This window comes from Miscanthus floridulus, chromosome 2 (assembly GCF_019320115.1).
Source record: "Miscanthus floridulus cultivar M001 chromosome 2, ASM1932011v1, whole genome shotgun sequence".
Classification (NCBI taxonomy): Eukaryota; Viridiplantae; Streptophyta; class Magnoliopsida; order Poales; family Poaceae; genus Miscanthus; species Miscanthus floridulus.
The window spans coordinates 113,406,465-113,477,469 of record NC_089581.1 but is presented as its reverse complement, the minus strand read 5'-3'; the positions used below and the strand labels follow the sequence as shown (position 1 = coordinate 113,477,469).

The following is a 71,005-nucleotide window of genomic DNA, read 5'->3' as shown; positions in this document are numbered from 1 at the left end:
GAGTACTGGACAATGTACTTTGATAGATCACTTATGAAGAAGGGCGCCAGTGTGGGGCTGGTCTTCGTATTGCCCCTTAGGATATGCATGAGGTACATGGTCCGTTTCCATTCCCCCTCCTCCAACAATATAGCCAAGTACGAGGCGCTCATCAATGGCCTATGCGTTGCCATCGAATTGGGCATCCGATGCCTCGATGTTCGAGGGGATTCCTAGCTGGTCGTTGACCAAGTCATGAAGGAGTCAAGTTGACATGATGCCAAGATGGCCACATACCACCGAGAAGTCTGCCGGTTGGAGGACAAGTTCGATGGCCTCGAACTCAACCACATCCTGAGGTGTCTCAACGAGACAGCTGACATGCTTGCGAAAGCGGCATCCGACCAAGAGCCAGTGCCAATGGGTGTCTTTGCCAATGACTAGCACAAACACTCAGTTTGCTATGAGGAGTTAGAATAGGGCGGTGATGGTCCATCCAATCTTGGCCCGAGGGCTAAACAACTATCGGCTACATCTGGCTCCAAAGTTATGGAGCTCGAAGAGGATCTAGCAATAGAGCCCGACCCTCTAGTCGATAGGAGAACACTCTACCTCTGCCTTGACACACTACTGACAGATAGGACGCCTGATGGCTCGCACATTGCACCAAGTCCTTTGTTCTTGTGGAGGGCAAACTCTACAATTGAGGCCACACCGGGATCCTAAAGTGCTGCATCCCCTTCGAATAGGGGAAGCATTTGTTGAGCGATATCCACAGTGGGGTCTGTGGTCACCATGCTGTGCCCAGAACCCTAGTCAGAAACACGTTCTGATAGGGCTTCTACTAGCCTACCATGGTAGCCGATGTCAAGAAAATCGTACGCACCTGCGAAGGGTGCCAGTACTATACTCGGTAGACTCACCTACTAGCCCAAGCACTCTAGACGATCCCTATCACCTAGCCATTCATAGTCTGGGGACTCGATTTGGTTGGACCACTCAAAAAGGCACCTAGGGGCTACACCCACTTGCTTGTCACCATTGACAAGTTTAGAAAATGGATAGAAGCTCGGCCGATCTCCACGATAAAATCCGAGCAGGTCGTGCTGTTCTTCCTCGACATCATCCATCACTTTGGAGTCCTGAACTCCATCATCATGGACAATGGCACACAGTTCACTGGGAAGAAATTCCTCTAATTTTGTGATGGACATCACATCCACGTAGACTGGGCCTCCATAGCACACCCCGAACGAATGGGCAGGTGGAACACACGAACGGCATGGTCCTACAAGGCCTCAAACCTAGGATCTTCAACCAGTTGAACAAATTCAGCGCACGCTAGGTCACCAAACTTCCTTCAATACTTTGGAGCCTGAGGACAACCCCCAGTCGAGCCACTAGCTACATGCCCTTCTTCATGGTCTATGGTTCTGAGGCCATCCACCCAACCGACCTCGACTATGGAGCACCAAGGATTAGGGCGTATGACGAATAGAGAGCTAAGGCATCCCATGAGGACGCCATGGACTAGCTAGACGAAGCTCGCAACATTGCCCTCCTCCACTTGGCCAAGTACCAGCAGACGTTGCGATGGTACCACAGACGATGAGTGTAGGGTCAGGCCTTCAACATCGGGGACCTAGTCCTCTGCCTCGTCCAGAGCAACAAGGACTGCCACAAGCTCTCCCCACCATGGGAGGGATAGTATGTCATCAAGGAGGTACTCTGGCTAGGTGCCTACAAACTGAAAATCATCAACGGCAAGGTCTTCACCAATGCCTAGAACATCAAGGAGCTACGTTGCTTTTACCCCTAATAAATGCACACTTTTTACTTATTAGTTTTGTTATCAAAACTCCCCAATCCTTTGTGACATCTGATCCCAGCAAACACCAGGGGGTCGGGCCTCACTCAGGGGCTAATATGAGTACATTTATCCGACAAAAATTCTCTATCCCTGCCCTTGTACGTTGAGTCCTAGGAGCTAAGTTTTTGGGAACAAGCTCTGAGTAAAACAGGGTGGACTGTGAGAAACCTATGGCCCAGCGGCTATGGTGCCTTTGCTCACTGGTCTGATTAGAGCTAGCTCACCCACACTCCTAGCCTTTATGACCTCCACTATGGGAAGGGTTGGAATACACTAAAAGCTCTTTTACAAAAAGAGGGAGAAGCGCTAAAAAACCGTTTACTATAATGAAGAGCTTATCCATTTTTGCGCAAATTCGATGCTTGGCTTATTTACCTAACTAAATTCTTGTGCAGAATGTCCTCATCCTCTATTTCCTTAGGGAATTCTTGTCTCAACAGGTAACATGAGTCGATCGTACGGCTTGACCACTAATGAGAAATGAATAAGGAGCAAGTAGGGTCACGCTCATATCAGGGGGAGGTTTTCTGAACCCACCACACTTACCATCGAGGTAAAATCGGTGCCTAGGTCGATCAGACGGTTAAAGACCACTGCCAAAAGATAAGCATTCTCACTTGCATACTTTACGTATTAATTTCATTACCGAGCTTCTGACCCCAGCAACGGTAGAGGGTCGGGAATTGCTCGGGGCGGGCGAGGATGTCTAATTTGCTAGACATTCTCTTTGCCCAGCCCCTTCTTACATTTAAAAACTAGAGGCACGGTGTGTGGGCGCAAACTTTGAGTAGGCCTAGTCGAACCGCTAGGACCCTATGCCCCAGTGGCTATGGCATTTTGGTCCACCAGCGCAATCATAGTCCTTGTCTCCGCACTCCAAACCTTAACCTCCACCTTCTTGGGAAGGACTTGGAGGGGCCTACCTATAGAATCTCCATCAAGGAGAGGCTATCAGGTCGCCCAAATTGATTGAATAGCTTGGGCCACTACCGAATGATAGATATAGAGGAATGGGAGTCTCATGTAGTTTATGCCAGACGTCGAACCCAAACCCTATACAGACATATCTAGTAAAGAGCTCCTAGAACTCGTCACTCATGCCATCGAGGTAACATTATGGACCCCCATTTTTTCTTAAACTATGATCATTTATAGATTCGTCTATTCAATCATCTCGTACATCCAAGCATTGCACATGCGATTGTTGTATCACAATGCTTTGTGTCGCGTCATGAAGTAGTAGTCATCTCATTCAAAATGAACGATGATCGACCGAGGATTGAAGGCCAGCCCGCGAAGGGCTCGAGGACGCCTCGTGTCAAATAGAGCCTGGGGAGAAAAACTGAGATGAGCCCTAGCGGCCTTGCCCGACCCCGCTCAGAAGCAGATAGGGACATCTCAACCCTTCTTGTTTGATTCTAACCTCGAGCCAAACCCACAGAATCTCCAATCGAGGAGAGGCCAACGGGCCACCCAAGCCTATCAAACGGCTCAGGCATCTGCCGAGAGGCAGGTTAAGAAGTAGTGAAATGCCACATGAGGGTTATGTCAACCCCATCAGTGGATGATGGACCCATATTCCACCTGAACATGCCCATTAGCGTTCTCACTAAGCATGACACTTGAGCTGTCGAGGCAAGTGTCATTAGCTCAGCCTCTCTAGTTGTGGAAACTAGGGACGGGGTGACGCATGAAACACGGCCGACCCCTTTCAAACCCCATGAGGCTCAGGGGCTCAAGCCACCCGATCCGAGATTAAGGGACCAAGGTTCTAAGGCAACCCACGAAGGGCCTGAGGCCGCCTCGCATCAAACAGATCTAGGGGAGAAAACATAGATGAGCCCTAGTGGCCTTCGCCTGTCCCGCCTAGAAGCGAATAAGGTCATCTCAACCTTCTCGTTTGACCCAAACCTCCAGCCGAGCCCATAGACTCCCCATTGAGGGGGAATATGTTGGAAGGTGGGTTAAGGAGCAATAGAATGCCCCCTGAGGGCTTTGCTGACATCATTACAAGCAACAGAACCGAATTTCATTCGAACATGCCATCAGCAAGCTCATCGAGCGCGTCACCTGAGCCATCAGGGCAAATGACGTTAACTCAACCCTCCTATTGCGGAAACTACGAACAGGACGATAGTCACAAAAAATGAGCTGACCCTTGACCAAATCCCTGCCATGCATGGGGGCTCAAGAAAGGTTAGACTTACAAGGAGACCTAATGCACGGACGCAGAAGATAGCTAAGATCCTAGGGAGAGGGTACGTGTGAATACGAGAGATGTATTATCCTAAGTTTCCCTGTCCTTCCCTCGATTTTCAGTGACATCCGACCCCAGCAGCGGCAAAGGGATCGGACCTCACTCGGGGGCTGATGAAGGTATAAGTATACCTTTTCTGAAATAGTCGTTGTGTCAAACCTCTTCTTCATGCTAAGCCTAGTGGGAAGGTTTGTGGAAACAAATAATTGGTCATGTCTGGTTGGGCTACAAAACACCTACGCCTCGGTGGCTACGGTGTCTTTGCTCACCAGCATGGTCAAAGTTCTCCCCTTACACCTCAGGCCCTATGGTTCTAATGAATGGAAGGGTCGGAATACATGAGCCTTCTCTTTTTTGCATATAAAAAGGGAAGGAAACAAATTCAATCAAACAAAACAAAATAACAAAGTTACAAAATTGTTCTTATAATACAAAAGGATCGGTAATTGTCTAGGGTACAATGATGCTTATCTAAGATCACCCAACCTAGTTGACTAACTAGGGGAGAACTATCTCTTCAACTTTGTCCACCAGGTTCCACGCGATAGGAGCCACCGCCTTCTCTATTTCATCCAGCTCAGAGGCTTCGTAGCTAGCATGAAGCCAAGGCTCATTGTCTCCAAGTCGATACTATCGGCGTAGTAGGAGTAGGCGATGGCGAAGGCTTGGGTGATCCCAGAGCATAGAGCTTCCCTCTTGAGCTGGTGCACCCGTGCCGTGATATCTACGGCACGGGCTGCAAGCGAGCTAGTTCCCTCCGACTGTGCCACCTCTAGGTCATCGAAGACCACCCCGACGGCAGCACGCAGGAGGTCATGCTCATCGCTCTCCGCCTAAAGGATCCTCCATGCCTCGGCAAGCTCCATGACCAGCCCGGCGGAGACGCTCTCGGCCTCTAGCCTCTGGGTCATCATGGCTCCAAGCTTGGCCTTGAGGGAGCTAACCCTCTATTGTGCCTCATCGCGCTCTTGGATGGCCTGATCAAGCTTCCCGCGGGCCATGCCATGCTCCGAGTGGAGTCTCTCCATAGTCTAGCGTAGCTCATCTTGCTCCTTGTGTAGTCAGGCTATCGCCTTGGTGTCCAGGCTCACCCTCTACTGTAGGGCCATGAACCTCTCCTTGGCTCCCAGCTTGAGCTCCCACTCCTTCACCACCTCGGCCAGGAGGATGAGGACCCGCTGGTAGGCCTTGTGGTCCCACTAGAGTAGCTCATCTTGCTCCTTTCAAACTCTGGCGCCCTTCTCCTCATCCTGCCACACCCTCACCGATAGATCCTAGAACACCTTCTCAGCATCCTCCGTGTCCCGATGGACCTCGGCCTCCCATAGCTAGAGACTAGCCACCTCCTTAGACAGGGGAGTCATCTCGGCCATCCTCCATTAGGTGACAGCAAGCTAGGCGCTCACATCCCTGTGCAGCCAGGCCTCTTCGGTGAGGTGGTCCCATTTCTCCTTCTGCTCACGGAGGAACCAGGATTTCTCCCGGCTACGAGCAATAAGGGACTAAAAGAAGATCAATGTCAAAACACTAAAATACATGAAGAAAGAAGAAAGCAAGAAGAGAGATTAAGTGAATACCCGGCTGGTAGGAACGATGACATTACATAGGACGCCCCTGGCCTAGTTCAGAGCTTCTAGCATGGCCGAAATCCCCTTGCTGAGACTCTCCCGCTCTATGCTCTCAGTAGCATCATCGAGCAAGAAGAGTATTGATGTTAGGTCTTGTGGATCCATCTATTGGAGCAGTGGCTTGCCCTATGCAGGCAAATGGCTGCCCCCCGACATTAGGGCCAATGGCGACTCCCCGTCGGTCCTCTCCACAACTGCCATGGCGCCCGGAGACCCCTTGTGTGGTAGAACCTCCTAAATTATAGGGCCCACATGCACTTGTCACTGTCCAACAACCTTTGACATCCATGCACATATTCCTGGTAACTTAAGAAGTCTGTCGGGTGTCCTCGGGGAATCCCGAATCATCCATGATTTCTAAGCAAGATCACATTACAGAGTCATTGCAGTATTACAACATTTATTCAAATATCTACACCAGAGTAAAAATAGTGGAAGTCTTACAATAACATAATTTACAAAATAGTAGTTTCAAACCTCACAACTAAGTTCGATGATTATTACAAAATGAAATAGTGGAGTGGCATTATAATATAATACAAAACACACAATGAAACTGCCCTGCCCAAGGGCCACACATTTACTTCTCATCGTCAGATCGAACAATAGTCATGCAACAGGATCCAAAATAGATCTGCTCATGAGACTCACCTGCAACAAGGGTCAACGAACCCTGAGTACAAAAGTACTCAACAAGACTTAACCGAAATAAGAACTGATAAACTCAGGAATGCAGGCTCAGGGATTCAAGGTATAGCTTTAGCAATGATCAAAGTTATTTTTGCGTAAAAGCTCTTTAACAAAATTCTTTATTTCAACATATAAAACTTTATAAGAACCACATATGAATCTGCCATAATCCATAATGAGATCATGAACTTCATATCCAACATCTTCTCAAACCATCCTTAAGTTCCAGTTATTAAACTACGATGATGAACAGAGAAGTGAGTCTCCATAACCGAGGAGCAACGATGATTCAAACCGATTATAAACCTAGCTGGGAATTCTAGACCACACGACATATGCAGGTCCCCAACCTACATATACCAACCTACCCTCGGATCCTCTAAACAAGAATGGGTCTGCGCCACCTGAGAATACAGTACTCTACCATTCCAGCCCATTGCCACGTGGGTACACGCTATTCCCGCCATCTCTCCACTCTCAGTGCACGAGTAGCCATTCTCGTAATAGAATCGCCAAGTTAAGGCTTACCAGAGTATGTGGTTAGTACTACAAAGTCTCACCGCACATAGTTCAACAACGGACGGACCTTAACCGACACAGGCGGAAAGGACCCGCTCACAAGACCTCCATGTCTTGTGGCTCACACACACCTAGTCCGCCCGGTCTAGACTTATTACTCCGCATGCTCATATTTTATGATCACATAAGTAACCAAAGATCCATTTAAAATTCTTAGGTGACAGGTAATCACCCGACTAAGCATGACTAAGCATATCTAGACATTTACGAATAAAACAGGTAATCAAGGTAGATATGGAAAAACAACATTGGTAATGCACCAATTAGGCTTTTACTTAACTCTTAATCACTTAATGCAGTATAGAAAAGCAAAAGCAAAATTAATTTGTAAAACACAAGGTAGGGTTGTATGCATCCGGGGCTTGCCTTCGTTGATAGAAAAGTCCGATTCCTACGATGTTCCACAAGTATTCGATCCGACCTCAACAGACGGACTAACCTCCTCAACAACTTGATTAACTATCACGTGTTCACCTTCGTTCACTACACGTAGTAACAATGCCATGTTTAACATGATGTGGAATATGAAACATGATGCTTGATGATGGATGCAAAAGTTAACTGGAATACAACCTTCCTTCGCGGTACAGTTACAAGTCAAACTAACTAAACCTTTCCAGAATACTAACATCAATTGCCAAAGATCATTACCAACTAATGGCCCAAGGACATCACTCAATCAAAAATTCAAACAAAACCTAAATCACTAAAGGTTACTATTTGCTTTTATGAATTAATTAATTAATTAAGAATTATGAAATAAATAAACTTGTTCCAATTGACCTCAAATTTTTTGTAAATGTTCATTACATGATAAGTAAGTGGCAAAACAAATTTCATAATTTTTGGACAATTAAATAAGCCTAGAAAAATCATGGAAATCCATTTATTAATAAATTGAGCAATTTTCATCACATTCAAAAAGTGCTAAAAAATAACATTTCATATTTTTCTTAAATAATATACATCACATAGAGGTCACACAAAAATTTTCATAATTTTTGGAGCTCTAAATAAATCTACACAAAAATAACAAATTACATCACTATTTATTCAAATCTGAAAATAGTAAAATCCATTTTGAACTACATAGTCACTGACAACTTGACCCCACCTGTCATCCCCAACCTCCGGCTTGACCATGGCGGCACGCGCGCTGACCGGCGAATTCTCGCCGCCGGTGAGACCAACGACGACGGTGAAGGAACCACTACGTCCCCTACACTACTACGCTTCGACTAGTGGCAAAAACAAGACCAAACACTGACTGGACCGAGCACAGCGACGACCATGGCGGGCATGATGGCACGGCCATGCTACATCGGCGACACAAGTGTAGTAGAGGTTAAACACTTAGCACAGAAAGGGTTCAGCACCTCACCCCGAACACGACTGAGCAACGAGCAGGGTCGGAGGAGCAACGAAGATGCTGGTTGACGATCTGAGCAGGCACGGCAGAGCAGACCATCGTCGGTGCCGATGCTCCGGTAGCTGTGGTGGTCAAAATGAGAAATCAATGGGTCATAGAGTACCATGGCATCGTGGCAAAGCTAAAGCAAGACTCAGCAGGGGCAGAGGCGCACCGTGGAGCTCTAGGCATGGCGAAGTGCTTGCGACGGGGACGTTGCCGGCCACGAGGAAGAAGAGCGTGCAGAGCAGTTTTCTGGTGAAGTCAAGCAACAAAAGCAGGTTAGTTGGGTGCGCAAGGAGCAGGCAAAACTATTGAGCACTATGCTGCGACGGCACAGGCGCTGGTTCAACGGTGGGAGCTCGTTGGAGATGAGCAAGGCGACGGGAAAACAGAGGAGGAAACGGCAAGGACGACGGCGGCTCAGGTTATAAAGGATGGCCAGGAAGTTCAAGGAAGCCACGATGACTCCATTTCCCTCGCCAGCGCGACGTCCATATGGCCACGACGTGCCTGGAACGCCGAAGAAGGCCCACCGGCAATGTAGCTAAGGTGGTGAACACTGTTCAACAATATTTACAAGATTGCCATTCGCTTTCAAATTCAAATTACTCCCAAATTTGTATAACAACTCAAAAATCTCCAAAAATAAAAGTTGTTCAAAATTCAAAGTTCTACAACTTTGCTTTTATAACCAACCCCTAATTCGGTCTACATTTTGAAATGGACTTTTGAATTCAAATAGGTGACATTTAACGAATTACGCCTTTTCGAATTACTCCAAATTTTTCATAATAACTTTGAAATCTCCAAAAACAAGCTTTGTATAACTTGACAAGCTCTACACTTTTGCTTTTGGGCTCAACCCCAAAATATGCTTAGATTTTGAAATGAGTTTTCAGGGTAGGATTTAAATACTGAAAATCAGGGTTTTCTGGAAAATTCAAATCCAAACCAAATTTTGACTTGATTCAAACAATTCAATTCAACACTCATAACACAAATGTAAACTTGTTTTAGTGAATGCATATCAAAGTTTGCAATATGACCAAATGCCTTGCAATGCATATGATGACATGTCATGTTTTTAATATTTAAACACCCGGGGTGTTACACCTTGGCCGCACCTCCCTCCGACCGGCCTACATCGAGCGCCATCACTTGGGCCGCCGGTGGCACAGATCACACTACTTCCTTGGGCACTGCCATTGCTATGTTCAGTTGTGCCTAGCTCGTCACAGTCGCTGCCACCTCCATCTACGTCGGAGGGGCCTCAATCAGTGGTGTCATGCCCACAGCGGTCAGTGCCATGAGTGTGAGTGGCAACTCTATCCGCCCCAACGTCAGCAGCAGAATTGCTTCCACTGCTGGTTGCTTGGCAACCTCCGAGGGCGTTTCCTCAGCCCCAACAACTGTTTGTCCAACCGAGGGCATGGGCACCACCGCGTGTGGCGCCTAACCAGCCAACGAGGCTGTCATGCCGGCCCCACTCTTGTCCGAAGCAAGAGCGATGTCGGGCAATGGCCGACGTCTTGCCTAAATGGTGACACTCTTCTTAGGCGCCAGTGCTAAAGTGTGGCCCTATCTTAGGACACTGCAAGAAACAAAAAGCATGAGTCACACTAAGAACAGAGAAAAATAGAGAAAAACAGAGAAAATAAAGGAGTCAAATGACTTACATTGGTGCTGTCGGTCGGAGGATATGTTTGGAGGACGAACCCCTAGGTCCTTGCTCCACCTCATTGGGGCGGGACCATTTTGAGCTTGCCCCCTACTCCCAGGCAAAGGGGCTAGCCACCCTTGCATCCGAAGGCATGGTGGCGGAGCCATCCCCCTCCGTAGGCACCTCGGGGGTGGTGGCAAATCCACCTGCCCCTGCTGGCCCTTGAGGCGCGGCGGCGAGGCCACTCTCCTCTGCTGGCACCTTAGGTGAGGTGGTAGAACCGATCACCCTAGCAGGATGGGCCGACAGTCTAGCCCATCTCCGCTAGCCTCACAGGCTCACTTCCCCTGCATGAAATGGGAAAGGTCCCTGCACGGATGAGTGGATACCTATCAGCGTATCCTCACACTCCAGGTCGTCCCACTCGATGTTGGCAACTACCTTATCATCTTCTTCCTTGTCATCATCATCGTCACTATCAGTTTCCTCCCCATGCTCCCATGCACGCAGCTTCTATTGCTTCTTCCTCCTCTCATCCTCCTTCGCTTTCCGCTACCACTCGATCACTGTGTGATTGGCTGCTGCCACGACCGGGTCCTTCGGCAGTGGGGCCGGGTGATCCGTAAGGGTGAGTTTCTTCGGCTAGTCCCCCTATCTCAATATCAGCATCAAGGAGGTCGGGAGTTCAATCAAAAAGGAGCCACAAGGAAAGAACACTTACAAAAATGATATACCCTGGTTCTGGTCGCATCGGGGGGTGTCTCGGCACTGGATACACAAAATCGAGGACAGCGCCAGCATTGTCCCGTGGAGGCTCCATCGCCTCCTTGATGCGCTGCGCCACTTCAGAGGAGGAGAGCGCTCCCTCGGCGAGCGTTGTCCCATCGAGGGACACCCCAGGCGCCATCATATGTAGGGGAAGTGCGCGCCTCATTAGTGGCACCACCCTCCACGTGTGGTAGGCACCGATGATCCCCGACCCCTTCATGCCCCTCTCCTTCAGGATGCGGATGGTGGTGAGATGATCCTAGATTTTCTTCTTGTCTTTCTCTAGGAACCCCCACCTCCTCCATGATTCCGAGACCTCTTCAATGAGGCACCCAGTGAACTCCGACAAAGGGGTGGCTACGTCGTTCCTGACATAGAACCAATGCGAATGCCAGCCCCTATTGGAGGTCGACAGATGCATCGACTGGTACTCATTGACCCGGTTGTTGTAGAGCTGAATGTTGGTGCATCCCATTGGCACGTTCATCTCCTGCTTCTTCTCCCGCTTCTTCAGGAGGGTGATGGTGAAGAAGTACCGCCATAGGTCAAAGTAGGGACTAATCCCTAGGAACCCCTCACACAGGGCGATGAACGCTGCAATGTGTTGGATTATGTTGGGATTAAGATGTTGCAGCTCTACCTTGTAGTAGTATAGCAATCCTCGAAGAAACTTATGGGCAGGGGTGGCGAATCCCCGCTCATGGAAGTGAGTGAAGGACACGACGTATCCCTTGGGCAGTGACATCGCATCCTCATCGCCAAGAAGCCACCACTCCTCGGTGGTGGTCCGCGAGTAAAGAAGACCATGGAGAACGAGGCCCTCTAGGTGCTAGAGGGTGATGTTGGAGTGGCACCATGGCTCCATTGGGGGATTGGAGTGGTGGATGTGAATTCGACGACGGTGAAAATGTGGATGCAGGAGGCTTAGGCAATTGGCGGTGAAGGTTGTAGATGCAAAGGCAAGGAGGCAAAGTACAAAACCCTAGGGACAAACCCTTTGATTTTATAGGGTGATGGATGAAAGGAAGTCAACCTCCGCCTAGATCTCTGCGCCTACCATGATCCATCACAACATCATGTCGTGGGATTGGCGCACGCAATCCCTATCCTTTCCTTCAAAAAACCTGCCGGACATTTCGCCTCCTCGAGCAGACCAGGACTCATTACGAGTATGAGAAAAACAAATAAAAAAAGCCTCTATGGCCCATCTGAGCCTAGGAGTCCGATGGTTGGCCCATCAACTGGTCCAACAGCTGCTCCAAACACCCCTGCGACAAAGGGTGGAAAGAGCTGGGCTCCAAAAATGGCCAACACCTAGGCACACGAGCGCCATGGGTATCTTGGCCCATGATTGAGTCTCAGCCGAGCTAACACTGACTAGATCCCCACAAATGGGATGTTAGGATCCCAATTGAGCTATTTGGCTAAACAACCACCAAATCTCACAACCATACCCACGAAGGGTTCGACCTCGGTGAAGAAGAAATCACATCTTTAGGGCACGCCGTGGGCAACAATGGAGGGCCAGGGCTCTTAGAATCCTCTCTTTCGGAAAACCCTCTAAAGCAGTACCTTACTCCTCCATAGGCTCAGGGGCTACACCCATTGGGTGCCCTCGCACGCACCTGGTGGCAAGTCAAAAATCCCCTAGGCAATTCTGCTCGAATCGCCCAAGGGCTCGGAGGCTACTGTTGGGGACCAATATTAGGGTACCCAAAGAGGAGGAGCTAAAAATCATCGAATGTTGACTCATCCGCACAATCAAGAGCGTGACTACACCACTTACCGAGTCACTCCTTGTCCGTCCACTAGGACCATGGGCCCTGCCCCCAAGCTGACTCTGCCTCGCCCGACGTCCGGGGGCTGACTCCACCTCGCCCGACGTCTAAGGGCAGACTCCGCCTTGCTCAACGTCTAGGGGTTAGCTCTGCCTCGCCCGATGTCCAAGGGCAGGCTCCGTCTCGCCTGATGTCCAGGGGCTGGCTCTGCCTCGCCCGACCCCTAGGGGCTAGCTCTACCTCGCTCGATGTCTGAGGGCAGACTTCGCCTTACCCGATGTTCGGGGGCTGGCTCCGCCTCACTCAATGACTGAGGGCAGACTCTGCCTTGCCCGACGTTCGAGGGCTGGCTCCACCTCACCCGACCCCCGGGGGCTGGCTCCACCTCGACCGACGTATGAGGGCAGACTCTGCCTCGCTTGATGTCCGGGGGCTGACTCCGCCTCACCCGATATTCGAGGGCAGGCTCCGCCTCGCCCGACCCCCAGGGCTGGCTCCGTCTTGCCTGACATCTGAGGGCAGACTTCGCCTTGCCCGACATCTAGGGGCTGGCTTCACCTCGCTCGATGTTCGAGGACTGGCTTTGCCTCGCCCGACATCTGCGCGCTGCTCCTTCATAACTACACACGTAGATAAGGCAGGACACTCAAGTCAACCGCAATACCGAGGACCATACCCTGCACGCCTGCAGGAAAGTACTGTTAGGATATGACAAGACGGGCTCTTTAAAGCCCTTCCAGATATGTTAGAGCCCGAACAGTGTTGTGGGCGTCAACATTTGTATTACAGTGCTGTGGGCGCCGCCATTTGCCCTCGGGAGTGGATCCTGATGGAAAATACGACAACCACTATGGTCTAGGAGGAGATTCACATCCTCTACAGTGACGGACGTGCGGTCACTGCATCGTCCGCTCCCCGTAGGGTTGCGGATCAACACCCTGGTCCGTCGCGCCGCCCACCAGGGCGGGATGGGATGTGACCACTTGCTGATTAAGCCAGAGCACGGCATCGTCAGCGAATAGAAGCCCAACATGGAGCTACCCCTAGCACCATCTGTCGTGTCAGCAAGGCTCGCTCAGAGGAAAAGGAAGACCCGACACCTTCGAAGGACCTTCTTTGGCTCTGGTTTTTATTCTTTCTCTCATCTATAATCCCTGCTTCCCCTTGGTCTATAAAAGAGAAGGCAGGGCACCCCACTATGGACACGACGTGACTCAACACACAACACCTCACACATAGTTGTGCAGCGACCAAGCTCTCTGCACCCATTCGACCTCTCCATCAGACACTTGGGATTTTTCCCTCTCTCGCCCGTTTATAACCCCTACTACGAACCTTTCAGTGCTAATAACATGAGCAATAGCCGCAAGCTGGACGTAGGGACATTCTGTCTGAACCAGTATAAACCTTGTGTCTTTTAGCACACCATCTGGGTCCAATGCGCAATAATACAAATTTACTCGTTTGTATTTACTCGAAACACCGACACTCACCATGTGTGAGGATTTGCCACGGATATATGACACGCGTCTATATGCAAGTATCTAACTCACTGAGAGGGTCGGATATTAGCTCTCGATAGAGGGAGGCTTGAGGAAGGGGAAAGAAACGGAGGATAGGGGAAGACAAAAGTGTAGCTCAGAACTATGATTATTTAATCGATTGGTTCAAAATCTACAAATGCTTATCTCCTTTCAGAGCTGTTCTCCAACTTATACTCATGTTATACATGTGCGCGGGCGCACACACAAAGCTTACAAGGCTAAGACCATTCGGAGATTGAGATGCGGACGTTTACACTGAGAAGTCCTACAAGGCCCATTGCCCGGTGCCTGGACACAAGTGCTTCTTCACTATTATCTTCGACGTCTCTAGAAATGATAACACTATAGTTTTTCTAAATTTATGTAATAGCATTTTAACCGTTCTTCTTAAGTTATGAGTGTTGACTCACTCAATTTTCCACCTCCACGACTCTATCTGCTACCCACTCCACGCTAGTACTAGGAGGTGGTTAGCCTTCTCTTCTCCTGTTTGATCATGATGTATCGCAACAATGCGGACTAAGGGCTTGTTTGATACAACTCAGCTTCACTACTAGTGAAGCTAAAGTTGTTTTCATAAGCGTTTGTTTTTAGGGAAGATAGCAGAGAAAAAACTGAAGAAGCTATTATATTTTTAGTTTCAGCCGGCTTTACCTAGAGAAATGTGCATGTGAAAGGCTCTGAAAAATAATTTTTCAGAGAAAAGCTATTTTTTATCCGAATTCGTTTGGCAGAAGTTGAAAACAACCTTGTAAAGCTGGGAAAGATGTCGCAGCAAACACGCATGTCCCCGTATGCATCCACAGATTACACATACGCTTCAATCTCTGGACACGTGCCTCAAGTCTCACCTCACAGTCGCAGGACAGACAGGCCAGAACAGCGTTCCAACTTCCAAACGCCCAACGGATCCAGCCCGCCAGGCACGCGCGCCCCACGTGAGGCGCGAGATCCATGCAACGGTTCGTGTCACACCACGCCAAAGCCCGCACCGCGGACGGGCCTCACCCGGACCCACACCGCAGAGACTGAAGCTGGCACGCATAAACTGTGGGGTTGCTCTCGTTCTCTCCGCCGGCCCACTCGTCACTCTCCCTCGTCTGTCGTCTCCCTACTCCACTTCCAGTTCCAGAGAACAGGGGAAGGCGCCGGCGATAGGCGGGAGCAGCGCGCTACCCACATTCACCCCCTCTGATTTCTTGGGAATCGCGGGTAGGTCCCCTCCCCGGGGCGGCGTGGAACGGTTGAGAGGACCCCCTCGGATCGCAGGAGATGCTGCCCTACGCGACGGCGGCGGAGGCGGAGGCGGCGCTGGGCCGGGCCATGACGCCCGCCGAGGCGCTGTGGTTCCGCTACACGGCGGGGGTGTCCGACTACCACCTCTACTGCTGCAACATTCTCTTCCTCTTCGTCGTCTTCACGGTGGCCCCGCTCCCCGTCGCGCTCCTCGAGCTCCGGGACCCGGACGCGGTCTCGCCGTACAAGCTGCAGCCGCGGGTGCGGCTCTCCAGGGCCGAGTTCGTCCGCTGCTACAAGGACGTCCTCCGCATCTTCTTCCTCGTCATCGGCCCGCTCCAGCTCGTCTCCTTCCCGATGGTCAAGGTCGGTCGGTTCCCTTCCATCCATCTGTGCTCTCGGTCGGTGATTCCGCGCAATGCGCCTGGTTAGTTCTTGAGATTACGGCCTCTTGGGGGCGGATTCAGTACAAGAGGTCGCGTTTCCATACTGTTCTTGTGCTCTTCTTAGACAAGAAAGAATTCCAATTCATTTCTCTGCATGTTTTCCTCCCCTTTGAGTGAGAACTTCCTGATCTGGGTTCTTCACCGAGAACCCTTCTTAGATGCCCCCTATCTAGAAGATTCCCGAGTTCGCCTAGTCTTTGAAAGCAGAAGAAATTTCCTTCCCTGCATTTCTTTCATCGTGCTAAAATTGTATTCTCATATACAAAACTATTGACTTTTCTTTTAATCAAATCAGTTGGTGGGAATTCACACGAAGTTGCCTTTGCCGTCCCTGGCGGAGATGGCAGCACAGCTGCTGGTGTACTTCCTTGTTGAGGACTACCTCAATTACTGGATCCACAGGCTTCTCCACGGGGAGTGGGGGTACCAGAAGATCCACCGCGTCCACCATGAGTTCACCGCGCCAATCGGATTCGCAGCTCCATATGCACACTGGGCTGAGGTGCTGATACTCGGCATCCCCTCCTTCATCGGGCCAGCCATTGCTCCAGGCCACATGATCACATTCTGGCTCTGGATTATACTCCGTCAGGTGGAGGCTATCGAGACGCATAGTGGGTAAGGACTTTCTCTTGTCTTTCCCATCTATGGAGCACTTTATGGTTTGTGCACAACAATTGAATTCATTTAACATGCTTTTGTAATTATTTTATATTATTGTGCAACATTGTATTGCTTTTGCGTGGGTTAGTCTTTGTTGCTAGTGACGGATGTAGTTTATGGGTGGAGTTCCTGGGTTACTGTGGTGTGCACAGCACTGACAATGACCTGAGTGAATGGAGTTTCTCGCCAGGACTTTTTCATTGATTGGAAGCTGATTTGAACTGATGTTGTTATCTGCATAACTGATAGAATTGCCTGAGAGTTCTTAGCCAGCTGTTTACAGTTGAAGGTTTTTTAGTCGATACTTCTTTGGGGTATTCCCTGGTAATGAAGAAAGTATACAGCATGGATTAGCATTGGCTGCTGCTCTGTGGTAATAGGAACAAAAATACACTTACCAATTTTGAAGCTGTAGTTGAAATTTCCCAAATTACAATGTTGCTGCACATTCTTGACTATGGTGGCTAACCTAGTCTTGCCACGCTTTTCTGGCAAGAAAAAAAATCACCTAAGCTTAGGCATAGTTAGGCAAGAAACCTGAGTAGATGTGGGTGAGGATGCTAAGAAGTTAGTCAGCCTAAATTGTGGAGGAATAAAACACTGCCTACTAACGTATATGCTCGCTATGAAGTATGAATGGAATTAACTCCTGCAGGAAGAGAAAAGTGTAATATGCTTACTTGCAGCTTGAAAAATTCAGGATTTACTGATTCAATACTTTGCTGCAGTTGCACTTGTATTACTCACTATCTAAGTGGGTCATGTTGGAGCAATTATCCTTCTTGATTTATATCTTAGTGGATAGGAAGTTATTTTTTTGTTATCTTGGATGTTTCTACTCACAGGCAATATTGTCTCAAGTTTCAACTTATGCCATTAGCTGGAGTACTATGACCTTTCAACACACAGTATTTATGTTTTTCTTTTTGATAAAAAGGGCACACTAGTTACTCTTCATATTGTCATGTTGTATTGGTACATTTCTTGTCCCTATTTTTAGGTGGACATGATAAAAAAATCCTAGTTTCACTATATATGGTTGAAGTTAACTACCATGCCACCAGAATGACCTGTTGTCCCGTTGGCTTGTGCTATGATAGGACCGAGGTCTACCGATACTACCATACATATCACATTGGTCTTTTTTGTTTGCCCAACCTTTCTATACGATTGAAGTTAACTACCATGTCAGTGTCACCAGAATTACTTGTTGGGGGACTGAAATTCTACTGATATCACGCATATCACATTGGTTCTTTTTGTTTGCCCAACCTTTTGATACAATCCAGTTATGCTTTGTTTAATATTATACATTTCACCATCCCAGCTAGGACTGACCTTAGTTTGTCCTGTTCTGTGCTAGGTACTGCTTGTTATATTTCGCTGTGATCAATGAAACTGTCCATGATAGCTACTTTTTTTTGTGCAGCTTCTATAAGGGGAAAACATAACCTGTTTTGTTGTTTTGCAGCTTTGATTTCCCATTCACCCCGACAAAGTATATTCCATTCTATGGAGGAGCAGAATACCATGACTATCATCATTATGTAGGAGGCCAGAGCCAAAGCAATTTTGCTTCTGTTTTCACTTACTGTGATTACTTATATGGGACTGATAGAGTAAGTTTCTCCTTTACACACAGTTTGAAAGGTGGTACTAAGAAGTGATGGAATATCAGATTTCTAATCTTGAGTTCTTTGTTTTTTCAGGGCTACAGATTCCACAAAGCATACCTAGCGAAGGTATTTTTCTACTGTTGACTGTGTTTTCAAACATTTTTCCATTCTAGCTTAGAAATAACAAGGAGTTCCCAGATGTTCCCAATGTTTGTTATTGAGTTGATCAAGTAGCTGATTTTTTATTTGTCCTCCCCTCGATGCAGCTGAAGGATCTGGGGCAAAATGATGGCGAAAAAGGAGATGGCAACAGACTCAGCTATGTGAAATTGGATTAGATTGCAAGATACAGTGCATCTCGAGTGTTTCTATGACCATCCACTTCACTGTGGCATTTCGAAATGGGAGATATACTGAGTTGGGCTGGTCACGTGTGTTCTGATTTCGCTTTCAGCTGTTCTGCCTTCTTTTTCCTAGTGTGTGAAATTCTATGGAACTTGTATGTTGACGAATAACACCACAACTCTCAGAGTATCCGTTCATCGAGTTTGCTCCATGCTTTGATTAAATTAGATCAATTGCTGTATAGTTTTTAAGTGTACCATTCTATTGTTTTTAAGTTTTTAACAAGATACTCAAACACAACTTTTACCGGACCACGACAAGTAAAAAAATTACAAGGTAAAGAAACTTTCATTCAACTTTTCAGAAACTCGAAATTTACAATTACCAGGGTGCACCGGGATATGTTTTACAACTCTCGCATTGTTGGCCTGTTGTTTAGGCCACTCTGGCACTCTCCCATGTTGGCCTGATTGTTGTTTATTAGGCAACTCTCCCATTGTTGTTTACAAAACATTGCAACACAGACTCCCTTGCTTGACAATAACTTGCCTGATTGTTGTTTAGGCAACACGTAATTTTGCCATTGTTTGATTAAAAAACTATAAATTATCTCTTATATATTGCTCTTTTAATTATACTAGTTAGTTGTTTAAAATTGTTGCATAAAAATTCGAGCACCCAAAATATAGCAACTCCCATAATTTGCACAGGGAGCTCCGGCACATCGAAAGGCAAAGTCACAAGAATCGTTTTTTCCACGGGCGCAACCAGCAGCACATGTTCTGATGTTCCAGTTCGAATAATATTATAAACTCACAGGATGAATTTGAGTTCATAAGGGCAGATATCCCCGTCTTCAAACATTACCATCAACAGAACATCGGAGTCAAGTAGCAAATCCAGAATTACAAATGCTGCTGGCGAGTTATGAATCTGAAATATCTATAATCCATTAAGGTTTAGAAATGCATAAAGCAAACAAAAATAAGTGTTCTTGACACACTGGGCTTAAAATAGCTGTCATCTGAACAGCCCTTAGACGTCCTTCAGAAACGGCGAGGGGGGAACCGGTCCATGAGACTCACAGAGGGACACTCATAAGCCATGTGGCCACGGCCGCCACAGTTGTGACAGATCATGAAGGCACCAGCCATGCAGTCACGACTCATATGGCCAATCTGGTTGCAGGCCCGGCAGATCACGTCACTAAAGCCACCATGGAAGGGAGCGCCAACACCGCGGAAGGGAGCGCCAACACCGCGGAAGGGAGGAGGCCCACCCCTCTCACCCAATGTATCAGACTTGGGGCACTGACGGGCCAGATGGCCAGCAACATTGCACAGGTTGCAAACAGGATCATTGGTGCAGTTACGGGCAATATGGCCACTCTGCCGGCAATTGTTGCAGGCCTTCTCATTGGTACATTCCTCACGAAAATGCCCTGGTTTGTAGCAGTTGCTGCAAAGGATCACTTCTCCTGGCGGCACTGGTGGAGCAGTGCAGTCTTTTGCAATATGGCCGGACTTGCCACAGTTACGGCATATCCCTTCATTTGGGCAACTGTTAGCCATGTGGCCAGGCTCTTTGCAGTTCCAGCAAATACCTTTGGAAGAACATTCAGCTGCAATGTGCCTGCAACATTAAAACGAATTTAAGTATGAAAAAACGATACCAGCTCAAGAGATAAACATAGCCATAGTGCAGCCTTCCTAATCACATGGAACTACGACGCCTTACAGTTATGCTTCAAGGCCTTTGTAATTATTAATCAACTAAAATATCATAAGAATCAAATCAAATCCTTAATCAGGTCCTATGCAATAAGAGGATAAAACAATAAAGCCTCATATATGGATTAAACTTCACTAGACAAATGATGCTAGAAGTGACATTCAGGATGACATGAACATTCAAAACAATAACATAAGCTAGAACATGGAGTTTGTGCTCCATAGGGAGACACGAACCCCATGTCCACACTACTGAGGATGCATAAAATGCCCAATAATGGTTAAACATAGCTTCACCGCAAATCATGAAAGAATTCAAAAGAGCACCAATTGAGATGGTTTTGATATAGCATGGGCACAGAGTTATAATTCTACGTAAGGTATCGCTAGAATGGTTGTGCTACAATGATTAAAAGTATGGTAGGCATTGCAAGCAAAGTGCACTTGCATGATTAAAATATTAAAACTAATAACATATAAGAGCATGAATCTGTGCAAGCAGAATAACACAAAGTTATTACCCAGGAAGCCCGCAGGTATGGCAGACAGCCACGCTAGGACACTCTCTAGCAAAATGCCCAGGACGCTTACAATTGTTACACAAATCATTACGAAACCTGCACAAGTGGTAAGGGAAATAACTAAAGGATACATAACCTTCCCAAATGTCTGAATAATAATATATTACAGTTCCATTCGCATAAATTGTTTAGTAATTTCACCATTCTTGTCATGACCCATGTCTAGTTACAATTCCACACAGAGGCTTTCTCCTAAAACCATGCCACAACATGAATTCATCCAAAAAATTTCAATCCCAAATCACTTTACCATACTATATTACATTGTTTTACTAGAGTTTCAGATAAATTATTGCTATCATTAACCAATATCAAGTGCCCTTATTTATGCTACATACATGAACAAGTGATTACAATGGGATAAATATAGGAAAAAGTTACATTTAAATCAAATAAACAATTATGGTTATTCTACCACCCACGAACTTAAACCTTGTGCACGACCCCATTCAAATAACATTTAGCCAAATATATACATTATAACGAGAGGAGGCGATGTTTGGAAGAACAATGCCAAACACTCGTCCTGTTTGACTTAGATTAGCTCAAACCTGCTTGGACCATGGCGGCTGTCCCTCCGATATGGTGCGTCACGGTATGAGGTGCGTTCGGTACGCATCCTGCGATCCTTCGGCGGCGGGCTGCGGCTGCTCATCACCAAATCTTCCCTCTAAACTCCAAGTTCCAACCAAACTGCAACACCATGCTACAAAATCACCACCTTCGATACTCCAACAAACACCACAAACCTCTAATCTTCTTTCTGTCCACAGCAAAACACCAAAACCAGACTAAAATCGAATCCTATGTGGCTTTGTCCCACCCACCAACCTTCACTATGAGCATGCTCAAGTTCCCACGGCAGGTCACAAGGGTGGACCCTGTAAGGCCTCGTTTGGAAGCCTATGGAACAATGTGGTTCGGGGGCAGATCCACATCATGTGGGGTGTGAAACCCATGCCGGGGAGGAAACTGTGTCATGGGCTAAAAGAGCATTTGGCAACGACGTGGGTTGGATTTGTTCTAGTCCAATCCACTTCTCCCTTCCACCTCTTCCCTTTCCCTCTCCTCCCTCTGTGCTAGGGTTTTATATGGTGAATCGCTTGCTCCTGTCATAGATACATGGAGAATGCACAAGGCCGCACTGGGATGCCATGTGGCTCATATGCTTCCAGCTTCCAGCCCGAACGAGCATGATGTTTGGGACACCTCCAGCCAGGAGAGGCAAAAACCAGCCTCGTCCTAGTGCCTCTTTACAATCCTCAGTACTATTTTCGTTGGGGACAGATTACTAGATTTTTTGGGTCAATTTTGTACTGTTCCCGTCATCGTGATAAATTGGTTCTCTGATAGTATTAGAAAACTTTTTTTTTCCAAACCATAAAAATGTTTTGCCGTTTCAGCAATAGAACTTTCAGAAGATAGAGAAACCAATGCCAGTGGATTAAAATGGCTCAGTTTTTGGTCCTCCAAGCTTCTAATACAGTAGTACTGGTAAATATTAAGTGTAGTACTGATTAGTATCACTAGTTGGTTTCATGCTGTGCTAGTATATTATTTTCTAAATGTATGGTGATCAGATTATTTTGAGGTTTTTCTCTTTGATATTCAGTCCATTTTATTTGGATTAAATATCCTAGTGGCTAGTGCTAAATTGATACTTTCACAGAGTTTTTGTAATTTAGTAATTCTCAATTTTAGCTGAAATTTTCTGTGGACAGTATGCTGGAAGAACTTAACACAGAGCTATTTATGCATATATGTTCAGTGGTCAAGCAAAACCTTGTTTTTCACTTTTCCGAGTACAAGCAAAAAGCATGTTTTTGTCCAGCACTCTTTTGTTATGTACTGATATAACACCAATTTATTTTTATTTTAGAGGAGCACTGATTTAATTTTGCTTAGGCCCCAAAACGAAATCTTCTTGAAATCATTTATTGTTAGTATCTCAATAGAGGCGTCTCTTTGCAAAATGCAAATCGTGAAGTTTTCAGTCATCATTTTTTTTACTAAACAAATGCTTTATTTATCTTTGTTTTTGCAGTTCAGAGTTCCTTAGCCACTGTGACCACTTTTTATTGATTCATTTGTGCTCTCAGTCTCTCAGAGTGCATAAACTGACGCTTCATAGCCCACCTCTCAGCTTCGGCAATGTCAGTCTTAGTTGACAGATTATTTGAGTTGCTGTTGTTGCCTATTTCTACTTTTATAATTATTCTTCTAAGAAAGTAAGTTTGGTATATTGACCAAGTTGCTTTGTGTTGGGCCTAACTAGACACAATGTCTAGTGTATTACTGAGTCAAAGTTGTCTCTTTTTACGTGATACTCGTTTAGTATCTTATTATGCAAGGGGTAAATGTTACGATTTTTTTCTCCATAATAAATCATGATACTGTATCTTGTTTACTACACTGATTTTACCATGTACACAGCCAAATGGTCTAAAACTTGCCTGAGCCATGAGCCAAATACTGAGATACATGCAAATCCATATCAATCAAGGCCTATCCCAAACTAGCAATCAAACAAAATGGATTAGGTCCAACCAGGCAAGGAGGCGATTTAGTGATGGGAGAGGGATCACCCAATCCCTCTCTGGATTGATTCTCCTGTGGATTGTATTGTACCCCGAACTTGCAAATGAAGCCTAAAAGGACAGGTACGCATGATAATTTTTGCAAAAAGTTCGAAGTTTGCAAGCATCGAATAGACAAATAGATTTAAGTTAGGGTTTGGGTGCTCCGTTTCACACAGCAGCAGGGAGGGAACAGAAGGGTAGGAATACCTGGTGGGTGCTCGTCGCCGGCCAAGAGACTAACGAAGACGAAGGCCTCGAGACCTGGAGTAGGGCGTCGACGTCGGCGGCGGCGGCGGTAGCCCACCCAGTCGTCGCAGCGAGCGAGCAAGAGAGAGGGGGCGAGAAAGAGAGAGAGAGAGAGAGAGAGAGAGAGAGAGCACGAGGGGGGACGGGGTGAACGGATGCGGGACGGGCATGCGGCGGACGGCGGTAGCCCAGCCCAGGGGGAGCGCACCCGCAGGGGCCTTGTCCTGGGCCGATTTTCTCGGGGTTTTTTTTGGCAATTTCTCTTTTCTTATTTCTTATTTCTTATCTCTTTTTAATGCTTTCCCATTTTGGCATGATCTACTTTTTTATTTTCTATTCTTCTTGATTTTGTGTTTATTATCTTCGTAGGACACTGCCAAATGTGCCAATGTCTAGTGATACGTTGGTTTAAATAAAAGAAACAACAATGATATTTATTAGTGCATTGTAAATAAGCAAATGGAACATTTTTTTATATTTATTAAGTATCAAATTATCGGGTACCATAAAAAGGGTACCATAAGCAAAAGCCGAAAAAAACTCATAAAACCCCATGAGGCCTCCTTAGTCAAGCTAAGGAAACAGTTCACGGTGATATCCGAGGCCGGCTCGACCGAATCCGGTCTCGGACCAAATCTCCGCCTCGCCCGAGGCCCCGGGGCAGGGCCTCGGACGTCCCGATCCCGCTCCGCCTCGCCCGAGACCTGGCTCGTCCCGTGACCTCGTCGCCTCCACCTCGACCGTCCCCCTAGCAGGCTGTCCCATCCATTTAATGCGTTCGGCCGCATCCGCTATGTCAGCCACGACTGGCAGGGTACAGCGACAGGAGCGATGAGACAACGGTCAAATCACCTTTTTACCATCCCCCACTGGCGGTACAGGGGCTACCACACCCTGTAGACGCATGCCTTGCGCTATTCCCCTTAAACCGAGTACGACGCTGACCGCCGAGGCTCCCGCATCGTGTACAGATTACCTCTAAGGCCTCGGCAAAACATGCCTCGGCAAGACAAAGACATTCCCACAATGTCGTCGGGATGACGGCTCGGTGCGGGAGGAGTGACCGACGAGATGCAGGTCACATCGACGCCATGCCCTCTATAACATCGCATGGCAGGGGTTACCTGCTGCTGTGCTCGGTACTGTGCCCACGACCGACGATCACATTGCACTGTGCTACCTAACTCCTGTTCCAGGAACAACGCGGCGTGGGAAACGAAGTCTGGGCCACTATAGCCTCGGAATCAGTGTATAGGGTCAACTGCTCCCTCCACGCCTCGGCAATCTACCTCAGGGTCTCGGCAATCTTGGGATTCGCACCCGTTGTGCCCCCCACGATAGTTCGGCCTCGGCACCAGTTGAGCCTTGGCCTCTCGCGCGGACAACGCACTGCGGCCGGCACGTCGCTCGTCAGGACCTACGTCAAGCTACTGCTAGCTCCCACGTCGCATAGTATCGGATGTGATCGGTGCGCTGCTCCAGCACTTCGAAGGCAGGACCACTCCATCAACCATTCCGCCACAGCAACAGGCTACAGGGCTTGAATAGGCCGCCTCTGTTCACACGACGCCATGTAACTAATGCATGTGTCACCCCATCCCCCCCTTCTACTATAAAAGGGAGGGACCGGGGCTGTTTCTAGGGGGCGCGGGACACTCACACAAATTTAGACACACTCAGACACATATGAACTCATGAGATAGACGAACACAAACTGTGACATATATGCTTGGGATCAACATCTCAAACAACTAGCCCTATTCTTCATAGAGACCTAGGACGAGCTCCCTCTCTCGCCCTGCTTGTAACCCCCTACTACGAGCATTTTGGTGCAAGGAATACAAGATCGATCTCTTAGACTGGACGTAGGGCGTCTATCGCCTGAACCAGTATAAACTTTGTGTCTCTTTGCATCACCATATGAGATTAGGGGCACGCAGTACAAATTTACTAGTTGGTTGAGGACCCCCCGGTCCGAAACACCGACAGTTGGCGCGCCAGGTAGGGGCATCTGCGTGTCAGCTTCATCATCCCAACAAGTCCCAGATGGCAGACCACGTACGACCACTGCGTCTCGGCACGGTGATCTAGTTCGGGAGCCTAGAGTTCATGTCTCTAGGATGTGAGTACGATATGGTACTCCTCACACCCTGAGCCCCGCCGACCAACATCGACACCACGCACCGGCAGCCTAGGCATAGACGGTGCCCGGGCGGCCGCTCTCATCACGCTCGCCAAGCACGACGCGAGCGAGACCACCCCCACACCACGTGAGCTCATGGTGATGCACCACGTTCTGCCGGCACCCCATGTCCAGCTATTGGCACAAGGTCCCTGGTTGGGGACCTGACTTGCCTGAGTCTGGCATGGGCGAAATGCCGGCGGCATGCGACGATGCCTCGTCATCTAGCTTTGCCCTACCGCCTCCTGAGGGATCGACTTTGGTGGAGTAGAGCCAGGCAATGGCACCATCCCCGTACCCTTTTGGGTTGAGAAACGCCACCGCCACATATGCTTCCGCCTACGCCTCTGCTCACGCAGAGTCCTCAGGACGCCACCCACGCTTCGCCCTTGACTCTGACACCACGACTCCGATCTACTCCCATGCTGACTCCTTGGAGGAGGACGAAGCGTGGGCCGGAGCAGACTTCTCCGGACTACGCGACCCTAAATCCATGCGCTGCTTCCTGGCCGCGTGCGACTACTACTTCGACTACTCCGACCCCGACGACGAAGGCACTTACGACCCCACTTGCGAGTGCTTCCACGTCGGACTCGGGATGTTGAGAATAGGAGATGAGGACATAGGGGCAGGCAACCGTTCCCCGCCTCGCCGGGGAACGGGTGATGCCACGCCTCCGTGCGTTGTCTCACCGATGGCGCGGAACGAGAACCCGACCCCCAGACAACTTCGACGCCCGGACCTAGAGCAGCTCCGTGAGCTTCAGGCCAAGGTCGAGCTAGATTGACTCCTTATACAACAGCTTTGAAACACTCTTGAGTAGGAGCAGCAGGGCCACGGTGACGGCGGAGGAGCCTGGCGGCGGGCTCGCGACGTCCACCACCGCATCAATGACGACGAAGGGGATGATCATCCCCCAATCTTCAATCGTGCTAGCCAGAATGTCGTGACTACAGCAATGCTAGTGCGCACGATGCCCGAGCCCTCGACCATGGAGGGGCGACGAGTCTGTGGCGAACTCCAGGATCTCCTCGAGACCGCCGTGGTGCAGCAGGCCAAAAGTTCTGCCTCACGGTGGCGTGGTGGCGCCTCAAAACTTCCCACGGCACTGCCTCGGTAGGATAGAGAGGCCCCATTTTGACTCGAGCCTGCTCGGGCACCGGCGCTCAACAGGGTCCCCTTGCTACACAACCGCCTTGGCAACCGACACGAGGCGCAGGACAAGCACGAGGTAGTCGGCAGGCGACGACGCCATGACAGCGAGGGGCCCACCCGAGGCTACCATGCGCACCGAGGTGGCCGCTACGACAGCGAGGAGGACCGCAGTCCTTCTCCCGAGCCACCCGGCCCTCGAGTCTTTAGCAGAGCTATCCGTGTCGCCCATTTCTCGGCTTGGTTTCGACAACCGGCCAAGCTCACAAAGTACAGCGGCGAGACCAATCCTGAACTTTGGCTCGCCGATTACCGCCTGGCTTGTCAGCTAGGTGGCATGGACGATGACCTGCTCATTATCCGCAACCTCCCATTGTTCCTGTCTAACTTGGCGCGAGCCCGGCTCGAACACCTCCCTCCCTCATAGATCCACGACTGGCGCGACTTGGTTAGGGTCTTCATCGGGAATTTTTAGGGCACATACGTGCGCCCTGGGAACTCCTGGGACCTCAAGAGCTACCGCTAGGCGCTGGACGAGTCTCTCCGAGACTTCATCTGACGCTTTTCCAAGAAATGCACCGAGTTGCCAAGCGTCGGCGACTCGGAGATTGTCCAGGCTTTCCTCTCCAATACCACCTACCGAGACCTGGTTTGAGAGTTGAGCCGGAACGTACCAACCTCGGCGGCCGTACTACTCGACGTCGCCACCAACTTTGCCTCGGGTGAAGAGGCTGTTGGAACCATCTTCCCCGACAATGACGCTAAGGGGAAGCGGAAGGATGAGGCCCCCGGGGCCTCGGCCTCCTACCTCCCCAAGAAAAAGAAGAAGGGCTGCCAGGGGAACCAGGGGGTCCTTGAGGCTGGCCTGGTCGTAGTAGCAGAACGCAAGAATCCCCGAGGCCCTAGGGGCCCTGGGCTCTTCGATGATATGCTCAAGAAACCTTGCCTGTACCACTAGTTCCTAGTGAAGCATGCCCTCGAGGAGTGCACCATGCTCCGGTGCTACTACGCTAAGCTCGGGCTCCCCGATGATGACGCCAAGAGAAAGGGTGCCGACGACCATGACGACGATAAGGACGAGGGGTTCCTTGAGGTGCACAATGCCTTCATGATCTTTGGTGGACCCTCGGCGTGCCTTTTGGCGCCCTAGCAAAAGAGGGAATGCTGGGAGGTCTTCTCGGTTAAGGTGGCCACTCCCCGATACCTCGACTGGTCTCGGGAAGCGATCACCTTTGATCGAGATGACCACCCCGATCATGTCCCGAATCCCGGATAGTACCCACTCGTCGTCGACCCGATCATCGGCAACACCCGACTCACCAAGGTATTGATGGATGGAGGCAGCAGCCTCAACATCCTCTACGCCAACACCCTGGAGCTCCTAGAGATCGATCGGTCGCGGCTCCAGGGTGATGCCGCACCTTTCCACGGCATCATGCCGGGGAAACGCACGCGACCCCTCGGACGCATCGACCTTCCCGTTTGCTTCGGCACTCCCTCCAACTACCGCAAGGAGGTGCTCACCTTCGAGGTGGTTGGGTTTAAGGGAACCTACCATGCCGTCCTAGGACGGCCGTGCTACGCCAAGTTCATGGCGGTCCCCAACTACACGTATCTCAAGCTCAAGATGTCGGGTCCCAATGGCATCATCACGATTGAGTCCACGTACGAGCATGCATACGACTACGACGTCGAGTGCATCGAGTACGCCGAGGCTCTCGTAGAGGCTGAGACCCTCATCGTTGACCTTGATCGACTCGGTAGCCAGCTGCCTGAGCCCAAGCGTTGAGCCGAGACTTTCGAGCCCACGGAGGCCGTCAAACTCATCCCAGTTGACCCCACTTGCCCCGATGACCGGGCACTGAGGATCAGCGCCACTCTCAACATCAAATAGGAAGCCATGCTCATCGACTTTCTCTGTGCGAATGCCAACATGTTCGCATGGAGTCCCTCGGACATGTCGGGCATATCGAGGGAGGTCGCCAAGCACACCTTAGATGTCTAGGCCGGTTCCAGGCCGGTGAAACAGCGCCTGCGCAGGTTCGATGAGGAAAAACATAGGGCCATCGGTGAGGAGGTGCAGAAGCTTTTGGAGGCTAGGTTCATCAAAGAAGTGTCCCATCCAGAGTGGTTAGCTAATCCTGTATTAGTTAAGAAGAAAAATGGAAAATGGAGAATGTGTGTAGACTACACCGGTCTAAACAAAGCATGTCCTAAAGTCCCCTTCCCATTACCCTGAATCGATCAAATCGTTGACTCCACCGCGGGATGCGAGACCCTCTCTTTCCTTGATGCATATTCCAGTTACCATCAAATCAAGATGAAAGAGTCCGACCAGCTCACGACTTCTTTTATCACACCATTCGGCATGTACTGCTACGTGACGATGCCGTTTGGCCTCAGAAACGTAGGGGCCATGTAACAGCGATGCATGACCCATGTGTTTGGTGAGCACATCGGGCAAACCGTCGAGGCCTATGTAGACGACATCGTGGTCAAGTCCAGGAAGGCCAGTGATCTCGTTAGCGACTTGGAAATAGCCTTTGAGTGCCTTAGAGAGAAGGGCATCAAACTCAATCCCAAGAAGTGTGTCTTCGGGGTCCCCCGAGGCATGCTCTTAGGGTTCATAGTCTCGAAACGCGGCATCGAGGCCAACCCATAGAAGGTCTCGATCGTAACCAACATGGGGCCAATCCGAGACCTCAAGGGTGTATAGAGGGTTATGGGATGCCTTGCAGCTCTGAGCCGCTTCATCTCACGCCTTGGCGAAAAAGGCTTGCCCCTGTACCGCCTCTTGAGGAAATCGGAACGCTTTTCTTGGACCCCCGAGGCCGAAGAAGCCCTCGCCAAGCTTAAAGCGCTGCTCACCCATCCTCCCGTCCTAGTACCGCCAGCCAGGGACGAGGCCCTCTTACTCTACATTGCCGCAACGACCCAGGTGGTCAGCGTGGCCGTGGTAGTGGAAAGGAAGGAAGAGGGGCATGCTCTACCCATCCAACGACCTATTTACTTCATCAGTGAAGTGCTTTTCGAGACCAAAACGCGCTACCCCCACATCCAAAAGCTGATCTACGCCGTAGTCTTGGCTTGGCGCAAGCTACGTCACTACTTCGAGTCCCACCTGGTAACCGTGGTGTCGTCTTTTCCCTTAGGAGAGATAATCCATAACCGGGAGGCCTCGAGCAGGATAGCCAAGTGGGCCGTTGAACTCATGGGGGAAGCCTTGACTTTTGTGCCTCGGAAAGTGATTAAGTCTCAGGTCTTGGCCAATTTTGTGGCTGAGTGGACCGGCACCAAACTCCCACCCGCTCAAATTCAGATGGACTGCTGGACCATGTACTTTGACGGGTCCCTGATAAAGACTAGGGCAGGCACAGGTCTGCTATTCATCTCCCCCCTCAGGGTACACATGTGCTACATGGTTTGGCTCCACCTCCCCGCCTCCAACACTGTAGCCGAGTACGAAGCCCTCATCAACGGCCTGCAAATCACCATCGAACTTGGAGCATGGCGTCTCGACATCTGGGGTGATTCGCAGCTTGTCATCGATCAAGTCATGAAGGAGTCAAACTGCCACGACCCTAAAATGGAGGCATACTACAAGCTGGTATGCCGCCTTGAGGACAGGTTCGACGGCCTCGAACTCAACCACGTCGCGCAGAAATACAATGAGGCTGCGGATGAACTGGCAAAGATAGCCTCGGCACGGGCTCTGGGCCCCCTCGAACGTCTTCACCAGAACCTCCACAAGCCTTCCATCGACTACGTCTTAGCAGCAGATGAGGGCTAGCCAGACGAGCCCACCGCAGGGATCAAGGCCCCCTCTATTGCCGAGACCCCTTTGACCGAGCCTAAGGTCATGAAGGTCGATACGGAACCTCCCGAGGCCGACCAGGACACGGACTGGCGAGTCCCGTTCCTTGATTGCCTCATCCAGGGAGAGCTTCCCGCTGACAGGACCAAAGCATGATGGCTTGCTCGACGAGTCAAGACTTACGTCCTCTGCAATGGCGAGTTGTACAGGCAAAGTCCATCTGGCGTCCTCTAGCGATGCATCACCATCGAGGCAGGCCAGGCCCTACTGAGGGAATTGCACGCGGGGGCCTACGAGCACCACACGGCACCTCGGACGCTCGTAGGAAATGCCTTCCGCCAAGGGTTCTATTAGCCAACGGTGGTTGCCGACGCCACCAAGTTAGTACGCTCCTGTGAGGGATGCCAGTACTACGCGCGGCAGACGCACCTCTTGGCCTAGGCCCTCCAAACCATCCCCATTACGTGGCCATTTGCCGTGTGGGGGCTCAACATGGTCGGGCCTCTACAAAAGGCCCCTGAGGGCTACACCCATCTCCTGGTAGCAATCGATAAGTTCTCCAAATGGATCGAGGCTCTCCCGATCAATCAAATCAAATCCGAGCAAGCGGTACTATTCTTCATGGACATCATCCACAGGTTTGGGGTTTCGAACACCATCATCACCGACAATGGGACGCAGTTCACCCGCTAGAAATTCCAAACATTCTGCAACGACCACCACATCTGTGTGGCCTAGTCGGCCGTAGGATACCCAAGGACAAATGGCCAAGTAGAACGCGCTAACGACATGATCCTACAAGGCCTCAAGCCAAGAATTTACAACCGGTTGAAGAAGTTTCACAAGAAATGGCTTGTCGAACTCCCGTCGGTCATCTAGAGCCTGAGGAATACTCCAAGCTGAGCCACGAGGTTCACACCATTCTTCCTGGTCTACGGAGCCAAGGCCATCCTCCCCACTGACTTGGAGTACGGCTCCCCGAGGCTACAAGCCTACAACGAACAAAGTAACCGCACCGCCCGCGAGGACGCCCTCGACCAACTGGAGGAAGCCCAAGACATTGTGTTCCTACATTCCGCCAAGTACCAGCAAGCCCTACGATGGTTTCAAGCCCGGCATATTTGAAGCCGGGGCCTGAAAGTTGGCGACCTGGTGCTGAGGCTGAGACAGAGCAACAAGGGCCGCCACAAGCTGACCCCGCCATGGGAACGACCGTACCTCATCGCCCAAGTATTGAAGCCCGAGACCTACAAGCTGGCCAACGAGAAGGGTGAAATCCTCACCAATGCTTGGAACATAGAACAGCTACGTCGTTTTTTCCCTTAAATTTCCAAGCGTTGTATATATTGTTTCTCGAAATACAATTAAGAGACATTCTTTAGTTGTTCTAATCATTCAAGAAACCCCGAGCCCGTCAAGGGCCTCGACGACACGATAACTCCATTAGGGAGACTCAGCTCTGCCTCTGTAGAACTGAGCCTCCCTCGGGGGCTAGCAGGGGGATGGACTCCCCCCTAACACGCTCCATTTTTTAGTCGCTTTTCGAAAAAAATTCCTACGCCATACTCTCTAGTGTGCTCTGACAAGTCGATCGTGAAAAAACCTAAGGACTAAAAGACCGTCCCAAGGCTAGAAGGCCGACTGAGTCATGAGACGGCCTACGCCTCTAGGCTATGGCACTCCCTCACCACCTTTTGCCCAAGGGGCGGCTTAAGCTCCGAGGAAATTTTTCGCAAAAGATTTGTTCAGAAACAAGACAGAGGGCAGGGGCTTAGAAATACAATAAAGAAAAACAATTAAAAAAGCATAGACGCACGATTACTTCAAAAAAGGCCTCGACGGCCATCAACATCAAAATAGGGTATCATAATCCCTAATCTAATTACACCACCCCTTGGGTCCAGGTCAAGCCTCAGGGTCTCCAGCATCGGCGAACGGCGCAGGAGGGACCACCTCCTCTTCAAACAGCTTGGCCATGGCTGTGCCGAGGCCCTCCGCCACCTCCATCAGCTTTGCGACCGCCTCATCGGCCTCCTCGTCATCGTTGGGCAGGACATAGCCATCACTGATGGCTTGGAGGTCAACGCCGATGTAGTGCGAGGCGATGACGGCCAGCACGCGCTTGACGCCCGTATGCAGCGCCCCTCGGAGTCGCTCGTGCACTTGGCCACTCAACACAATCAGGTGGCTCCCAAGGGAGCTTCCTGACTGGACCCCCTCGACTTCCAGGGCCTCGCAGGTGGTACGAGCGGCGCTCTTCAGCACATCGTGCTCCCCAATCTCGGTTTCGAGCACCGCCTGCACTACGGCAGAGGCCTCGGCTGCCTGGGTAACCTCCCTCTCCAGCTCTATGCCAAACACAATAGAATGGGGTTCAGTGCAAAGGAATACAAGCCAGAATAAGGGCAGAAGCCTACGGGACTCACCCTCTACCTTCTGCCCCCAGCATCAGGCCTCGACCCGAGAGGCCTCGGCTTTCTCCTTCCAGCGCTGGGCCTCGACCTGAGAAGCCTTGGCCTTCTCCTCCAGGCATTAGGCCTTGACTCAGGAAGCCTCGGCCACCCTGGAAGCCTCCCCCACCAGCTCTGTATCACACCAAGGAGTTAGGGGCCGAACACCAGAAAAACGAATTAAATAAAGGGAACAAGACTCACCTTCGACCTTTCCCCTCCAGATCACGGCCTCGGTCTAGGAGGCCTCAGCCACCGTAAGGGCCTCATCTAAGGCGGCTTTCGTTAGCTGGTGCATGCTCTACTCCACCCCTAGCTGCCCGGCAAGGACCTTGCCCGAGGCCATGGCTTCTCTAGCCCGGGACCTAAAGACGTCCCGCTCACCGGCCACGCGGGTCAGCTCCTCCTCCAACTCCTTGACCCACGCCGCTAGAGGGGCGACCTGCTCCTAGGCCATGGCTGTCTCGACCTTTGCATCAGCACAATGAAGGTGAAGGTCCTCCACCTCCATGCTCTACGCCGCCAAAAGTTTGTTGGCACCGGCAAGCAGGCCCTTCTACCACTGGAGCTGGTCCCAGATGTCCCTCTCCCACCGGAGAAAGACCGACTTCCCAAGGGACCGGGTCTCAAGCTCCTGGATAAGTAGAACAGGGGTCATTCACTACAAGAAAACCCAGGAAAAGACAACACCGCATGAGAAAAGAAAGCGCGAACCTGTGCGACTTCGGGCAGATCTTCGGCCACCACGGACAGCGCCGTCCGTAGTGACCGCTCCACCAGCTGGCGGTACTGGTCAAAGGTGTCCCAGCGTCCGCCCTCAGCCATGTCCTCAAGGGCAAATAGGGGCTCCCCCTCTGGGTCATCATGGCTCTGCCACCGGACACGTGGGTGATCCCACCCACGGGGCTCGAGTCGCACCCGCACCAGTGTCGAGCTTCCCATGACCGAGGACGGAATCGGCTGTTCCACAGCACCAACCACCTCGGCATCGACCGCCTCCTGCACCCATGAAGTATCATCGGAAGAGATCGGAAGGACCTCCACCTCCTGGGTGCTCTCCCACAACGATGGTGGGCCCTGAACCAAGGGCGCCACCGAGGCCTCCACCGCCTTCATCTCCACTTCTAGGGCCGATGGCCTCGCCATGGTCATGTCAACCTCGGTGATCCTAGGGGCTCTGACCTCCGCCATCATGGCCTTGGTGGTCGCAGGGGCTCCGGTGCCCACCGTTGCGTCCTCGGCGATCCTGGGCGCCTCGGCCTCCATCGCCTTGGCCTCAGAGACCTTGGGGGCCTTGACCTCCGTGGCCTCGGCAACTGAGGGCACCTCGGCCCCATCCAACTTGCAGGCCTCGCCCTCATGAGGCAAAGTCGATCCCTCCCCCGTCTGTGTTAGGGCTGCCTCGGTAGCCCCTCCTTGCATGGCCAGCTCCTTCGGGTCGGTCCTCACTGACACCGCGCCACGTTGTAGGGCGGCTTGCACCTCCACCACCCAGTGGGCGGTGGCGCCGGGGTTCACCTTGAGCGCTTTAAGGGGCACCAAGGTGGGCACCTCCGCAGGTCGCTTCTGGCTAAGGTCAAAACACTTACAAGGTCAGCACAAGACAAAACACTTACGCTGTGGCTCACCAAAAATACGCTTACCTCGAGCGAGGCTGCAACCGCTTTGGCACGACGACCCTCCTTAGCAAAGGTGGTGGCGGAGGCAGAGGCATGGCCTCTGTATCCATCGGTGCTGGCCGATCCTCAACGGACCCCAACACCTCCTCGGTCCCCTACGGAAGCAGCTGCATCGCCTCCGCCGCCACCTATTCCGCCACCACCGTCGAGCCCACCGGGATGACGGTACACTTTCCCAACGACCATGCCTCGGACGTGTTAGCCTCGGCCCCAGGGCGGGTGATTGCTAGCCCCGAGGCACCTCCTCCTCCTCCCCCTAGGAGCATCGGGCTGCTTGCCGATGCCCGGGGACCGTCTCCCCAACGTCAGGGAGATGGTCTAGGGGACCCCACCCCGTCTCGCCCTTGTCGTCTCTGTCCGAGGCATCCGATGACAGCGAAGGTGATGGGGACTCCTCCAACAGGAGACCGTCCTTCCTTTGCTGCAGGCGGCGCTTATCCAGTTCCTCATGTGTAAGGATCTTCTTTGTGCGCTTCGCCACCTTGGCGTCCTTCCGCTTTTTCTACGCCTCGGCGTGCGCCTGGTTTATCGCCCGCCGCCTCGCGTCCTCGGGAACAGGCGGTGGGGAGGCTCGCACGTCCCTCATCCCCTGCGGGAACAACAAACATGGATAAGAGAACAAGAAACAGTGAGAAGCGGGAAGGTCTCGGGGGCTGCAGTAGCACATGACTTACCAGCGAGAGGAACCCCCACGACGGGCGCATCACGAAGGGGGTCAGGCCACCGCCCCTCAGCTTTGCCTCCACCGTCTCCCGCACTCGGCGAAGAATTTCCTCGTCGAAAAGGGCAAAGACGGACATCTTGATGCCCTCGATTGGCTCATTCGGCCTCATCTCAAACAGGCGCTGCCACCGAGCCATCAATGGCAGCACCCTCCGGCGATGGAAGGCGGCCACGACCACAGCAGCAGTAAGGCCGTGGTCTCACAGCCTCTCTAGCCCCTCCAAGAGTGGCTGCAGCTTGGGCTGATCCTCCCTCAGGACGCCATACTTCCACCTCTCCAGGCAGCTCTCCATGATCCGCCCGATGTAGGGGGAAGTCCACCGTCGTCATTATGAAGATAGAACCAGCTCGTGTACCATCAGTGATTGGATGACGCGAGATGGGCCAGTATGTAGAGGTGCTAACGGTCTTGGCGCATTTGGAGAGTGCAGCCACCGGCCCTCACCGCCTTCCTCGTGCCCGACGTACCCGTCGGCTTGGTGGTGTGCCCCGCCCGGAAGAGGTGAAGCCACAGCTCCCAATGGGGAGCAATCCCCAGATACCCCTCACAGACAGCAACAGAGATGGCCACCTGCGTGATGGAATTGGGATTGAAGTTGTGGAGCTCCATGCTATAGTAGTGCGGGAGCGCCCACATGAACCAGTCCGCCGGAACGCCAAGACCGCGCTCGTGAAAAGACACGAAGATCATGACTTAACCGTCATGAGGCCTCGGCTTCGGCTCGCCCGACGGAACGATCCACTCCGGCCTATTGGGGTCGGTAATCGAGCGAAGAAGTCCGCCGTCGACGAGCGACTGGAGCACCTCCACAGTGACGTTCGACCAATCCCAAGATTCCGCCTCAACGACAACGGCGCCAGCCATGAGTGCAGTGGAGGGCTCGACTATAGCAGTGAGTCTCTCTCTTTCTCTCTCTCTGCCTTGCCTCTCTCCCTTCTTCCTCCTAGGGCTCTCTGCTCTAGCGATGGCTCAAAGACGGCAAAGCTAATGCGGGCAAGGTAAGGAGGGGAGGGGCGAAGCTTGTTGCATATTTATGCAGGATGAAAGCGAAACGGATGGGCGATGAAATTGGGGAAGTTTCCCTCAGATCTAGCGTGGTTAATCTCGATCCGATTTTACTGCCCACGTGCCCGCCTTTTCCTCATTAATCGCAGGAATAGTTATGTCCCATCCATTGATACCACGTCGTGTTCGACCGCTGCAGCAGCAGGTGTCGTTCCGCCTCCCTAAGAAATTCACCTCAAAAGGCGCGCCACCCGTTGTCGAACCGATGGGGGAGATATCCCCCTACCCTATTCCTTTCAGATGAAGGAACCGGGCGCTGAGCCCATTATGGTCCAGGGGTTCGAAGGCTAGGCCCCTAGGGGTTTCGACAGCCGCCCCAGGGCAACAGAGTTAGGGATGGCCATGGGCGAGCCCATATGGGGCTGAGGCCCAAGCAAGCGAAACGCTTAGGACACCCAGAATCATGTCCGAGACCGGTAGGGAGGTCTCCGAATGGGATCCCACCGTAGGGAGGCACCGAGCCACCGGGGCCCAACGAATGGCCCCGGCACCCACTAGAGAAACCCTCTGGTATTCTTGGAGTGTGTCTCAAGACCGCTAGCCGACCCCTAGCAAACGGGGCTCGGACCTCCACTCGGACTTACCCGATAACAGCTCACCGGAAATGCCACCGCTCGCGCCCATTGAGGGTAGCCTGGCATATTCCACCCCTCCTTCCGAACAAAAAGGAAGCACGAGGGTCGTATAAAAAAGCCAGGGGAACCCATGACGGACCTCTCGTAGAGGCTAAGGGGCTCTCCCTACAACTTTGCCGAGACCCAGCAACCTAGGCTCGCACTTGAGGGGGCTCGGCAAGCAAACCCCTCCTTCCAAACGAAAAGGTTGCGCGAGGGTCGTATAAAAAGCCAGGGGAACTCCTGATGGCCCTCTCGCTCCATGTAGAGGCTAAGGGGTTCTTCCTGCAACTTTGCTGAGACCCAGCGACCTAGGCTCGCACTCGAGGGAGCTCAGCAAACAAACCCTCACGCGCGAGGGTCGTATAAAAAGCTAGGGGAACTCCTGACAGCTCTCTCGCTCCTTGCAGAGGCTAAGGGGTTCTTCCTACAACTTTGCCGAGACCCAGCGACCCAGGCTCGCACTCGAGGGGGCTTGGCAAACAAACCCTCACGCGCAAGGGGCATACAAAAAGCTAGGAGAACACCCAACGGTCCTCTCGCTCCGTGTAGAGGCTAGGGGGCTCTTCCTGCAAGTTTGTTGAGACCTAGCAACCTAGGTTCACACACGAGTGGGCTCGGCAAACAACTCCTCTGTCCGAACAAAAAGGATGTGCAAGGGTCGAATAAAAAAGTCAGGGGGACCCCTGACCGCCCTTTCGCTCTGTGTAGAGGCTCAGGGGCTCGTCCTGCACCCAAGACAAAGACAAGCGACCCAAGCCCGCACTTGAAGACTCGAAAAAACGCGATAAAAAAGGGCATCGAGCCCGTTACGGTCCAGGGGTTTGAAGGCTGGGCCCCTAAGGGTTTCGATAGCCGCCCTAGGGCAACAGAGTCAAGGACGATTATGGGCGAGCCTGCTCTTGGCCGAGACCCGAGCAGGCGACTGCCCGGGACGCTCTAAATCATGTCCAAGACCGGCAGGGAGGTCTCCGAATGGGATCCCACCGTAGGGAGACACCGAGCCACTGGGGCCCAACGAATGGCCCTGGCACCCACTAGAGAAACCCTCTGGTACTCTTGGAGTGCGTCTCAAGACCGCTAGCCGACCCCTAGCGAACGGGGCTTAGGCCTCCACTTGGACTTACCCGATAACAGCTCACCGGAAATGCCACCGCTCGCGCCCATCGAGGGTAGCCTGGCATATTCCACCCCTCCTTCCGAACAAAAAGGAAGCACGAGGGTCGTATAAAAAAGCCAGGGAAACCCTTGACGGACCTCTCGCAGAGGCTAAGGGGCTCTCCCTGCAACTTTGTCGAGACCCAGCGACCCAGGCTTGCACTCGAGGGGGCTCGGCAAGCAAACCCCTCCTTTTGAACGAAAAGGTTGCACGAGGGTCGTATAAAAAGCTAGGGGAACTCCTGATGGCCCTCTCGCTTCGTGCAGAGGCTAATGGGTTCTTCCTGCAACTTTGCTGAGACCCAGCAACCCAGGCTCGCACTCGAGGGGGCTCGGCAAACAAACCCTCATGCGCGAGGGTCATATAAAAAGCTAGGGGAACTCTTGATAGCTCTCTCGCTCCATGCAGAGGCTGATGGGTTCTTCCTACAACTTTGCCGAGACCCAGCGACCTAGGCTCGCACTCGAGGGGGCTCGGCAAACAAACCCTCACGCGCAAGGGGCGTACAAAAAGCCAGGAGAACACCCGATGGCCCTCTCGCTCCATGTAGAGGCTAGGGGGCTCTTCCTGCAAGTTTGTCGAGACCCAGCAACCTAGGTTCGCACACGAGTGGGCTCGGCAAACAACTCCTCCGTCCAAACAAAAAGGATGTGCGAGGGTCGAATAAAAAAGTTAGGGGGACCCCTGACCGCCCTTTCGCTCCATGTAGAGGCTCGGGGGCTCCTCCTGCATCCAAGACAAAGACAAGCGACCTAAGCCCGCACTTGAAGACTCAAAAAAAGCGATAAAAAAGGGCATCGAGCCCGTTACGGTCCAGGGGTTCGAAGGCTAGGCCCCTAAGGGTTTCGACAGCCACCCCAGGGCAATAGAGTTAGGGACGATTATGGGCGAGCCTGCACTTGGCCGAGACCCAAGCAGGCGACTGCCCGGAACGCTCTAAATTGTGTCCGAGACCGGCAGGGAGGTCTCCGAATGGGATCCCACCGTAGGGAGGCACCGAGCCACCGGGGCCCAACGAACAGCCCCGGCACCCACTAGAGAAACCCTCTGGTACTCTTGGAATGCGTCTATGGACCACTAGCCGATCCTTGGCGAACGGGGCTCAGGCCTCCACTCGGACTTACCTGATAATAGCTCATCGAAAATGCCACCGCTCGCGCCCATCGAGGGTAGCCTGGCATATTCCACCCCTCCTTCCGAACAAAAAGAAAGCACGAGGGTCATATGGAAAAGCTAGGGGAACCCCTGACGGACCTCTCATAGAGGCTAAGGGGTTCTTCCTGCAACTAAACCAAGGCTCAATGACCCGAACTCGCACTCATGGGCTTGGCGAACGCAATAAAAAATCCTTCGCGCGACATAAGGAAAGCCCCTAGAGGAGTAAAATCCACTCTTCCAGGGCCTCGGGGGCTACACCCGGCGGGTGCGCTCGTGCGCACCTACCGAGGCCTCAAGTATGAAACGCAAGCCCCGACAAGAGCTGCCGAAAGCTGAGTCTCAAAACCTCAGAGAGAGCGCTCGCACTCTCCTAGAGGCTCGAGGGCTATTGTCGGGTACCATAAAAGGGGGTACCCTAAGCAAAAGCCAAAAAAAACTCATAAAACCCCCATGAGGCCTCCTTAGTCAAGCTAAGGAAACAGTTCACGATGATATCCGAGGCCGGCTCGACCTAATCCGATCTCGGACCAAATCTCCACCTCGCCTAAGGCCCCCGGGCAAGGCCTCAAACGTCCCGATCCCACTCCGCCTCGCCTGAGACCTGGCTCGTCCCGCGACCTCATCGCCTCCACCTCGACCGTCCCCCTAGCAGGCTGTCCCATCCATTTAATGCGTTCGGCCGCATCCGCTATGTCAGCCACGACTAGCAGGGTACAGCGACAGGAGCGATGAGACAACGGTCAAATCACCTTTTTACCATCCCCCACTGGTGGTATAGGGGCTACCACGCCCTGTAGACGCACGCCTTGCGCTATTCCCCTTAAACCAAGTACGACGCTGACCGCCGAGGCTCCCGCATCATGTACGGATTACCTCTAAGGCCTCGACAAAACATGCCTCGGCAAGACAAAGACATACCCACAACGTCGTCAGGATGATAGCTCGATACAGGAGGAGTGGCCGACAAGACGCAGGTCACATCGACGCCATGCCCTCTATAACATCGCATGGCAGGGGTTACCTACTGCTGTGCTCGGTACTGTGCCCATGACCGGCAATCACATTGCACTGTGCTACCTAACCCCTGTTCTAGGAACAACGCAGCGTGGGAAACGAAGTCTGGGCCACTATAGCCTCAGAATTAGTGTACAAGGTCAACTGCTCCCTCCACGCCTCGGCAATCTACCTCAGGGTCTCGGCAATCTTGGGATTCACACCCGCCGCGCCCCCCACGACAGTTTGGCCTCAGCACCAGTTGAGCCTCGGCCTCTCTCGCGGACAACGCACTGCGACCAGCACGTCGCTCGTCAGGACCTATGTCAAGCTACAGCTAGGTCCCACGTCGCACAGTATCGGATGTGACCGGTGCGCTGCTCCAGCACTTTGAAGGCAGGACCACTCCATCAACCATTCCGCCACAACAATAGGCTATAGGGCTTGAATAGGCCACCTCTGTTCACATGACACCATGTAACTAACGCATGTATCACCCCGTCCCCCTTCTACTATAAAAGGGAGGACCGGGGCTGTTTCTAGGGGGAGCGGGACACTCACACAAATTTAGACACACTCAGACACATACGAACTCACGAGATAGATGAACACAAACTGTGACATATATGCTTGGGATCAACATCTCAAACAACTAGCCCTGTTCTTCATAGAGACCTAGGACGAGCTCCCTCTCTCGCCCTGCTTGTAACCCCCTACTACGAGCATTTCGGTGCAAGGAATACAAGATCGATCTCTTAGACTGGACGTAGGGCGTCTATCGCCTGAACCAGTATAAACTTTGTGTCTCTTTGCATCACCATCCAGGATTAGGGGCACGCAGTATAAATTTACTAGTTGGTTGAGGACCCCCCGGTCCAAAACACCGACACAAATATAGAAACCCTTTTCAATTGAAGTATGACATAACACTTTTCTCCATAACTAGAAATAATTTTTTCTTGATAATTTCAAGTGAACGAGAAATATTTTTGTGCTAAATATGGAACGCTGGTTCCCATGAAACAAGAATATTGTCGTGGTAAGTACCACATAGACTTTTTTGAGTGGTTACTTTAGAATATGAATGATTATTGACCCCATTTAACTTGAGCTTGATTCATCCACTTGGCTTCTTGACACTATCTTATATCTTCATATGTGAGCCAAGTCATCTTTTGTTTCTTGGTTTGAAGTCTGCAAAGGAAGCTAATCTTGCTTGTTGTCGAAGTATGAATTGATACCAACCACATTTGTATTTTGTCTTTCCACCAAGGACTGTGCTTTTTACAATCTAATAATTAATAATACTAATAATATTAATTGGAAATCAACTTCTCACTTTATTGTTAGACTAGTCAAAAAACACTTCAAAGAATGGTCAATTAGTCTCAAGACATAAGATAGGCTCCCCCTCAATATGTGCATCCAGATACTTGAATTAATTGTAACATGCACTAGTTCTTAAAAGTACATGAAAAGTAATTATGCCAAAAGTTACTTACAACTATGAGACCATGTAGATTTCCATAAGCTCATGAGGGTACCTACAATACAAGTATTTGTCATCAGGAGAGTCGGATCAAAAGTGTCAAAACAACTAGATATCAAGCTCCTCGACTAAAGTCATCTCTCCCTTGGTTAAGTGAAGATAGTGATATCAAACTCAAGGATATGAATAATCCCAAAAAAAATTGAAGTGTGCTTGACATATTTGAGTTTATACTTGTTATGGTTATTTGATATACATTTATTTCCTGAAAGAACAGTGAGAAAAGAAGTTGCAATCACCATCCGTGTGTTCATTGAGTCTACCGTATAACGAATAAAAGGTATAATGAATTACCTCGACACCTTTAGAGATGAAGGGTTTGCTTTTCATGTGTGATCACTGCCAAAGATATTCTGCATCAGCTAAGTAAGCTTTTGAAATTTGTTACTTTTTTGTTATCGTTGATATGTCAAGCAGTGTATTAAGGAGTAGATTTAAAGAACTCAAATCTCAAAAATATATATTTGGGTTTTTAATGAGCTCAACAATGTTAAGGTAGTTGAATGCTACTAAGCTGAAGACCGTTGATTAAATTTGCAGAAACTCTATCTAGATGATTCATTTGATGTTGAGTTAAATGATCTAACTCCCGAGTTGAGTGTTATATATTTTACTTTGCTAGAAAAATAAATATATGCTATACATTTCTTTATGCCTATCAGCCTATGTGTAAGCTCTAGTTTGGTTTTGGTGAATTAATGAAACCCTAAGTGCTAACCTAGTTTATCAAGTGATCATGAGATAGGTAGCACATTCCAAGTGATGAAGCAAATGAAGACCATGTCATGATGATGGTGATGCCATGGTGATGATCAAGTGCTTGGACTTGAAAAGAAGAAAGAGAAAATCAAAAGGCTTAAGGCAAAGGTATAAATGGTAGGAGCCATTTTGTTTTGGTGATCGAGACACTTAGTGAGTGTGATCACATTTAGGATTGATAGCCGTACTATTAAGAGGGGTGAAACTCATAACAAAATGCGGTTATCAAAGTGCCACTAGATGCTCTAACTCATTGCATATGCATTTAGGATCTAGTGGAGTGCTAACACCCTTGAAAATGTTTGTGAAAATATGTTAACACATGTGCACAAGGTGATACACTTGGTGGTTGGCACATTTGAGCAAGGGTTAAAAATTTCACCGACGGAGTGTCCACTCATAGAGTGCGGACAGTCCGATAGTGCCACCAGCGCCCTAGATAGAAAAGATGGAGGTCACTGTAAGTGATCGGACGCTGGTCTCTGTTGGACCGGCGCATCCAGTTAGTGGCAGCATAGGGCGCGCAGCGTCGGTCTCAGACCGGACGCTGGGTCACTTAGTGCCCGAACACTGACAGGGTGCGTCCGGTCCTGCTGACGTGGCAGCGCATAGGGGAGTCGCCGTGTGACCGGACGCTGGGTGTGTCCGGTCGAGCATGACCGGACACATCCAGTTGTGAAAATTCGTTTCTGGATGCTTATTGGAAATGACCGGACGCTGTGGTCCAGCGTCCGGTCACTTCACAGCAGCGCGTCCAGTCATCACTTGACCGTTGGGATCGAGCGCTCAGTATTTGAAGAGAGGGGACACATGGCGTGCATCGCACGACCGGACGCCAGGGTCCAGCATCCGGTCAACATGACCAGATCGTCCGGTCGCCCCGTGTTCAATGCAGTGAGGAGCCCAACGGCTCTATTTGTGGGGGCTCTTTATTTAAGCCTCATGGCCGGCTCAAGCTCACTCTCTTGGCCATTTGCATTGACATAGCAACCTTGTGAGCTTAGCCAAAGTCCTCCCACTCATCTTCATCATTGATTCATCATCTTTGTGAGATTGGAAGATAATCCAAGTGCATTGCTTGAGTGTTTGCATCTAGAGGCACTTGGTGTTCGTGTTTTGCTGCGGGATTCGTTTGTTACTCTTGGTGGTTGCTGCCACCTAGACGGCTTGGAGCAGCGAGGATCATCGAGCGGAGGGTAGTGATTGTCTTCGGCTCCGATCGTGGTGATTGTGATGGGTTCTTGACCTTTTTCCGGCGGAGAGCCAAAAGGTACTCTAGTGGAATGCTCGTGGCTTGTGTGATCCTCATTTTGTGTTGGTTGTGCGGCACCCTATCGAGGATTTGGCGTGTGATGCCAATTAGCGTGTAAACCTCCAAGTGAGTGAATCACCAAAACGAGGAGTAGCTTGCCGGCAAGTAAGTGAACCTCGATAAAAATCATTGTGTTCATCATTTGATTCCGAGTTGATTGGTTTTCATTGGTATTCATCCTTGTGATTGATTGGTTCACTCCTCGACATGGCGGTATAATCTTCTTGCTCACTCTCTTTAATTTATTGCAAACTAGTTGTCAAGCTCTTTAGTGTAGCTAATTGTGAGAGCTTGTTAGTTTGGTTAGTGTGACTCTTTAGTTAGCTTTTGAGAGCACACTAACTTATTGTAGTGTCATAGCTATTGTGTGGATAGCAACTATATAAACTAGAATTGTGGTAGGTTGCTTGCTTTTTAGTAGGCTAGCGCAACACTTGCTTCGCCTCATAATTGTCTAACCGGTTTGTTAAGTGTTGTTGTAGAAATTTTTAATAGGCTATTCACTCACTCTAGCCATTAGGACCTTTCACTATGGTTGTGGGTTGCTGAAAGAATCTTTTTCAATATTGAAGTTGTTTCTTTTATAAGAATATTGAAGTTGTTAAATAACCATTTGAAGTATGTAATGTCTAGAGAAGAAATTGTTTGATGAGATTTATTTTGGTACCGTCAAACATTTTGCGTCTAGAAATGTTAGAAGAAAATTTTAACGTAATATGTATAAATTGTTTGATTATTAATTTGATGTTTGTACTACGTCCCTTATTTTAGTTTTGTTCAAAACTTGTCCTATAACATGTCTGCCTTGGTGCACACCGACAGGATTGCAGCTGGAGATGGCAGAGATGCCCTTGCCATATGGGACACGGAAGTTAACGGTGTTGCACCCAAAATCAAGTCGACTTCACGCTCACTTTTATCAACAAGAAGAAAATAAGAAAACGTTTGACGACTAGTCGACCACTGAATACCCAACCTTAGACGAAGGCTCTGCATAAGATGATGAATGTGGTCCACTTGAGGCCACATGCTTTGCCTCTGTCTACAATAATTCTATTCAATGGTCAATGGTGAATGGTAATCTAAAGGGAAACATTACTGTGGAATTGCTCTTCTTTACAGAAAGGATCATGCTCTGTATTTCAAGACCATATACAGGTGAGCTATGTATTTTCTCTGCACCACATTTTCTTCGTTAGTGTCGGCAAGTGAAGACAAACTAGACGAATTCCCCCTGCGTTGCCGCGGGATTTAGAGGTGAAATTTCAGGGTAAAGGATGCAAATACTAATGAGTAGATTATTCTATAGAACTTTCCTCAAAATGTAATATTCTTCTAGGCATGCATTAAAGATGATTTAGTATATTTATTGAATATATATTACAGTAAAAGGTAGGACTTTTGTATCTTAAATATTCTTTTGGACATAGTCCTTGAGGACTCAAGTTCTGCAGCAAATCATTGCCTCTTCTTTATTAAATAATTGAGTAGGTATACCCTATTGGTATTGGGTATTTGCATGACGTATTTGTAATGTGAAATTTAGGTATACATATTCTTCAATGCATTGTAGCTCATGCATCTTCTCAAAACAACATATAGAGAAGAAAGTTACAGAAGAAAAATAAATCTAATACAAAGAACAATATATATACTCTTACAGTCTTACATCATAATCTGCCGCCTAATATACATAAGGAAAATGGCATAACAATTCCAATTTGCCCCTAGAGTGCTTGCAAATTGGGCATGTCTTTTGATTCACCTAGGTGTACTACCATACTGTGCCTAGCAGGATTGTATTCACAATTTACATTTCCTCGTGCATATCCAAAACCAGAAAGGGATGGTATGTATAATCATGAAACTATGAAAGATAGTATATACCTGCTGGATAAAGGCAAGCTTACCTCTGCGGATAGACGGAATTGCTGGTAATGGAGAAGGAAGGCCATCACTGACCGAACTTCTGAGACTAAGATCGCGCCGATTAATTAATTAATATATATTGGGAGTGGAGGACCATCGGCTTGTTCGCTTAGTCGTAAACCATCGTAAATTTCCAGCCAGAATAATATTTTTCTCTCACATCAAACCAGCCAGCAGTAATAATCCACGATCGTATACGATCGTTTCAGCCCAGCCGAACAGGCTCACGCAAACAGCTGCCCTGAAATATGGCTGCGCATGTGCGATGATGAAGCGAGCGTGAAGACTGAAGAGAGACGATCATATCGGCCTGTTACCTGTGTGATTCTCTTTGGCTCTTGGCTATAAATAGGCCATCATCATGGGTTACAGGCCGGATGGCACCGGGTCCCGCGGAGAGTAGTGCATGCTTTTAATCGCCGCTGCTGCCGACCCATGGGAGGAGATCAACTGCTTCTTGACTCCTTAGTGCATGCTTACTGCTGCTGCTTCCGTTGCATGCATGCATGGGAGAGGAGATGAATTGCTTCTGGACTCCTCGGCTGAACAATAATGCCTGCTGTTGCATTGCGAGCGAGGTACTGAAAAGTCTGGTAACTGACAAACCACTTTGGCTTGGACGGTACGTAGAGGAGATGGAGAGGCCGGACGATAAACGAATAGAATCCGATGGTTTGAATCACTTGATACGTGGAACGCTGTCGGATCAGATAAATCTTATAGTGGGGTTTTGCTTCATAAGAGTTATCGATTGTAGAGAGACCAGTCCAGTGTTCTGCTATATGCATCAAGGAGGGCCCCAGGTAGGAAAGAAGTATATACCATACGTATATATAGCTTATATACCTAATTGGTACACACAATTATGGTACACATTTTAAGCACGGGCCCATAATTCAGGTTTGGTTTTTCAAAGGAGCATCTGATTACGTTTCACTGTTGCAGGAGCAGTGTCCGCATCTGCAGGAAGCTAGATTCTCTAGATCAAGAACAGCCCTCCTATCATATGATCCAGTACACAAGACGTGAAGTTTAACACATTTTTCCAAACAAAAAAGAGAAACACTTTCTTCACCAGTTACTACCGTCTGCATAATAAGAGACGAAGTTTGACAACTAATACTAGTAAACCTAAAAAATACCAAAAAGCACAATGTTTACTTTATCAGTTGGTGTCTTGCTTAAGCAATGCGGCTTGCAGAGTAAATTGTGATTTGTAGTGCAATTGATCCAACTTTGAAGGCCAAACTAAGCACCACTTGCATTGCATCTGGGGGTTTCATGCCATTCATAGAGCTGAACAGTTAGAAACTGAAGCTGATCATTCGCCTTTATTTATAGTAGTTCGGATTTCAGTTTATGTGCAGTGCGTCACAGTATCCGAAACCGGTGCTTGTGATGGAGCTCTGAATCTAATGATTGATGCTCCTGTGCTGCCTGTGACGATGAGGAAGGTGCCAAGGAGAAACCATGCAGATGCATGCTTCGTCAACAGTTTAGCTTCAAGGGAGTTTGTCCTCGTCTTTAAGCTCAGCCGCTTTCGGCACAATCTATCTCGGCATCAGTCCAAATGATGCACCAGCGAAGATTTCGTTTGTGCAAATCACATCTCTGAAATTTCGCAGTGCTACTGTTGAGATTATTGGTGATTAGCAAAATGATCCAAGATGCGAGCTACCACAAAAAGGACTTTTGTCCAATTGGTGTGCCGAAATGCTATGCCTGAGTATGGTATTGCAGGAAAGAACCTATTTTTACTTGGATCATAAGGAAGGAGCGGTAAAATTAATTTGGTTTATTCTTTGCTGTTTGTGGGTAGTAAACCGAAAGTGTGGTGGAATACTTGGCCACCATTGGAAGAATAAAAGCAAGAAACATGTCGGATCTGGCAGCAAATTTAACTGTTGCATGCTTGGATTTCAACACCGGACTAAACAGTGTACAACGCACATCTGTATCTGTCGACAGTATCCACATCTCTTTGCATTTACTTTTGGAGCCAAAATCATGTCCACTCTTAGTACGCCTCACTTGTTCATCCTGGGTCCCAAACCTCCAAAGTTTGTCCCCACTCTTCTCTGCTTAAAAATCAATTCCCATCAACCTATTCCTACTCTGTAAGACCAACACCTTACAACAGGCCTGATCTCATTCTCAGTTCTCACCTATAAAACCTCTTGCAGAACTGAAAATTAGCAACTCATCACACGCACCACACTAGATCACTCACTCACTGGACACATTCACCACGATCACCAAGTCATCTCCCAGATGGCAAGGCCTTGTGATCTTCCGGTGCAGCAACAGCAAGCAGCTGCTCTTCTGCTAGCATGCACGCTTGCTCTGCTCGCGGTGCAGCTGCAGCCCTGCAGAGCCCAGCAGCAGCAGCCTCCGTCGCCGGGCTACTACCCCAGCAGCATGTTCAGGCCGCTGGGCTTCTCCGAGGCGTACCGCACGCTGTGGGGCTCGCAGCACCAGACGCTGTCGCCGGATGGCAAGTCCCTGACGCTCTGGATGGACAGCAGCTCGGGCAGCGGGTTCAAGTCTGCGCGGGCGTACCGGAACGGCTACTTCGGCGCGTCCGTCAGGGTGCAGCCGGGGTATACCGCCGGCGTCAACACCGCCTTCTACGTGAGTGAGAGTGATGGATGGGTGGTATTGTTAGATCTCTATAAGAAATGCATGCAACAGATGCTCTGCTGGTGCTGATGCAATGCATGGCTGCTGCAGCTGTCGAACAGCGAGGAGTACCCGGGGCACCACGACGAGATCGACATGGAGATGCTGGGGACGGTGCCGGGGGAGCCGTACACGCTGCAGACCAACGTGTACGTGCGCGGCAGCGGCGACGGCACCATCGTCGGCCGGGAGATGAGGTTCCACCTCTGGTTCGACCCCACCGCCGACTTCCACCACTACGCCATCATCTGGAACCCCGACCAGATCCTGTGAGTCTCCGTACGTCTCCCCTGCGTGCAGGGCTTTGTTACTAGCTGCCTGCCCGGCCAGTCACATGACACGAGCTGCGTCTGCACGCAGGTTCCTGGTGGACGACGTGCCGATCAGGCGGTACGAGAGGAAGACGGAGGCCACGTTCCCTGACCGGGAGATGTGGGCGTACGGCTCCATCTGGGACGCCTCCGACTGGGCCACCGACGGCGGCCGCTACCGCGCTGACTACCGGTACCAGCCGTTCGTGTCGCGGTTCGCCGGCCTCAAGATCGGCGGGTGCGCCGCTGACGCGTCCACGGGCTGCCAACCAGTGCCGGCGTCGGGGACGGTGGCGCTCATCAAGCAGCAGGAGGCCGCCATGCGGTGGGCGCAGCGGAACTCCATGGTGTATTACTACTGCCTCGACGCGTCCAGGGACCACGCGCTCTACCCCGAGTGCTGAAACGCTGCAACACTGCTACACCTACAGTAACGAGCTGTTAGGGTCGCACAGCACAGCGTTATGCAACTGTGAGCAACTCGCAATCCAAACGCACATTTGATTATAACTTGGAAGAAGAAAAACGATCCAATCTGATAGAATTATCATTATCAAGTTATGTTATGAAAAAATGAAATTATAATTCCGTCGAAAGAACACCAAGGTATAGAAAGAACAAGTGAAATGAATACCAAGGTATAGAGAGAACAAGTGAATGCCTGATGTTACGTTTTATAGTGAAGTACAATGATGATTACAAACTGAAAATATCAGCGAGTGAGCATAGCAGGAAGCATCAAAGGTGTGACAGATTGCTACCCATTTGTTTCCTTGATTTATGACACAATGCGATAAGGCATCAGTACAACTCTAACAGCATATGCAATCCTTCACTCACCAGTGTATTGAATACTGGAGCCTCTTACAACAGGTTATCTGAAATGTACAGCATGGTTTTACACACTGTCTTTAGTAAACACTGTACGGAGCAAGAGTGGTCTGTGCTTGTACAGCAAAGCAAGAACCAACTGTTAGCATGCACAGCTTACCATAAACAAAGCTAAAGAATGAAGTCAATGATTGTCTCTGTTAAGCTACCTAACTGTGAAAACCTGTAGCTTTTCGGCGCTTAAGCAACCAAGGTATCTCTCCCCAGTTGAACTTTCAGCAAACCTTAGATCAAGGACTGGTTGCCTGTGGGCCTTAAGATCGGTGTACCTCTGAAACGAAGGCAGCCGCCAAGTCCAGACTCCGTACAGCGATTCATCACCATAGGCAAACAGATGCTGATTGCCTCCGCAGGGAATGATTGCAGACTTCGACATTCGCAACTCACTTACGCTACCACTGCAGATATGGTCCTTGAGTCCTTGACAAAGGATGTGGTGGTGGTCCTCCTGAGGAGTGTGTGGCAGCCTAGCTTTCCTGAACCAGTGAGTGCCGGTGATTGTGTAGCCGCTTGAGGTGTGGCACTATCATCTGGCAGCTCAACTTTCGGGCGATACGAAGCCACCAGGAGATCACTTGATGGAGAGGTGCACGCAAGAGATATGCAGACTCCTTGGTTTTCCACCCCGCTTACCAAGCTTGGCCTGAAAAAAGAGCCCAAACTCATGGGAACTACAAATAACCAAATCCTAATTTCAAAGACCATGAGAAGCACATCAATAGGAACTGACGAACTGGGTACAGCATACCTGTTTTCGCTGACATCCCAAACGCAGGGTCCTATAGAAGAAGCAGAAAAAAGCTTTCTGGAACCACTGTCATCTACAGCACAGTGTATTGTATGAACTGGGTGTGTCGATAGACCCATGCTAGAATACAAAGGTGCTGAAGTTTGACTGAATATCAAAGACCAATAGCATGCCATTCTGAAAAAAATAATAAAAAAAGAATATCCATTGAACCCTCCAAAGAGCGCCAAAAGCTTAGAAGAATCACAAGGCATTCCAAAAAATAAACCTGTAATCCAGCATAAATATGAGTTGAAGTAGTATAATCCCCTGAACAGGACCAACCAGGAGCCTGCAAGACGTCACAATACAGAAGATTAGCAGGTCAGCATAAACAATTTCACATTTTTACTGGTTCACTTACTCCTACTTAAGCAGCTCTTAACTATTCAGTACCTTAAAATCAATTTAAGAAAAAAGTATACATGTCTCTGTCAAAAAACAAGTGCTCTGATTACCAAGCACTTGTTGATCTTCTTAAAATTAAAATACATAATGTAGTGAATGTATAGTGATCGTTTTTTTCAATATCCAAGAGCTGGAGCTACTACAAGAGAACAAATAGAAATGGAACAGACTTGCTCATACCTAGTTCTAAGTAATAGAAAAGACAATATATACTTTTGGTAGCATGAAGAGCATAAAAATAGCTGCAAGTTTTGTGAAATTGCAAGGTCGAAGAATTACCGGTAGATCATATTGAAGGACAACATTGTTGGTGGCCACGCTGGGATATAAAACATGCGAACAAAGGTCAGAGATTGGAGTAAATGTAGCCAAGAAACCAGTGAAGAATAAAACTTGCACACTTTCTTTACAGACCTGAAAAGAGACAACTTCCTGCCCAGTGATGCAAAAACAACATCACCCCCAGGCAGCACACAGATATCCCTAATAGCTTTAGTATCAGGTGGGAGGTAGATCTTCTCCATTCCATGTCTATGAAAATGTTGATCTGTTGAAATTAAGAATTGATTTGCGAAAGGTGAATAATCAACAAAAGATTACTGTAAAAATTATTACTCACCTGAAGTCATTAAGCAAAAGCTTCTATTAAGACTTGCACCTTTGTAAGGATGTGTTCAGCACCAACTCCATGTGCCCTTCCCGAAGTGAATATAATCTTACTGGATGCGTCTATACCCATGACTCGAGCTCCATCAACCAAAACCTCATTCTACAAAACATGCTGCAATTGTGAGTTCGTGAATGACAAAGTTCCTTCATAACTCTACTGCTATAGTGATGCTGCTGTTCCACTGACTGTATGATTGAAGTTGGCATGGTAAGAGGCACATGCTTCATAAGTAATAGTAACCATTAAACAACTATAGTTACATTAGGCCACTGAAAGCTCTAGTTTGGTTTTGGTGAATTGATGAAACCCTAAGTGCTAACCTAGTTTATCAAGTGATCATGACATAGGTAGCACATTCCAAGTGACGAAGCAAATGAAGATCATGACATGATGATGGTGATGATCAAGTGCTTGGACTTGAAAAGAAGAAAGAGAAAAACAAAAAGCTCAAGACAAAGGTATAAATGGTAGGAGCTATTTTGTTTTGGTGATCAAGACACTTAGAGAGTATGATCACATTTAGGTTTGATAGCCGTACTATTAAGAGGGGTGAAACTCATATCAAAATGCGGTTATCAAAGTGCCACTAGATGCTCTAACTCATTGCATATGCATTTAGGATCTAGTGGAGTGCTAACACCCTTAAAATGTTTGTGAAAATATGCTAACACACATATGCACAAGATGATACACTTGGTGGTTGGTACATTTGAGCAAGGGTTAGAAACTTCACCGGCGGAGTGTCCGTCCGTAGAGTGCGGACAGTCCGACAGTGCCACCGGCGCCCTATACAGAAAAGACGAAGGTCACTGGAAGTGACCGGACGCTGGCCTCGGTTGGACCGGCGCGTCCGGTCAGTAGAAGCTACAAAGACGCTGGCGTTGGTCTCTGACCGGACGCTGGGTCACTTAGTGACCGGACGCTGGAGGGCTGCGTCCGGTCCTGCTGACGTGGCAATGCATAGAGGAGACGCCGAGTGACCGGACACTGGGTGAGTCCGGTCGAGCATGACCGGACGCGTCCGGATGTGCAAAATCGTTTCTAGATGCTTACTGAAAACGACCGGACGCTAAGGTCCAGCGTTCGGTCACTTTGAGCTGCTGCCCTCAGCGTCCGGTCACTTTGAGCTGCTGCGTCCGGTCATCACTTGACCGTTGGAATCGAACGCTCAGTATTTGAAGAGAGGGGACACGTGGCACGCATTGCGTGACCGGACGCTGAGGTCCAGCGTCCGGTCGATATGACCGGAGCGTCAGGTCACCCCGTGTTGTGCCCAGTGAAGGAGTACAACAGCTCTATTTCGTGGGGGCTTCTATTTAAGCCCCATGGTCGGCTCTAGCTCACTCTCTTGGCCATTTACATTGACATAGCAACCTTGTGAGCTTAGCCAAAGCCCTCCCACTCATCTCCATCATTGATTCATCATCTTTGTGAGATTGAAAGAGAATCTAAGTGCATTGCTTGAGTGTTTACATCTAGAGGCACTTGGTGTTCGTGTTTCGCTGCAGGATTCGCTTGTTACTCTTGGTAGTTGCCGCCACCTAGACGGCTTGGAGCAGCGAGGATCGTCGAGTGGAGGTTAGTGATTGTCGCCGGCTCCGATCATAGTGATTGTGAGAGATTTTTGACCTTTCCCCGGCGGAGAGTCAAAAGATACTCTAGTGGATTGTTCGTGGCTTGTGTGATCCTCATCTTGTGTTGGTTGTGCGGCACCCTATTGAGGGTTTGGCGTGTGATGCCAATTAGCGCGTGAACCTCAAAGTGAGTGAATCGCCACAACGAGGACTAGCTTGCCGGCAAGTAAGTGAACCTCGGTAAAAAATCATTGTGTCATCATTTGATTCTGAGATGATTGGTGTTCATTGTTATTCATTCTTGTGATTGATTGACTCCTTCCTCGACATGGCGGTATAACCTTCTTGCTCACTCTCTTTACTTTACCGCAAATTAGTTGTCAAGCTCTTTAGTGTAGCTAGTTGTGAGAGCTTGTTAGTTTGGTTAGTGTGACTCTTTAGTTAGCTTTTGAGAGCACACTAATTTAGTGTAGTGTCATAGCTATTGTGTGGATAGAAACTATATAAACTAAAATTGTGGTAGGTGGCTTGCTTTTTAGTAGGCTAGCTCAACACTTGCTTCAGCCTCATAATTGTTTAACCGGTTTGTTAAGTGTTGTTATAGAAATTTTTAATAGGCTATTCACCCCCCCCCCCCCCCCCCTCCTAGCCATTAGGACCTTTCAGCCACATAATCAAATGGAATTAGAAAGAGGGAATCAGACAACACTGAAAACAGACCTGGAGAGCAAAACTTGACAGATTGTTGTGATCAATGTTCTTTGTAAGTGAGGCAATTGGCTCTGCCCCTGGTATTCCATCTGATGACTGCTCTGTCACTTTCTTCACAGTTGATTGTAAACATGTTAACATTAAAGCTTCTATTACAATGATTAATCGTTAAAATTTGAGTGATACTAGTGCTTACCTGTCTCTTTGAGCTTGATTCATATATTATATTTTGTTGCAACATAATTATCCTCTGCAGGTGATATTAGGAAACATAAAGGATTGAACACGAAACTCTACTAAGCGTGTAGGGTTTATGAACAGAAAGTATTGCTCAATTTAATTTGTAACAAAATACATCAGAAGGAGTCACCCATGTTTCCTTAGTAAAATTGGTCAATTCAGTTACTGAGACAATATTTCATTTTTGCAGGTACCTTATACTCTTTTATCTCCTCAAGTAATTTTGCTTGCTGCATGGAAACATAAAGAAAGCATAAGCTTTGGGAATAGGATATGCAATTTGTATCAATTGCTCCGGGACAGAATGACCCTAATGCCAGCTTAAAGTGGAAACATAGATTGTACAAAAGAGGGTGCTTACTTGCTTCTCAAGAGATTCATTTTTCTCTCTCAAGGACAATACTTGCTGCATAAATCAAACAAGCATCACTAGATGGCCACAACTCAAATACCTCCAAGGAAAGCAAAGAAGCATAACTAACCTTTTCAAGATCATTACTGGGAACAGCAATCTCTGGTACATATGGGTTGATGATGTTGTTCTGTGTATATCTCTTGCCACACTGAGGACACTGAGTAAGTATAAACAATGAATCTGATCAATCAGAAGGATCCCCAAAACAACACTATTATTCTGAGCTCAATAGTCAGCATACCGGTGCCTTTTTCTTGCCGTACTGCAATAATCATGTCTCTAAGCAATGTCTGCCATAGACATGCCCACAAGGGATGCAACTAGACGTGGAATATCACACAGTTAGCAATTTAAGATCCTCCACTCAGAATGATATGAATATAAGCAGGTATATAGGCCAATAAATCAGCAAAATCCTAACGAATGAATGAAAGATAAGTTGTCTTTGCATCACTAGCAATTTTCTAGGTGCCCTAATGATAAGAAAATAATAATAAAATCCATGGCCCTTCACATGCTTCATGCCCTATATCCCCTATAAATCACTAGGCTAGCGGACTAATGGAACCAGGACCATTCGCTTGCATACTATTTAGACGATAACCCCTTTTCTAGCATAGCAATACAAGTACAAATCAGGCTCAAAAAAAATACAAGTACAAATCATAAAATTAAAGCTATTTCTCTTTGCACACAATTTGTAGCGTTTTATGAAAGTGACATGCTCAAGTAATCTCCAGCGAATTAGTGCAGTTATATTCAGATCCAGAGACTTCTAAACACATAGCAATTGTGCACTCCTAGAGATTAACCCATACTACACCCAATTACAGTGCTCATGAATCAAAAGGGTCACCATCTAAAACATAAACAGCGACTGGTTAGAAACCATAGTAAGCTGATTCCGAAATTCATAGTTTCAGCCAACCCACACCACACCGGTACTAGATCAGCGAATTATTAGAAGTTGTGAACCACGCGAGACAAGGAGCTGGTCCGCAAATCCTCAAAATCACTGAAATATACAATTCATCCTCACCTCACGCGATGCGCGCCATCGGCGGTCCACGGGACCATACAAATGGGGCAGCTGGGAAGGCACGGGTCCTCCGCCTCGCCTTCGCTCTCCGCCGCCTTATCCTCGGTGGCCGAGCCGCCCCGGCCCCTCGAACCTTCACCGGGTCCCTCGCTCCCCTCCTCCTCCTCCTCATCGCTCCCTTCCTCACCCGAGCCGGACGAGCTCACTTGTACAACCGGGGCAGCGGCCGGCCGTGGCCGCCTGCCCCGGGAGCCCGACCCCGACGGCATCGGGTCGGGTGGCCGAGCTTCGCCGCGACCGGATTGGAGAGCTGCAGGTGAATGAATTGGGGAAATTTTTTTCTGAAGCGCCGGTCGGTGAGCGGGCAACGAAAAGGTTGGCGCGCACGAGTCGGAAAATTTAATGGGCTTTCTTCATGGGCTGCAGAAACCAGCCCATCATCAAAATAACGAACCGACTCCCCCACTCGGCCAGTCCCGCAGGCTGCAGAACCAGCGCTCGCGCGGCAGGGTAACTGGGTGAGGCGCGTTTTGATTAGTCCCACCTCGCCACCTGAAGGTGGGTGGGACGCGTCAGGAGGCTACATAACCAGCGCCCGGCCCACGTTCCAACATACTTACCTGGACGGGGTCGACGGGCGATCATGAAGGCCCGTGGCCTAGGTCAGCGGCCCACATTGCACTTGGTGGGTGCGTTGGCTTACCATCTCCTTAGGGAGAGTGGACGTCATAATTTGTGGCAAGAGGGGGTACGCGTTCGCGCGGCCCCTGCCAATTCCTCAAATTAAATTTTGGTCCAGTTCAGCATACTGCTCTTTGGGCCAGGTCAATTATTCAGAATTCTTGTTGCTCTCTGGGCCAGGTCCAGTAAGCAGCCTCCGATACACTGGAGTACAAATTTAAGAAATGGAAATCAAAATCGTAGAATTCATTTTTCATCACTACGTAAAAAGGAGGACCAGATTTAAAAAAAAAGGACCACGAGTTCTGATTCTTTGCCTGGCCGACGGCGAGCAGTGAGGGTTGGGAACGGGATGGCGCGGAGCGTGGCGTACGTTTCGGCGGCGAAGCTGGTGTCCATGGCGCGAGGCAATCCCCGCCTCGCCATCATCGACGTCAGGTACGCTCCCGGGCCGCCTCGGTTGTCCGATCCTGTCCTACGCCTCGCCGATTTGGAGACTGGAGACTGATTCTTGTTTCCCACCGGAAGGGACGAGGAGAGGAGCCACTAGGCGCACATCGCGGGTTCGCACCACTTTGCCAGCGGCAGCTTCGAGGCGCGGATGCCGGAGCTGGCGCGGGCCGCCAGCGGCAAGGACACCCTCGTTTTCCACCGCGCGCTAAGCCAGGTCCCAGATCCTCCGCCCTCGCTTCTCTCAATTACTCTGCCCCGTTCGCTGTACTTAGGAATCTGATTTCCTAGGCAAAAGCTGCTTAAGATGCTCACCGCACCTAGGTTGGATTGATTCACTTTTGCACAGTTCTCAGGCTCTCAGCCAATTATGAAATATTATTGTGTGATGATTGATGAACCACAGTGATACCGTGGACCTTATGGGAAAACCAATAATTTGCAAGTGCGAAACCTTATGTTGACATGTTCACCGGACTAAATAGTAGCTAAACCAACAAGAACTTTTGTGGGGGCAATTTGTTCTCAGGCCTTGTTCTTCATATATCTTCCTTTGATTGAACTGATTTACCCTTAATTTTGTTAGTGTGAACATACTGGCCTGCACCTTCAGATGTACACTTTTTTTCCACCGTTAACAAGTTTTCATGTTTGAGTCAGATTCAGCTTGGGATAAAATGGTTTTGGTCTCAGCCACTTATGACAGTATGAGCCACAATGGTATTGCGGATCTTCTGGGAAAACTTATAATTATCCATACCCCAATTGACCTTATGTTGAGATATTCACCAGACTACAGAATACTTAAGCCAACAAGAGCTTTCGTTATGCCAATTTGTTCTCATGCTTGTTCTCCATATATTTCATGCTCTGACTAAATTAACTTCATTACCCTTGTAATTTTGTTAGTGTGATCATACTGCACAGTAGACCTTCAGATGTCCTGCTTTATTTCCTGTTAACAGGTTTTCATGTTTGTGTCAGATTTGGTTTGGGATAAAAAGGTTTAGGTTATGCCCAGCTAGGAATTAGGATACATTTTACCAAGGGTTTTTCGTTATTAAATTGGATTAGGTTCCAGGATCTTTGATATGAGAAACAAACAAAATATATTTTTCTAAAATTTTGATAGCTGGAGGTATTTCTTTTTTTTTCCACTAGGATTGGTTGTACCAAATGGCCTAGTAACTCTTTTCTATTGGGGAAAAGCACATAAGGAGTTTTTTTTTTTTTTGGGGGGGGGGGGGGGGGGGGGTGGGGGGGCGGGGGACAAGTCACACAGGAAATTACAGTTAATATTCATATAGCTATTAACATGTGGCATTCCAAGGTCTGTGTAAAACTCTGTCTTGTTTTGCAATGCAAATGGACTGAGGTTGCATACCCTGGAATTTTTTTAAAAAAAAACTTTGCTTGTTAAGAAATGCGTGTGAAATGGCAAGGTGAGTTTGTGTTTGTGTGTTAAGATAGACAAGCTGTAATGCTACTTTTATTTTCATATTAAATAGTAGGCCTCTGATGTTTCACTTGCCCTGCAGGCTGCAGTTGCTGATTATTGTATCCATGGCTTTGCTAACCATTAAGCCATGTTCGCTTTTCTTATGAGCCAGTACTTTTTCAGTGAAGTGAACAGTGTTTTTCTCTCACAACCAATCAGCGAACGGTACTTTTCAGCTCGTCTTTTCAGCTAAGCGAACAGGGTTGACCATTTGAACAGCCTGCTCAACTCAATGTCTCAATCTAATTTTAGCTTTGCTTCCACCTTTAATATCGTCTTCTGGAACACAGACCTTGTACAAATTTATTCTTCTAGTAGTGAATAGTGATGGTCATATACTCATATCTCATTTGCGTTGTTATTATCCCAGATTGTGTTAGCTATGCAGCACCCTGATCAATGCTGATTGTATAAACTTGATGCCTAGTTAATAAAAAAAAAAGCTATGCAGCAGTACCGCTATTATGTGATGGCATGAACACCAATGCACCAAATCCCATTTCTCTATTTTTTTCTTTGTTTCCATGTTATACCCAAATCTCTCTGATTTTTCCCTTTCATGTTATCTCTATGTAGGGAACATATGCAAAAAAGTTAAAAAATGGATGTATTTCCCCCTTGCTAACGCTTGTGTCATTGCGCTCCAGGTGCGAGGTCCAACTTGTGCTCGAATGTTCTCAGACTATCTATTTGGAGACCAAGGATTCAGGGATAAAAAATATCATGGTACTGGAGCTTGGGTTTAACGGATTAACGGATGGGAGGGTTCAGGGCAGCCTGTCTGCCGCTGCACCGACGCACCTTAAAAAGGGACGTGTTGTTAAGCACATGAGTTATCTCCCGGGCCTTCAACAATCAACGATCGGCATGGTCTCCGTTCCTGTTGTCGCTTACATCACCTCATTAAAATGATAACACACGACAGATTATTGGGTTGGCAACTCCATTTTTGTGGGAACTACATGCATAACTAGTACCACCGAACCACACTGTCAGACATAGACACTCCACCTCCACGGTGTATTTCAGATCGGCTGGATTGTGGATACTGTTTTTTTATTCTGTATGTGCCATGTAGCTCTGTGCATTGCATCAAACTGAAGTAGTGTTTGGAGTTTGGTTCGGGAATTTGAGGTGTTAACTGTTCATAGCGTAATCTGACTCCATTAAATTTTGTTCGGTTCACTTAGGCCTGTTTGGCAGGGCTCTGGCTCCTCTGAAAATGGCTCCGGCTCTGGCTCTTCTGAAGGAGCAGCTCCTCTGGAGGAGCTGAAGCCGTTTTGGAAAACGTTTGGCAAAACGGCTCATTCGTCATTAGACAACGTGAACCCTACAGCAAGGAGCCTATGCGAAACTTATTTTTAAGGCTTCTCCTGCGTACGTAAAAATGGCTCGGCTGAGAGGATGCGTACCTGATGTGATCTGGCGTGGACACGGCCGCAAAGAAACGATCCAGCATGGCCCAGCATGGCCGCGGCGGTGAGGGAAGGAGAGCGAGGAGGGTGACGGCAAGGTGCCTTGCCATTACGGAGCTCATTTCCCCTAGAATTAAATTAAACAAAATGGGAAATTGATTTGTGACCATCACCCCTTTTATTTCATACCGTTTAGTATCATTTCTGAACCAAGCACCTGAGCATCTTTCCCCAGTCACAGAATTTACTGTCATCCTCTCGTCGCTTGAGAAATTCAACTACACCAAAGAAATGTTACAATAAAGAAGGTCCCAAGAACAGGAACTCGATTACAGAGTCTCTCCCAGATTGCTCAAAATTGCCAAAGTAGCTTAAAGTCGGTTCGCCGGAATGGCGAAAACTTTTTTGAAAAAAGTTGCTTAAAGTTGTTAAAAAATGTCGAAAATGAGCATTTTTCTTTGCAGTGTCAGAATGAGCTCGCTCGAGCCGCTGACCACACGGTTGCGAAACCGAGACCCAAGTCCCCAGCCCGGCGCGGCCCACGCCGGCGTGCGCCGTGCCGTGCGCAACAAGCCGAACGGCAGCCGACCGCCGCGCCCACGCGCCCACGCCTTTCCCCTTCCGGCCCTTCCGCACCGCAGTCCGTAGCCTCCAGATCCCACCAGACCCCGACCGGGGACCCGATCCCATGGCCTTCTCGCGGCTCCTCCCCTCCCGCAGCCGCCTCCTCTCCACCCTCCTCCACACACCGGGACCCATCCCCACCCCGAGCGCTACCGCCGCCGCCGCCACCCCGCTCGGCCCCTTCCTCCGCAGCTTCGCCTCCGCCACGCGGCGGTCGGGGCCCTCCTCCCGCCCCCGCGCCGCGGACATCGGCGCCCGCGCGCGGCAGCTGCAGACGCGCCGCCTCTGGTCCTACGGGCTCGCCTTCGCCTGCACGGCCGGGTTCGTGGTCACCGTGCTCGCCACGTTCCAGGACCAGCTCGTCTTCTACGTCACGCCCACCGACGCGCTCGCCAAGTTCACCGCCGACCCCTCCAAGTCCCGCGTCCGCCTCGGCGGCCTCGTCCTCGAGGGCTCCGTCGCGCACCCCTCGCCGTCCTCCCCCGAGATCGAGTTCGTCGTCACGGACCTCATCACCGACGTGCTCGTCCGGTACGAGGGCGCGCTGCCCGACCTCTTCCGCGAGGGCCACTCCGTCGTCGTCGAGGGCCTCCTCAAGCCCTTCACCGACGACCTCCGCGGCGACAGCGGGAGGAAGGTGACCGAGAAGGCGCGGGAGTGCGCGTGCTTCTTGCGCGGCACCGAGGTGCTCGCCAAGCACGACGAGAAGTACATGCCCAAGGAGGTCGGCGAGGCGCTCGAGCGAAACAAGAAGCGCCTCGAAGGCCGAGGCAGAGGCGGCCGCCGCTCAAGGGTCCACTGTGGCTGCCGCGGCGGAGGGAGCAAAGGCAAGCTCGTAAGATTTTGCCCGCGTTCTGGTTTGAGATTTACTGGATCTTGAGTATGAGGCATCCGGCATAGGTAGATTTGGATTTGATTTCACTCTGGCGCTGGGGGATATCTGCAGCGTGATTGAATTTGATTCTAAGCTGATGTGATTGTTGAGCTGGGGATCAGGCAATTTTTGTTAGGGGAATAATGACAAATGTTGATTGAACATAGTATACGTGCTCGTTTTGAAGTAATACTATTGGTATACTCCTCCCACTGAGTGATACTATAGGTTTACTAGATCATAAGCGTGAGCTATAGGTGGATTTGAATTTGATTTCACACCAGAACTGGGGATATCATGATTTGGCTTAAGCTATGTGATTGTAGTACTTTTGGCCAGGGGATAAAGCAATTTTTTGTTACGGGCTGATTGAGCATGGCTCTATGTATTGTTTCTCAAGCATTATTATCAGTGATACTATTTTAACTGAGTAATATGGTTTTTGTGTTATCCTTGGGATTTTGTAGTGGGAAGTGAGAACCCAAAGAGTCAATTATACTGGTGTCTGTGCCTTCATGGACATGTGGTTTAGTTTTAATTTATTCCATATATATTCATATTGGCTGTGGTTGGCTCCTTTTGTCGAGCAGTATCATTCGATCTCTGTTTTTTTTTACTTAACTAGGTTTAGTTGTTGTCTTGATCTGATACTATTCTCAAGTTGCAAAGCCAACTCTATGCAAATACATCTTGAGGCCATTTTAGTGCTTGAACAAAAAAGGTAAATCTTAGCCAATACCCCCATCCAAGCAGGCATGCCTAGATGGCTAGTTTGCATACCTTATTTTGATTTGTGAATATGTGATAGACGGAAGTGATACTATCCCTAGGGTTTATTTGTATGGTACCTGAGTCATCTAACCGGAGTTTGTAAAAACTTGTCAAAAATACTAGTTGATGCTTATATGCTGCCTACCTGTATATATGTTACGCATACTACTGTCTCTTGCTAATTAAGCATACTAGTTCAGTCTGCACTGCAATGTACAATCGCTCTTTACCCTCATCAAACCAAGCTGGACAAAATCCGTTTTTTATATTATTTAATCCATTTACTTCCAATTCTGAAACAGGTCTTAGTTGAGTGAATTGCACGAAACACTAGGTATTGGAAGTTGGAACCATATTTCCACATTGCACTAGTTTAAACATTCTTTCACACACCAGGTTTGAAATCACTTTACACCACCTTTTATCTCTCACCTAGCAAGAATGACCTTAAACTGCTACACATGCCAACTCATATCATACAAATTGTATGGATTTCAAATAGAAACACCATGAACCGTTGAAATGAGTGTATTGCATTCCCTTAGTACTTAAAAGTGACAATATTTCTAAAATGATCTCTTACAACAGTATAATTGACTGTTTGCCTTTTGACTGTGTAATTTGAGAATGCACCAGTTAACCAAATTCTTCCTTTCATTTTGGTTAAGTGTTATTTCAATCTGGTTATCCATAACCCAGAAACGTCTCTGTATTTGCTTTGGATGACCAATATTGCTGTGAAAGAGGGCATTGATTTCCTTTCCTTCGCTGTCTATTTGGTTTGCAAAAGGAAGTTAGGCCATCAAGAATTACATGGAAACCTAGCTAGTAATTTGAATTCTACAGTACTGACACTATAGAAAATTAGGGACCAATGGTTGATCTGGTGACTGGTATTGACTTGTTTGGCTGTTTCACTTGAAACATCTTTTGGATTTAAAAACCTGTGTAAAATCAATTTTACTGCTGTGGAAATGGAGGATTTAACTGGTGATCAATGACACCAGAGACTTCCTTTGCTACTGAGGAACATCGCATTTTATGGATATATGGGGATCAACAAATGCAACTATTTATATTTTGGAACTGCAGTTCAGCAGTGGGGCCGGCAGCATTCTGCATTCTACACTATGCTTGTGAAGTTTTACTCATGAACTTATGATTTGAGATCATGTTTATTACTTTAGATGCTATTATACCAAAGTCATCTGCTTTGTTTTTGAATAGATGTGTACAGGACTATGAAGTCTACAAGAATGTCAGCTCAGCCCTTGCAGATTGTATCCAAATAACCTGCCAAATTTTTTTCACATAGTGGAATTATTTGAGGGATCGTTAATGGAAGATTTGACTTGTCTAGAGAAACATTGATCTTACACGAACAGATGCTTAGCTACCAGTTAAAAATGCAAGTGAAGACATCCCCGTATCTAATTCGGGAGTTTTGTAGCAAATGCTTGTGAGAGAGTACCGTTGAAGTGGCTGAAATGAACAATAAAAATGTTTTGGAATGACTTAGAAAAGGCGGCACTGCATTTGTAGCTTTCTTTCTACATCTATTTATTTGTCTAGACCCCAGCTTTCCACTCTCTTGAACATGATTGGAGATGGCTTTCAATACTTTTTTACTTTGGTATCTTAGCAGCACAATATTCTGAGTTTCCCTGCACATGCATATTGTTCTTGAGGTGTCCGGATTTTATTTCATTATTAGAAACGGAAACAGTGTACTGCTGGTGATCGAACATCTGACATTGGCTCTGGTTCCTAGAGGATTAGCACCTTGCGGCGCGATGCGTGCTATCCTTCGATGCTCTTGTATTGTATATACTGTGTATCTTTCGTTACTACATGCTTGTGCACGGCCGCACGGGTGGTCAACTGGTGATGTCGTTGTGGGCTACTAACGCTGTTTCATTGTTGTGCGCTTCAGATCGTGCCCAGTTTGCCTTCCGATTTGGATCGCGCCAGGCTTTGTGATGCAGTGTGTTGTCAGAGTTGCGTTGCCTGAAAATTACTCACCATATGCACTTTGCAGAAGTCAAGAGCAGCATCGCCTCCAATGCAACACTGCTTTGCGCGGCTTACTGTCAAAAGGCGATACCCATCGGTTACTGTCAAAAGGCCCTAGCAGGGAATAGGATACCCATCGGCCATCGCCTTAACACACATTCGCTTGGCTTATAAGCCGTACTTTTTCTGGCAACGAACAATATTTTTCTCTCACAACAGTACTTTCAGCTATGACTTATCAGCCAAGCGAACAGGGCAATTACGCGGTGTCTCCTGAAAGGGCACCCACAAATGTTGGCAAAAAGCGTTCCATAACCCAATAATAACCCAACGAGATTGAGTTGCTCAGCAACTAAAAACCGCGACCTGAAGGAAGATGTATGGTAATAGCATAACAGGTCATAAGCATCACAGGCAGACCGTGAGCAGTGTATCAGGGATAAAATTCACTTGTACTTTTTGTTACCTGAAGTACAATATATTGGTAGAGAGTAAGATGCAAGAGCATTTGTGTGACATAACAATCACCTTGACCTGAAGTACAAAAATGATTCACCATGACCTAAGATGCAATTCAGAACACTTTGTAAACACCAGCATGAACAAAGATCCCTTGTCATTGTAAGAACAGGGTTTTAACTGCATGACACACACAATAGTACATTCAGGTCACACCTTACAAAAAATATGCTACACATTATTCTAGTCTACTACTCAGAACACAAGCCATAACCCCCCGGCTAAGACAAGTTGGTGTAGCTGAACCTTACACACAATATGGTCCCTAGCCTCACCACAGTAAGAAGGTAGCAACACACTAAGGTGGCAGCACCAGAGGAAAGGGCGCCCAGTGCTACATGAACTTGTCAAGGATCCTTGATGCTGGAACAGATGACATGGTATCATCGATGCTCAGCAGGTCTACAAATATTGCCTTCCTTGGCTTGAGAACAACATCCTGGTCAGATCAAATAAGGGATCGATCAGATTAAACAGATGGCAAAGGAAGGTGAAACTAGCAACATGTGAATACCATATCCCATGAAATTCAGATAGAAGCGTATCTCCTGTGTAATTATACCACAATGTAGCAGGACAATGCTGCTACTAACCCTATTAAAATTAAACTTATTAAAAAAAGCACTCGTAATAACAAAGAAAATGTGTGAAAAATGAAGTAGACCCAGCTTACTTTTCAATGCTACCAGCGGTCAGTGGTGGGTAGTGTGTGCATTATGTGCCATCTGCATTTAGCTAGTTCAGTCAGCATTGCCGCCCTCAGATTCAAGTTACATCAACTGTGCGCTTGCTCCCTCACAGATGAGTAGGCAGATGGTAGACAACAAGGAAGACCTGTTGTTACAAATAGGAACAGCACGAGAGAGAAAAAAAACAGTTTTAATGCCCAAAATTTCATAGCAGAAAAAACAAACAAACATGGATAGCTTGTACTTTTTCCCACGCCGAGAAAATTTGCAGTACTAGATCGAACAGGAGTGGAAAATCTAAGTTTGGTCGAGACAGTGAACAAAATTTTGGTTTCCCCACATCAGTTGCCCCCTCAGATAAATTTCCGGCAATCTGGCTGGTGCTGGTACATGAAATTGAGGAACTGCAGATTGATATTAGTAGAAGGTAAACAATTTTTCCCCAAATAAAAAAATTGTTCTACTAATCTTCTTTGTTTTTTTGCGAACACACAAGAGAGTTGAGTATCTTTATATTAAGAAAAAATAAAAAGGGCAAGAGAGCTCTTACAACATGCGCCCCAAACCCTTGGTTGTTAGACTAATATTGTTATATTTTGGATATTTTCTGTATTGTGTGCAAAACAAATTTATAACTACACATGGGCGAGACATACTAACACAAAATCCTATAAATTGTTTCTCCAATCAAGTCAGCAAGATCTGCAATGCAGACATTTTTTAGCAAAAATGAGTGAATGCCCTAAATAATTAATTAAGCCTGCAGTGCATTCCTTTGCCAAACTCATAACAAAGTTGCTCGCTAATAGGCTTGCTGGTCGTTTGGATCGCTTGATCACACCAAACCAAAGTGCTTTTATCAAGGGTAGATTCATCTTGGATAACTTCATGTTGGTTCAGCACACTACAAAGTATCTACATCAGCAAAAACAGGCTCGCATTCTCCTAAAGTTGGACATCACTAAAGCTTTCGATTCAGTTTCCTGGCCTTTTATTTTGGAAGTGTTGCAGCACGTGGGTTTTGGGTCTGTTTGGTGTGACATCATCAGTGGGCTGTTAGCCTCTTCATCCACTCAGATCCTGTTGAATGGCTCTCCTGGGGAGAGAATTAAACATCGCCGGGGCTTAAGACAAGGAGACCCGCTCTCCCCAATGCTCTTTATATTGGCCATGGATGTTCTCTGTCTTTTGTTTCAGAAAGCAGCTGAAGAAGAACTTCTCCAACCCCTGGCTAGAAGGAATATACAACACCGGATCTCCTTATATGCTGATGACGTGGTCATTTTCCTTCGACCCTCGGTGAGTGACATCAGAATCACCCTAGATTTGCTGCAGCTTTTTGGGGAGGCTTCTGGACTCCGAACCAATATACAGAAAAGTAATGTCCTTCCCATTCAGTGTTCGGAAGAGGACCGTGCAGTCCTGCTTGCGCATCTCCCCTGCCAGATTTCTGAATTTCCTTGCAAATATCTGGGAGTGCCTCTCTCTCCACACAAGCTGACAAGAGCCCAAGTCCACCCTATCATTGATAAAATTGCTGACAGATTGCCAGGATGGAAAGCTGACCTGCTCACTAAAGCTGGTAGGAAAATTTTGGTACAATTTGTTCTCACCTCTATGTTGATATATCTGGCAATGGCCCTGGATCTTCCTTCCTGGGCTTTGAAAGCAGTTGATAAGATCAGAAGGGGTTTCTTGTGGAAGGGAAGAAAAGATGTGAGGGGTGGTCACTGTTTGGTTGCCTGGCCCAAGGTAACCCGTCCTCTGGAATTGGGGGGGGCTTGGTATTTCACAATTACAACAGCTAGGGTGGGCACTCAGAATGAGGTGGCTCTGGTTGCTCAAAACTGAGCCTGACAAACCATGGAATTTTTTTCCCATTAAAGTGCATCACTCTGTCAGAACCTTTTTCCAAGCATCCATATATTCTGAGGTCGGCAATGGTAAGAATACACTTTTTTGGACTGATAAATGGCTACATGGACAGAGTCTTGAAATGCTTGCTCCACTCTTGTTCAACTCTGTCTCTAGCCGTGCAAAGAAAAGAACAGTGTATGACGCTCTTACTGATGGTAGATGGGTTGCAGACATAAGAGGTGCCCTCACTGTGGGTGTTTTGACTGAATTTCTCGATCTTTGGGACTTGCTGGCTGAGGTGGTGCTACAGCCGGAAGTGGATGATTCTCACATTTGGAGGTTCTCTTCCACAGGAAAGTACTCAGCTAAGTCGGCTTATGAAGCAATGTTCCTAGGGGCCACTCATTTCAAACCCTGGGAAAGAATCTGGAGGAGCTGGGCGCCTGGAAAGTGCCGGTTCTTTATGTGGCTGGTTGCCCATAACAAATGCTGGACGACTGATAGACTTGCTAGGAAGGGATTGCCGCATCCAGAGCAATGTCCATTATGTGATCAAGAGGAGGAGACGATTAATCACCTGCTTGTTTCCTGTGTGTTCTCGCGCCAGGTTTGGTTCATTGTCTTCCAGCAATTTGGACTGCAGTGTCTTGCCCCACAACCTGGGGACCTGCTATTTGATGAGTGGTGGGAACAGGTGAACACTAGGGTGACTGATCTTGTAAAGCAAGGCCTGAACTCCTTGGTTATCTTGGTGGCTTGGGCCATCTGGAATCACAGGAACCGCTGTGTGTTTGATGGACAGCAACCTGAGCTGTATGGGTTGCTCCGTTCTATCAGGGTTGATCTATACATGTGGGATATGGCTGGGGCTCGAGGCATTTCTCAACTCCTCGCCCTACAGCCTCCTAGTTGATCTTTTTTTTTTTTTTTTTTTTTTCCTGGTCATGGGTAGTTCCTGGATGTAATAGGTGATCTAGAGTGTGTGTATTTGTTGGAGTTTTTTTGTCTGGTTTTCTCTCCTTTCAAAAAAAAAAAAAACCAGTGTACTACCTGGGTGCTTTACCCTTTTTTCTTCTTAATATATTGATACGCAGCTCTCCTGCGTGTTCGAGAAAAAAAAAAAAAAAAAACCTTCATCGGGACAGGAAATGAGTGATCCTAATCATAGTCATCATAATTCTCCAGCCTCTTACATGTTGCTGTCTTTTGCATGTGATCCTAATCACAGTCATCATAATTGTGCAGTTCATAACAGTTACATATGAGTTGTTTCTTCATCTCGTACATGAAATGAGTGGTTTCATGAATTCATTGTTAATTTTATAATCTACTGCCTTCAACTCTGGATTTTCCATTAACGATGATGTAATAAAAATATAATCTCTTGCATAATCAAACCACCATCGGGAGCAGTAGCTAGCAATGCTAAACACATGATTTTTGCATATCACCGGTGCCCGAGGTCTCCTTATGATCATCTGAACCATATCCGGTGACTATCTTCTAGAATATCATTCTGACAGCTACTGTATCATGAGTAGGAAATATCATAAATGTGATCCATTTGAGCTCAAAGATAACAGACAATGCCCACTAACCTTCAGTATTGGCCGGCACGCCAACTACATTGAATGCCATGCCGCCTCGCAAATCCATCGGATGCCACCTCACCAAGGCTTGGCCATGTCACTGGGAAGATTTTTTACGGCCACTCAGATAAGACTGCTGTTGTTCCTTGCGTTCATTCAGTCCAGTTACTATGATCTATAGTATATCTGCTAGGGCATCTATCAGTGATGGTATGCAAGCTCGGTTCACGGAATTAACTGTCAAGACTGCAGAGTATGGCCATGTCACTGGGAGGATTTCGTTTGGTCACTCAGATAAGACTGCTATTGTTCCACATTTTCTTCCATTCAGTCAAATTACTAGTATGCAGATGATGTTGAGGTCACTTTACATGTTAATTTGTTATTTTCATCCTAATTTAACACTCAAACAAGTAGACAAAAAGACTACAAACCTCTTACTAAATAGTGACTTGTGTCAAGGGCATATCATGTAGCGCCATATAGTATGAATCTATGAATGCCACTAATAATGAAATTTCACCTGCAGGTTCTATTTTCGTGCATCCTAGATTCCTAGCATTTCTACAATTCTACTGAACTATACTATCTTATGGAATACAACCCTGAGTTCTGCACTCACAAGATTGATGTGGCAACGTGAATGTATGGCTGCAATCCAGCTATCCCACTCAAACCAACAGTTCAACATACAAAATATTATGTAGTGATCTTCATGCTCACCTATATGTTTGTGTGGCACACATGTTTTAGGATCCTAAGTGTGTTGGAGGTGTGTGCGGTGTTGCAGAAGGTTCTTACCCCATTTTTCTTCTTAATATAATGATACACGGCTCTCCTCTCCTACATGTTCAAGAAAAAAACCTTCATGCTCACTATTTCTGGGGTATTTCTTCGCCGTTGGATTGGTTGGATGCTATTTAGTGGGTTTCCTTTTGGTCTTGTAAGTTTTGAGCTTGTTTCTTATGCATCATTTTACTCTTTAACCTCCCACTGAATACTGAGCACGAGTTTTGGTGTGGCAGCTTGATGTTATCGGTCAAGGACTAGGCTTTATGGGCTCTGGATTGTATGCCTACTACAAGAGCAAAGTAAAGTAGGTGTTGATGACTAGTAGGATCAGATGGAAGTAGATTTTTTTATTCAGGGGGGCAGTGTGCTTGAACAAAAGTAGCGTCGTTCATGCTATTTGCTCCAGCATATGTGAGATTTTTTAAGGTTTTCTTGTATGCATTATTAACCTTCAGTCCTCATAAACGTTGCAAGAATGATTAACGAAATAGAATACAGTGAAGAATGATGCAGAATGATGTGATGCATTACCCAACTTCTAGCCTTTCAAGGCTCAAATGCGAAACATGTCTCAATCCAAAATCAAAATTCATTTGACAGGTTCTGTGTAAACCCAATTGATGCTTCATCATTTCATAATTCCAAACTCAACAACCTCACTAATGTATTTGGTGTTTACCAGAAAGTGCAGGAGATTCTTTGCCGGTAGTTAAAAGTACCAGTAAATCAGTGCCATGGCAAAAATGCAGAACACCAGTGTATGCAGAAACAAAAAATCTTGCACCATTCTCTGCTAGCCTGCTTCCACCCAATAAATAAAGAACAGTAGCTTGTGCAAATTTATCATTACCCATTTCACAATTCCAAATTAAAGCAACAGATTTGGAATCCTTAGAATTAGCCAATCACGACTAATCTCCACCAAACCCACAGTTCCTCAATTTCCAACAGCCCGTAGTTTTCCCTACTTCGTGACTTCAGATAATAGAACGAACAAAAACGAATGGATTTGGTCCTGACTAGCTGAATCAGCAACGAGAACTGAACAACATGGTCGAACTTTTGCAGGTTATTAGAGAAGGAAAGAAGAGCGTCAATGTTGCTAGGGCAATTGGAGCGGCGTGTAATACAGATCACGAAGAACGCAAGTACAGTAGATAGGGAAGCGTCTAGTGCCAAGGCCGCGTCGATTTATTCTAGCACCCCAGCACGCGGAGGAACAGAGAGGATAGGGCGAGGGCCGGTTTGGCAAGGCTTCTCCAGCTTCGGCTCCGGCTACTGTAGAGGAGTTCTACCAATATTTTACTGAAGAAGCTATTTTTGAAGAAGCCGTTTTTTTTAGTAAAAGGCAGAGGAGCCGGAG

General features: G+C 48.4%; 3 protein-coding genes, 1 non-coding gene and 3 pseudogenes across 5 annotated transcripts; 5 read left to right on the top strand and 2 right to left on the bottom strand.

Moving 5' to 3' along the window:
- The first annotated feature begins 15,224 nt into the window (after positions 1-15,224).
- LOC136539388 (very-long-chain aldehyde decarbonylase GL1-10-like) lies at positions 15,225-18,729 on the top strand. Its single transcript, XM_066531347.1, has 5 exons — positions 15,225-15,766; positions 16,142-16,464; positions 17,981-18,128; positions 18,219-18,251; positions 18,392-18,729. The coding sequence occupies exons 1-5, from the start codon at positions 15,437-15,439 to the stop codon at positions 18,461-18,463; spliced, it is 906 nt and encodes a 301-aa protein (XP_066387444.1). The 5' UTR covers positions 15,225-15,436; the 3' UTR covers positions 18,464-18,729.
- Positions 18,730-19,305: 576 nt separating this feature from the next.
- LOC136527998 (zinc finger protein GIS2-like) lies at positions 19,306-23,778 on the bottom strand. Of its 2 annotated transcripts, XM_066520875.1 has the most exons (4): positions 23,568-23,778; positions 21,333-21,474; positions 20,722-20,817; positions 19,306-20,102 (listed from the first exon to the last, which is right to left on the bottom strand). In XM_066520875.1, the coding sequence occupies exons 2-4, from the start codon at positions 21,434-21,436 to the stop codon at positions 19,517-19,519; spliced, it is 786 nt and encodes a 261-aa protein (XP_066376972.1). In that variant the 5' UTR covers positions 21,437-21,474; positions 23,568-23,778; the 3' UTR covers positions 19,306-19,516. The 2 variants fall into 2 exon arrangements, with proteins under 2 accessions (XP_066376972.1, XP_066376978.1); XM_066520881.1 differs by lacking the exon at positions 23,568-23,778 and having other exon boundaries at positions 21,333-23,555.
- Positions 23,779-48,175: 24,397 nt separating this feature from the next.
- LOC136527989 (xyloglucan endotransglucosylase/hydrolase protein 31-like) lies at positions 48,176-49,719 on the top strand. The gene is made up of 3 exons (XM_066520863.1): positions 48,176-48,776; positions 48,876-49,093; positions 49,185-49,719. The coding sequence occupies exons 1-3, from the start codon at positions 48,417-48,419 to the stop codon at positions 49,537-49,539; spliced, it is 933 nt and encodes a 310-aa protein (XP_066376960.1). The 5' UTR covers positions 48,176-48,416; the 3' UTR covers positions 49,540-49,719.
- A 93-nt stretch (positions 49,720-49,812) lies between these two features.
- LOC136528010 (uncharacterized) lies at positions 49,813-56,195 on the bottom strand (annotated as a pseudogene).
- Positions 56,196-56,482: 287 nt separating this feature from the next.
- On the top strand, positions 56,483-56,641 carry LOC136541134 (U1 spliceosomal RNA). The gene has a single exon (XR_010780230.1). It is a non-coding gene; the product is annotated as a U1 spliceosomal RNA (small nuclear RNA).
- Positions 56,642-56,820: 179 nt separating this feature from the next.
- LOC136539387 (arsenate reductase 2.1-like) lies at positions 56,821-59,654 on the top strand (annotated as a pseudogene).
- Positions 59,655-60,476: 822 nt separating this feature from the next.
- Positions 60,477-61,862, top strand: LOC136539386 (cytochrome c-type biogenesis protein CcmE homolog, mitochondrial-like; annotated as a pseudogene).
- Positions 61,863-71,005: the final 9,143 nt, after the last annotated feature.

Bases quoted from the DNA above. Each gene is read 5' to 3' on its own strand.
- LOC136539388 (XM_066531347.1), top strand. From the start codon at position 15,437: ATGCTGCCCTACGCGACGGCGGCGGAGGCGGAGGCGGCGCTGGGCCGG. The intron at 15,767-16,141 runs GTCGGTCGGTTC...TAATCAAATCAG, and splicing joins TCTCCTTCCCGATGGTCAAG to TTGGTGGGAATTCACACGAA. The intron at 18,129-18,218 runs GTAAGTTTCTCC...TTGTTTTTTCAG, and splicing joins ACTTATATGGGACTGATAGA to GGCTACAGATTCCACAAAGC.
- LOC136527998 (XM_066520875.1), bottom strand. From the start codon at position 21,436: ATGAGCAGCCGCAGCCCGCCGCCGAAGGATCGCAGGATGCGTACCGAA. The intron at 20,818-21,332 runs GTTTGAGCTAAT...CCACTTGTGCAG, and splicing joins AGCCGCCATGGTCCAAGCAG to GTTTCGTAATGATTTGTGTA. The intron at 20,103-20,721 runs GTAATAACTTTG...TTAATGTTGCAG, and splicing joins CATACCTGCGGGCTTCCTGG to GCACATTGCAGCTGAATGTT.
- LOC136527989 (XM_066520863.1), top strand. From the start codon at position 48,417: ATGGCAAGGCCTTGTGATCTTCCGGTGCAGCAACAGCAAGCAGCTGCT. The intron at 48,777-48,875 runs GTGAGTGAGAGT...TGGCTGCTGCAG, and splicing joins GCGTCAACACCGCCTTCTAC to CTGTCGAACAGCGAGGAGTA. The intron at 49,094-49,184 runs GTGAGTCTCCGT...GTCTGCACGCAG, and splicing joins TGGAACCCCGACCAGATCCT to GTTCCTGGTGGACGACGTGC.